The 72,089-nt window shown below is 34.3% G+C and overlaps 2 protein-coding genes and 2 long non-coding RNA genes across 4 annotated transcripts; 1 reads left to right on the top strand and 3 right to left on the bottom strand.

Annotated features, from left to right (window-relative positions):
* Positions 1-27,337: 27,337 nt before the first annotated feature.
* On the top strand, positions 27,338-43,464 carry LOC129895375 (aquaporin NIP2-1-like). Its single transcript, XM_055971084.1, has 5 exons — positions 27,338-27,640; positions 28,385-28,609; positions 39,285-39,482; positions 42,108-42,169; positions 43,017-43,464. The coding sequence occupies exons 1-5, from the start codon at positions 27,500-27,502 to the stop codon at positions 43,276-43,278; spliced, it is 888 nt and encodes a 295-aa protein (XP_055827059.1). The 5' UTR covers positions 27,338-27,499; the 3' UTR covers positions 43,279-43,464.
* LOC129895376 (uncharacterized) lies at positions 39,905-40,621 on the bottom strand. The gene is made up of 2 exons (XM_055971085.1): positions 40,544-40,621; positions 39,905-40,437 (listed from the first exon to the last, which is right to left on the bottom strand). Exons 1-2 carry the CDS (start codon positions 40,602-40,604, stop codon positions 40,055-40,057), a joined length of 444 nt encoding a protein of 147 aa, XP_055827060.1. The 5' UTR covers positions 40,605-40,621; the 3' UTR covers positions 39,905-40,054.
* A 17,755-nt stretch (positions 43,465-61,219) lies between the features above and the next one.
* On the bottom strand, positions 61,220-64,302 carry LOC129895731 (uncharacterized). The gene is made up of 3 exons (XR_008767840.1): positions 63,548-64,302; positions 62,482-62,525; positions 61,220-61,479 (listed from the first exon to the last, which is right to left on the bottom strand). It is a non-coding gene; the product is annotated as an uncharacterized LOC129895731 (long non-coding RNA).
* Positions 64,303-65,922: 1,620 nt separating this feature from the next.
* Positions 65,923-68,576, bottom strand: LOC129895848 (uncharacterized). The gene is made up of 3 exons (XR_008767866.1): positions 68,316-68,576; positions 67,251-67,294; positions 65,923-66,248 (listed from the first exon to the last, which is right to left on the bottom strand). It is a non-coding gene; the product is annotated as an uncharacterized LOC129895848 (long non-coding RNA).
* Positions 68,577-72,089: the final 3,513 nt, after the last annotated feature.

Here is a 72,089-nt window from a genome sequence, read left to right as displayed (position 1 = left end):
AATAAACTACAAACCCTTTTAGTTCTTCTGGGAGAGTCAAAATAGGAGCAGAGGTAAGTCGATCTTTTAAGGTCTAGAAACTTTTCTCACACTCATCTGTCCATATTAATTTAGATTTCTCTTGGGTTAATTTTGTCATAGGAGATGAAATGGAAGAAAAGCCTTTGACGAACCTTCTATAGTACCCAGTTAGACCTAAGAAGCTCCTAATGTCTGAAGGAGATAATGGTCTAGGCCAATTTTTGACTGCCTCTATTTTCTTAGGATCAACCTTGATTCCATCACTGGACACTACGTGACCAAGAAATGTTACCTCCTTTAACCAAAATTCACACTTACTAAATTTTGCAAATAATTGTTTATCCCTCCATGATTGAAGCACAACTCTCAAGTGATTCTTATGTTCTTCCTCACCCCGAGAGTAAATTAAAATATCATCAATGAAGACTACTACAAAGGTATCAAGGTAAGGTTTGAACACCCTATTAATCAAGTCCATAAACACCATCGGTGCATTCGTCAACCCAAAACTCATCACCACAAACTCATAGTGACCATACCTTGTTCGGAAGGCTGTTTTGGGACTGTCACACTCCCTTACCCGTAGTTGGTGATAGTCGGACCGAAGGTCGATCTTGGAGAAGTGACTTGCCCCTTGCAATTGATCAAACAAGTCATCTATTCTAGGGAGTGGGTATTTATTCTTAATGGTCATCTTATTTAATTGTCGGTAGTCTATGCACATTCAAAGTGACCCACCCTTCTTTCTTACAAATAGAATGGGAGCACCCCATGGCGAAATACTTGGTCTTATGAACCCTTCTCCAACAAGTCCTTTAATTGTTCCTTTAACTCTTTCAATTCTGCTGGGGCCATACGGTAAGGAGGAATAGAGATAGGTTGGGTATCGGGGAGGAGATCGATATCAAAATCAACTTCCCTTTCGGGAGGGACACCAGGAAGGTCATCGGGAAAGATATCGGGAAATTCATTAACTATAGGAACTGACTCAAGAGAAGGACTTTTGGAGTTGACATCCCTAACCCTCACAATGTGGTAAATACATCCCTTAGAAATCATTTTGCGAGCCTTAAGATAAGAAATAAACTGACCCTTTACCACCGAATCACGACACTGCCATTCAATAACAGGCTCATTTGGAAACTAGAACTGACTCGACGATTCCTATAATCTATGGAAGCATAAGATGCATGTAACCAATTCATCCCAAGAATGACATCGAAATCTATCATGTCAAGCTAAATGAGATCACAAGAAATAACTTTATGCAAGATAGACACAAGGCAACCCGTATAGACCATTCTAGCAATAACTGACTCACCAACAGGGGTAGACACCAAATAAGGCTCTAATAACATTTCAGGTAAAACATCAAATCTATTAGCAAGGAATGGAGTAACAAAAGATAAATTTGCACCCAGATCTAATAGTGCATACACATCAAAAGAAAAGACATTTAACATACCAGTAATGACATTGGGTGCATCCTCAATCTCTTGTCTCCCATGCAAGGCATAAAAGTGGTTGGTGCGTTGGACACCTCCTTGGACTTGTTGACCATGAGCAATTTGTCCTTGAGTCCTACCACCACCATCTCTATAATCCTTAGCATGGTGGACCAGCTTGCCACACTTAAAGCATGCATTGGAGCCGGCTAAGCATTCCCCTTTGTGAGTCCTTCCACACTTCTTGCAAGCGGGGAAAGTTTGAGTAGCAACATTCTCTTTTGGAATCATTGGTTTACCACTCTTGTACTTGTTGAACTTTATAGAAGGAGTATTGGTGGAACCTTGTCCCATAAATCGTTGCCCACCTTGAGGGTTAAACCCTCCACCATCCATTCTATCCTTTTTGAACCCCCTTGATCTCTCTCTAAACTTCTCTTCTTCGATTTGTTCTGCGTAAGTCATTAATCGAGAGATGTCCATCTCCTTAACCAACATGGCCGTTTTGCACTCCTTGGACACCAAGCTTGAGACACCAGAAATAAACTTGTTCATCCTAGCTCTTGGGTTGGAGACCATGAAGGGAGCATACTTTGACAACTTAGTGAATTTGAGAGCATACTCCCTCACGCTCATACTTTCTTGACGGAGGTTGATGAACTCTTCGATTTTGGCCTCCCTTAGCTCTAATAGGAAGAAGTGGTCTAGGAAGGCACCTTTGAACTCTTCCCATCCTATCGACCCTATTTCTTCATCTCTCTCAACAATCCATTATTCGTACCACACTCGAGCCACACCTTTGAGTTGATAGGACACTAGCTCAGCCTTCTCATTTGGTGGCACACCTATGATAGCCACAATCCGGTACACCTTATTAATGAACTCCATAAGGTCCTCATCTAGTTTAGAACCATCGAACTCGGGCGAATTCATCCTTTGGAAATCCTGAATCCTAGAGGCTGGATTTTGCATTTGGGGAGGTGGAATACCTAGATTCCCTTGGTTGGATATGACTTGAGCTAACAAAGTAATAACACTGCGAAACTCAGCTTGGGTTACGCCATCCTCATGATGTTGGGCATTGGGAACCGGAGGAGTTTGGTCCTCATCGTCAACCCTTGCTCTTCGAGGTGGTCTTCCACGAATTATTATCTAGAGCACACAAAATGGATCATTAGTTAAAGGAAAGCTTAGTATGCTCTAAGGCACGACATGAATTTGAAAGAAGTAAATTTGTTTCCTAAATGCCTTATAGTTTCCTATTCATAATTGTGGTGCGCTTCACAACCATGAACAAGACCCTATTTGACGCGGTATGTTGGACTCCAAGGATCATTCAAAACCTCGGACTCTGATACCAAGTTTGTCATGACCCAAGCCTAGGGCTTAGAGGTGACATGGCGAATGAGGAACCCGAAAGTACCTCAAACAAGCCTCTTAGCATTCTTTTAGCCTTTCATAGGTAATGATGATAAATAGACAAGCGGAAATAATAATAATAAATCTTCAACTTACATATGTCCAACAATACCTCTAACTATTAGGTTTAATGGGGCTAAGACAAGTTCCTAGCTCACCCTCAATCATAATAGAAGAAATGCCATAAAAAATATCTTAACATATCATAAGTTAGAAAGATAAAGGAGTATTGTTCCCGGAACATGGAAACTCACCAAAAGTAGTCTTCAATGGAATATCAACTAGCCACGTGGAGGAGAACGAGGAGGAGCACCGATCCCTACATGGTGATATCATGTAGGTAAAAGAGTATGTGTTAGTACTTTGAATGTACTAAGTATGTAAGGATGAATGAACATTGAGGAAATATTATAACATTTATGTAATATGGAACATAATGTAATACATGCATAATAAATCATATGGATATCCTTTAAAACATTCATTTTTTTGGAAAATAACCATAACTGACATTTAAGACCATGCTTGCTATTATATGGAATCCAACATAACCCCCTACGTTGGCCGAGGAGACTACTTACCAGGTAGAACTCCGTCAACTTCATTTATTTCTTTAACTTTAACTTTAAGGGCTATTTATGGATCCATTAGCCTAAGCCTACAAGGGCTCCTATGTTGGCACATAGTTAATGAGACAAGGGGTTGCTACTAGGATTCCCTTACCGAATCCTACCTCAATGCCTCATTCGGTGCTAAGTCAATCCCATAGAATAGTTTAATACTTCAAAATATTCATAGCATATAACTTGAGAATTCAAACATCATATTCGGTAGAATAGCTCATTAAAACATTTGATAATTCAAATATGCAAGAATTGTCCTTATTGCATAAAGAATCCATGATTCATATCATTTCATCATTCTTTCATTTTATAAGACTCTCTTTTTTATCATAGATATTACTTTCATAAATATTTATTTTGAGTCAAACCTTTCTAGTCAAACTTTATTAAAAACATAGTAAAACTAGGTGGGTTCAAATCACTTCAACTTGCAAATATGTATGTAAATAAATATACATAAATACTTTAAAATCCATTAATTAAAAATCATGCTTTAAACAACCCACCATAAATTTCAAGAACCTTTAAATAGATAAATAAAAGAATTACTTGTAAACCATCAATTCATACATATGAAATCATGTTGCATCAAAATAGAGCAGTAATCATTAGTTTAACCATGATTCATACTATTAAGTAAAATTAAGAATTAACATAAAAAAAATATTACTTGGAATTAAGATATTAAATTGAAAGAGTTTTTGGACTACATGGGTGGAAGAACCCATGGATAAATACGCACATAACTTAGAGTAAAGTTTAAAGAAAATAAACATAATTTATCATATAATCAAAATAATTTAGAATGAGAGTGGAATAAATACTCTCATTGAAACCTTACATACCTGGAGACCGAAGCTTTAGTTGGTACCGAAAGACTTAATGAACACTCTTGAGTCCTAGCTTCTCTCCTTTCCGGAATGTTTTGTGTACTACCCGGAGTATATGAATCACCGGAATAGTATTTCTTCACTACTAAAAACTAAAACTATATTTGAGAATGTGTAAAGAAGTGTATAGAGAGAAGATTTGCTTGAGAAAGCTTGATGAATAAAATGAGGAAATAAGGTGGGTATTTATAGGTGGTAAAGAGGGACCTAATAATAAATAAAATAATTATAAAGAAAAATCTAAAAATTTAGTGGAATATATTGATGTCATGGATGATGTTAAATGGAGGACAATTTATGTCATGAGTGATGTCAAATGTATCTAGATCTTTCTATGGTAGGTGAAATGAATTATCTTTGACAGAATACTCTTTTTTGGGAGTTGCGTTTGAATAAGATAAATTACTTATTAGGATTTGGTGTCTCATAAGAATTGTAGATATGGAAGTCTAGTTTCATATCGTTCATTAATCAACCAATTTGGATAAACCTACAGTGAGATATGAGTTTTCTTCTATAAACACTCATTTCTGTCACAGCATCCTACCTTACAAAAATTAATTTATTTGACCTACTTAACCTCCTAATCTTAAAATATGGTCTTCATAAAAATTGTAGGTAATGATCTTGTGGTTACGCAAAAATTTGAATTACTTAATTTGGATATTCCTATGAAAAGTTATGCTCAAAATACAGAGGTTGTATCATGTTTAGACGAAAATTGAAACATCGTATACAACATTTTTAGGGGATGTTACACCCACAGACTTTGTTGATGACAGCAAGTGGAACGACATAGAAAGCAATGCAGTTGCTGATCTACACTTGACACTAGCTGATCAAGTGTTGTCTAGTGTGGCTGAAAAGCAGACGACGAAGGAAATATGGGATACTCTTACAAGATTGTATGAGGCCAAGTCTTTGCATAATAAATCTTCTTAAAAAGAAGATTGTATACTCTTCGAATGGTAGTGTCTATGTTTGTAACTGAACACATCAATACTTTGAATACTTTGTTTTTGCAACTTACAACAATGGGTTGCAAAATAGAGGGGACTGAATGTGCGGAGCTTCTACTTCAAAGTCTTCCTAACTCATATGATCAACTCATCATCAACCTAACAAACAATACAGACAGTCTAGTTTTTGATGAAATTGCAGCCGCTGTCTTAGAAGAAGAAAATCGGCGCAAAAATAAGAAAGACAGACAAGCAAGTTCGCAGTAAGTTGAAGTTTTGATGAAGTGCTACAACTGTGGCAAGAAAGGGCACTTCAAGAAAGATTGTCAGTTCAAAAAGAAGAGTGAACCCCCTGAGCCATCAAATGCTCAAAGGAATGTTGCATGTACCTCGAATGATGGCAATATTTTATGTAGTGAGGCAATATCAAATAACGAAGGCAGAAAACGTTTCGCTAATGTCTGGATCATGGACACAGAAGCAACATGGCACATGACTTTCCGGAGAGAATGGTTCCATTAATATAATCCTATCTCAAGAGGATTTGTGTTCATTGGAGACGATCATGCTTTGGATGTTATTGGTATTGGGTCTATCAAAATAAAGATGTATGATGGCACGATACGCACCATCCAAAAGGTACGACATGTAAAAGACTTGAGGAAGAATCTATTATCTTTGGGATAATTAGATGATAATGGATGTTCATATAAGACTCATGGAGGAGTCATGAAAATATCCAAAGGAGCGTTTGTAGTGATGAAAGCAGAAAAACTTGTTGCAAATCTATATGTGCTTAAAGGTGAAACATACCAAGAAGGAGAAGCATCAACCGCGTCAGCAAATTCATTTGAAGAATCAATGATGATATAGCATCATAAACTTGGCCATATGTCGGAATGAGGTTTGAAGATTCTTGCTGAGCAAAAGCTTCTTCTAGGGCTCAAAAAGATTTCACTACCCTTTTGTGAGAATTGTATTACCAGTAAGAAAAATAGACTAATTAGCAATTCCTCTTCTAAAAGCAAGGAAATACTAGATCTGGTCCACTCTGATGTCTGGCAAGCACCGGTGGAGTCCCTAGAAGGAGCAAAATATTTTGTGTCATTTATTGACAATTACTCCAGGAGAAGCTGGGTGTATCCAATCAAGAGGAAGATAGATGTTTTTTCAATTTTTAAACAGTTCCAAGCGTGAGTGGAACTTGAATCTGAGAAAAAGATCAAGTGTTTGAGGACAGATAATGGAGAAGAATACACTAGTGATGAATTTGATAACTTCTGTAAATAAGAAGGTATTAAACGGCATTTCACAGTGGCATACACTCCACAACAAAATAGAGTAGCAGAGTGGATGAACACAACCTTGTGGAATGGACAAGAGCTATGTTGGCAACTGAAGGGTTGGAAAACCTTTTTTGGGCAGAAGCAGTCAAAATCGCTTGTTATGTGATCAATCGGTCACCATCAACTGCAATTGATTTGAAAATACCAATGGAGATGTAGAAAGGAAAACCAACTGATTATTCTTGCTTACATATATTCGGAAGTCCTGCTTATGTTATGTACAACACCCAAGAAAAATTGAAGTTGGATCCGAAATCCAGGGAATGCATTTTCTTAGGGTATGCTGATGGAGTCAAGGGGTATCGCTTGTGGGATCCCACAACCCGCAAGGTGGTAATCAGCAGGGATGTTGTATTTGTTGAAAACAAGATACAAGCAAAAGAAGGTAGCACTTCAAAAGAAAAATCAAAGACTACTACAATTGAAGTTGAAGAAATAAAAGAAGTTCTAGTTTCTTCTAAAGCAGCACCAGAGCACGAAGAACAAGAGCAAGCAGAGATCAAAACTCCAGAAGTTTGACGGTCAACTAGGGAGAGAAAAGAACCAGCTTGGCACTCAGATTATTCTATGGAGAGTAATATTACATATTGTTTACTAACAGAAGATGGAGAGCCTTTAACTTTTCACGAGGCTATGAAAGGCCAAAAATCATCTTTGTGGGTGGTAGCAATGTATGAAAAAATTGAAGCTCTTTATAAAAATAAAACATGGGATCTTGTTCAATTACCACAAGGAAGGAAGGCCATTGAAACCAAATGGGTCTACAAGATTAAACGCAATGGCAATGATCAAGTGGAGAAGTATCGTGTAAGATTGGTGGTGAAAGGATTCGCTCAGAAAGAAGGTATAGACTTCAATGAGATATTTTCTTTGGTGGTTCGACTCATAACAATTCGAGTGGTCCTGGCGATGTGTGCTATATTTGACTTGTACTTAGAGCAGTTAGATGTCAAAACTGCATTTCTTCATGGAGAGCTTGAAAAAGAAATTTACATGCTCCAACCAGAAGGTTTTGAAGAACAGGGAAAAGAGAACTTGGTTTGCAGGTTGAACAAATCTCTATATGGTTTCAAACAGGCGCCGAGATGTTGGTATAAGAGATTTGATTCCTTCATTATAAGCCTTGGATACAACAGACATAGTTCAGATCCTTGTGTTTATTATAAGAGATTTGGTGATGATGATTTTGTTATTTTGTTGTTGTATGTTGATGACATGTTGGTAGCAAGCCCCAACAAAGATTGTCTCACAAATTTAAAGGCACAATTGGCTAGGGAGTTTGAAATGAAGGACTTGGGACCAGCAAATAAGATTCTAGGGATGCAAATTCACCGAGACAGAAATAATAGGAAGATTTGGCTTTCTCAAAAGAACTATTTGAAGAAAATCTTAAGACGCTTCAAGATGTAAGATTGTAAGCCAATTTCTACCCCACTTCCTATTAATTTCGAGTTATCCTCAAGTATGAGTCCTAGCAATGAAGCAGAGAGGATGGAGATATCTCGAGTACCATATGCATCAGCAGTGGGAAGTTTAATGTTCGCCATGGTATGTACAATACCTGACATTGCACAAGCAGTGGGAGTGGTTAGTTGATACATAGCTAATCCTGGTAGAGAGCATTGGAATACCGTTAAGAGGATCCTGAGATACATCAAGGGTACCTCAGATGTTGCAATGTGTTATGGAGGATCAGAATTTACTGTTAAAGGTTATGTTAATTCAGATTATGCAGGTGATCTTGATAAAAGCAAGTCCACCACATGTTATGTATTTACTCTTGCTAGAGAAGCTGTAAGCTGCGTTTCAAAACTGTATTCTATCGTGGCAATATCTACGACGGAAGCAGAATATGTAGCAGCTACACAAGCTAGCAAAGAGGCAATATGGATGCAGATGTTATTGGAGGAGCTCAGGAACAAACAAGAGAAGATTGCTCTGTTTTGTGATAGTTAGAGCGGTTTGCATCTTGCAAAGAATCCGGCATTTCATTCAAGGACAAAACACATACAAGTTCAGTATCACTTTGTTTGTGAGAAGGTAGAAGAAGGCAGTGTGGACATTAAGAAAATTCACACGAATGACAACCTAGAAGATATGTTTACAAAGCCGATCAACAGTAATAAGTTCATATGGTGTCGATCTTCTATTGGCCTAGCAGAAACGTAACATTGCAGTAATTGGATAGAAATGATGGTGTGAAGACTTAATTGATTCTCAATTAAAACTTCAAGTGGGAGAATGCTAGAAAATGCTAGAAAGAGCCAACAAAAATGGAAAAAGGAAGAAAAGTCAAAGTTGCCAAAAGCAACTTTTGACAGAAAAATAGTTGGCAACACGTTTTGGCAACTTTTGACAGAAAAAATAGTTGACAACACGTTTACAAAGTGCGTAAAAAAATTTTTACGCGTTTTATTCCTCCTATAAATAGAGGGCCTAATGCCCTCATTTAAATCATTCCAGAAAGAGAGAGTAAGAATACAAAGAGAGTTTATACACCAAGATAAATATTGTAGTCTTGAGTATCCTCTTTAGTAATTGTTCCTTTTACAAGAGAGAAGTGTTAATTGTTGTTTTCTCCTTGTATTTGAGAGCAGTGTACTCCATATTTTAATAGTGAGATCCTTCTATCCTGTGGTTTTTCCCCTCTATCAGTTAGAGGGGTTTTCACGTAAAATTTTCGTGTCCAATTTATTTTCATATTAATTGTCATATCAAATTTTAGTTGTAGTGTTTCCTCTCCAACAATATCTACCAGCTATGAACGGGCTGAAATGAAAAAAGGTAATATCAAAATGTCAAACATAAATCAGACCAAGTATTTGGAATATTACATAGATTAAACAAGTCTTCTATGTGCCAACTAGAGAATTCCGACTTCCATAACATATAATTAGTCGTATCATGATAATTATAGGGCGATGAAGAGTTCTACCTATATTAAGATAGTAGTAGTGGCACCAATATTTGTTAGACTAAACATAGTCAAGGTAGAAGCAAAATTCAACTAGAGTAATTAAGTGGGTGGATAGATGAGGAGTTGACGAGAGAGAGAAATTTCACAAGCATAAATGTAAGAGAAGATCCCAGCAAATTGAAACTGTGCACGTACGACACTTGCATGATCAACGTGCTTTCACATGCCCCACCACCTAAGGTCTTTCATTCTTGTACTATGTCAACACATCAACTTTCTATTAAATGGACATGATTCTTTTGCCAAACATAGGCAGAGTTAGAGTTTTAGGTATGAGCTCTGCAGAATTCGATAGCTTCGACCAAAATTTTATATTTGTTTTAAGAAATTCCTTTCTCGAGGTAAGAATAAAGTTTGTGTATATTCTATTTTCTTTAGACTTTGCTTATGAGATATATTGGTTTTTTGTTGTTGTACAATTAAATCCATTCAATATGCATAAATAATTTATCATGAACGCAATAAGTTATCCTTTTCTAAAATGTAGAAAAAAAAATCAAAAATATTGGTCGACTAATTTGCCACATATGTCAAAGATTTTTCGTCAATATTGCTTAAGACAAACACTAACTAATAAACACAGAAAAAACTTACACTTATGTGAGACCATAACACTAAGGTGGAGTTTGGCCAACAACTCTTTTTTTCCGGAGTTCGAACATTTTTGGCCATAAAATTCCAGAATTCAATTCAAGTTGAATTTTAGAATTTTCAGAAATTTGAAAAATATCAAAGAGTTGTTTTCACTCCATATTACTCACAAAAATTACAAAACAACTCTAACTTTCAAATTTCAATTTTAATTTTTTTTTAAAAAAAAACTACTTTTTTCAATTTTTATATTGAAACATGGTCAAACGAGCAAGAGAGCAGGCAGAGATGCACTACTTAATTGAATTAATGAGCCTACACTGTAACTTACAGAAATTGCACCTCTGACTTACAAAGGGTGTCAGATCATTTAAATATAATAGGCCGTTTTCAAATTTTTGACTTAGAATTAAAAAAGAAAGGAGGTGAATCAGAATAGAAATGACCTTTTTTTTAAATGACAAAGGAAATCCGTATTGAAACTATTTGTGCTGGTGGAAGGTAGCGGGTACCCATTGAAAATAGTTAAGATGCGCATAAGTTGAGCCAAACACCACCGTCATAAAAAATAAAAAAAAAGAGAAGAGTTTGGTCCTATATTAAATAGAATAGCCAGGCATGACATGGGGTTCATCCATTAGACACTTTTAGTTGTTTTATTACACTCTTTTCCTTGTCTTTCATTGCCCAGTGTATGCCATTTTCGTTGATGCAGGGAAGTAAGAGACCATTACTGAAAGTTGGTAGTTTACCAATTGGTTGGATGACATTTTACAATCATACTCATGGTCTGGACAGGACATGGCATCTACTAGGGTTGGGGTATGACTCAGGTGTCACACGAGCACAAATCGAGCAGGCAGCCGTGATTCATTATGATGGAGTTATGAAACCATGGTTAGATATTGGGATCCAAAAGTACAAGTCATATTGGAACAAACATGTTAGCTATGAACATCCATATTTGCAACAAATCAATTTGCATGAGTAATAATTGTTGGTATCCTGTGTTCAAAATATTAGATCAGAAATGTAGAAGTAGAATATTATTCTGAGTCCACAAGCTACTTGTTTCTTAAGGAATTATAACCCCCTCACCGTTGCCAAGGTTTTGAGTTACTTCCTATCAGGATAGAACGAAAAAACGTTTATGTAATAGCAGCAATGCAAATTACAGAACTCCAGCAAACTCAACAAATAGAGCAAATCACACGACACTTATGTTTTATTTGAAAAGAATGCACAAAGAAGAAGAAAAGAATTTCAGATTTTCAATGTATTCAAAACTATAAAATCAAAGGCAAGGTCTTTGAATTTATAGACAATGAAAATATGAGATAGAGAGGTGTCATTCAAAAGGTGCATTTTTTATTCAATCCAAAAGCTGTCTTTTCTCATTTTTCATTTACACCTCAAATACCCAACAGTCCCCCACATGAATGGAGAATGACTAGATGATAAAAATATGCATTAAAACTTATGTGATATGCAAGTAAGGATTAATCGCATTTTCATAAGTAGGTTTCCTTTTGAACTTTTCATAGTGAGCATATGTTGGAATACTCGGTCAATCGGTAGATTTGATATCTTTTAACCGTCGAGCTTTGATGTATACCTAGACAATCATAAGTTACACAATAAATCCTTTAACTATCCTTGGTTCTCATTGTTTGGTTCATTTTAGCCAGAACACCGCTTGGTTTTATAAGTGCATACAGAATTGGTTTTACATAATCCTCCTTGAAGCGGCTTACACTTCACACTTACATAGGTAATTCCTAAACGTGTAATCTTGAAGATACACTATTTGATAATCACATATCAAACTTAGAAACCATTAAAAAGTAGCAACACTTTATCATAGTACTAAACATTGTCTTCATCATGAGAATGAATCAATACTTTATTTAACAATGTTGACTTGTCCTCGGTCATAGTCCCATTCTATTTGATGATTTTTCAACCACCTTTCTAGTTATGCCTTTTATAAGTGGATCCGATACATTATCCTTTGACATTACATAGTCAATTATGATTAGTCAATTATGATAATTCCACTAGGGAGTAATTATCTAACGATATTATGTCTTCGTCGCATATGATGAGACTTTTCATTATACATAACATTCCTAGTCTTTTCTATTGCCGCTTGGCTACTACAATGTATGTATATAGGAGCCAACGACTTAGACTAAAATGAAATGTCTTCTAAAAAAGTTTGAAGTCATTCAACTTTTTCACCGGTCTTGTCTAAAACTATGAACTCAGGCTTTATTGTAGAACGGAGAATACATATTTGTTTGGATGATATCCAAGACTACTCCTCCACCAATCAAAAAAAACATATCCACCTATGGATTTAGTCTTGATAACCTGGTGATCTAATTTGCATCGATATACCTCTCATAATTAAATTTTTTTAAAAAATAGGATATATCGTAGATTGATGACTACACCTAATGTGATGTCATTTTATCAATTCTCGTTAATGATTGACCTTAGTTATGGCCACAACCTTTTAATAATACATCCATATCTCAATCATTCCACTTCTTGAAAGTCTACTTCAAATATCCAACTGATTGCACAATCACTGATGTAACAATTTAAGCTATTGTAGATCTTTATCACTGTCGTCAATTTGTTCTTTGATTTATAGACCCATGACCCTTATTCGTTCTATAAACCTTCTTGTCATTTCAAAGGGTTTTCTTTAGACAAACATATTTTATCAAGACAATTCAATTTTTTTAAGTGACACTTTTTCATAAGAAAATACAATTTTTTGAATATATATATATATATATATATATATATATATATATATATATATATATATATATATATATATATATTTGGTAGTTTCATACTAGTCATATCATATTATATACTAGTAAAAAGAAACTCAACAATCAAAATATACTCGAAAAATTTTCTGGGTCTAACATAATACAAAAATGTAATTCAATTTCATATTTTGTACTTCTACATTTAAATTAGACACTAAGTCTAATTTTATCTTTATCACAAGTAAAGAAACCCCACATTTTAAATATGATCTCAAAAATATTTTTTAAGTATTTGAAAATAATTTTTTCACATATTTGTTTTCTCATGCTTTCAAATGTATATATCAAAATACACATTGGCAGCATAAAGCCTCTTTTGGAGATAATATTCTACAAAACAATTGTAGTGCTTCCATTCCCATTGACAATCTTTATATATTGTCAAAATTTAATTCATAGAGGCATCCATTGCAGGAATAAAATCATTAATTTTATGTCATTAGTATTTTTTTTCCTTCTGTAACAATTAGACAGACAACTTAGTATTTAGAATACTAACAATAAAGATTGCATCTTTGTACAACTTGTTTCTACTTAACAATGAAGTTTTTATATTCTTCAAATCGTCAACTTAATGAATTTTGAATGCTGATGAAGTTTTTATGACTTTAAATCAGTTTCAAATTCATACGGAGTAGAAAATCAAGAGGTTTTAATTTTCAGATATAAAAAATACAACATTGTTTTTAGTGAACGATGACGTTTTTATATTCTTCAAATTGTTTATCCTTAATATTCCTGACGAAGTTTTTATACTCTTCAAGTTGAAATATTCATTCAAACAGAGTGTTTAATAAATTGGTGAAGTTTCTATATTCTTCAAATCAAATGCACAATATAATTTATTTGAGGAAGGTTTTATTCTTCAAACCAAAAAAAAAAAAAAAATCAAAAGATTTTAGTTTTCGAAAACCAGACAAAAGCAAATTTCATTAGGAGTAAAAAAATTATATTTTTTTCCTTATGTTCCACTCTTACAAAATAGTGGAGGAAAAAAAAATTAATTCTGAAAAGTTGTTGTCATTTGACTTATTTAAAGACAACAATTCATAGTCATCAGACTATGTACGGATCTCTTCTTTAAATAAAAAGAGTACATGTTTCCACGGTCAATTTGGTGCCTTCACCATTTCCCTTAATTTGGAGAATTAGTGCACTCTACTCCGTGTCATGATACCATGCATCTTTCCACACAAAAGAAGATTATACCATAGACCGAAATAAGAAAATTTTCATATAACTTTCAGTTGGATAAGACAACAATTCTCTCTGCAATGTTGTCAGGAACAATTAATTGAAGGAACATTTGCCCGTTGCCAAAATGGCAAAGTTTGATCAAAATTCTAATAGAAAGTCATGAATCACTCTGCAATGATGTCAATTCAAGAAATTTCAGTGACCTCATCATTCATTCTCTTAAAGATGCATTTTACTTCTTCATTTCTCTCCGTATCAGATGATTTGTGAATCATTATCTTAGTGTTTCACAAATCATTTCTTACTGATTTGTTATTCGGTGAAGTTTTTACTTCTTCAATCCAAATAATCACAGATTTAATAAAACAATGTAGTCTTTATATCTTCAAATCGAATATTAAATCATAATAGAAAATTCATAGATTTTGATCTCTATCACTGGAGTAAAAAACCACAAAGGGTTTAATCTCCGAAAAAGAAGAGAGATGAACACATGAAATAAAAAATATAATTCCTTAAGATTGTTGGTATCCTGTATTCAAAATATTAGATCGGAAACGTAGAAGAAGTAGAATATTATCCCAAGCCCACAAGTTACTTGTTCCTTAAGGAATTATAACCCCCTTACCGTTGCCAAGGTTTTAGGTTACTTCCTCTCAGGATAGAACGGAAAAACGTTTCTGTAATAGCGACAATGTAAATTATAGAACTCCGACGAACTCAACAAACGGAGCAAATCGCACGACACTTATGTTTTATTTGAAAACAATGCACTAAGAAGAAGAGAAGAATTTTAGATTTTCATTGTATTTAAAACTATAAAATCTGAGGTAAGCCCTTTGAATTTACGGACAATGAAAAGGTGAGATAGAGAGGTCTCATCTAAAAAGGTGCCTTTTTTATTCAATCCAAAAGCTATCTTTTCTCATTTTCCATTTACCCCTCAAATAATCATTTTAGCCCTCCCTTCAGTTGTCCCAAGTCATTTTAGATTGAGTTTGAAATTTGATTTTTAAAAATCTTGTGAATAGTTGAGGTTTTGCTAGAAAAATCAGTTTTAAAGACTTAAGTTGTCAATTTTGAATTTCAGAGTCATTTGGAGTTTCGAGTCTCGAAATAGAATTTCACCGATTTGATCAGTTCCGGAATGTAAAAATTGATCTAGAAGAGTTATCGAAATTAGATTTGGAGCTGAAACCTGAAATTTATGTCCGAAGTTGGAAATTGAGTTAAAATTTGATTCAAGTTTGACTTTGGTCAACATTTGGGGTTCGGGTGCTTGGATTGGATTTCTGATGGTTCCAATGATTTCGGGAGGTGATTTTAATACTAGTAATTGCTTCTTTGCAATTTTTGAAAGTCTCGAGCTCGTTTGGTATTTTGGAGGCCTAAGTTAGTTTAGTTGCGATATTTTGAGTTTCGGGTCAAGGACACCTCGAATTCAAATTATGTCGGTTCCATTAACTCCGAGATATCATTTCCAAGCTAGTAGCATATTTGGTTTGTGTTCAAAAAGTTCTGAATGAGTTTTGGGTGAGGTTTTAAGCTTCTTGGGTGTTTTGGCGCTGTTTCAGTCAATTATAGCAACTAAAAGATTCATTATTTATTTTAAAGACTGAAAAATTATTCTGAAACTTCAAAAATATTGAGCATGAATTATATGACATATCTGCAAAGTTTGATGCATTTTTGATAAGCCGAGATTGGACTTTTATCAAAAAATAAGAAATAATTGTTTACTGAGCAGAAATGATATTTGACTGGGAAAACGAGTTCAAAATTGAGTTTAGATTGAAGGAGAAGGTCCTATCATTATTTAAGATAATTAGGAAAAAGAATCAGGTCACTTCGCTATCGTATGAGGGATTTATGACTCTTTTAGGGAAAATATAAGTTGGAGATTTTCTGGTGCAAATAGAGTTGTATAGGTATTTAAATTTCAAACTATGTTCATATGGTATTTTGAGCATATTGGGAGTTCTAGAGTTCGGAATGGAGTGATTCTTGCGAATTTCTTCTCTATATAATATTGGGGTTAGTATACAATCTTCAATTAGACATTTTCTCATGATTTCTTTATCTAGTTTCTTTCCTTATTCGTAAATTTCTTGGGAAAAATTGAGGTTTTATCGATTTGAACTCCATTTTTGATAATAAAAAAAAGGTGTATTTAGGATCCTTGTGTTATGGGTAACCTGATTTTGGCATAAATTTGTTGATTTATCGATTATTTTCATCATATTAACTGCATGTAATTTGGATTTTCCTAGTAAAGTTAAAATTTGCTAAATTGATGAACTTAAGGTCGATTTTAACTCTATTTTTGATGAAATTTCATAATTGATTTTTTTAAACATGGCTAAGATATTTTTTAAAGATATTTTAGATTTGAATCGGAATTTTGGATTCGAATATTGGAGGTTTTCTCAAGAAAATCGACTTTAGGTAAAATTGGTGTTTGAGGGCTGATTTCAACTTCAACTTCAAATTGGTTCTCAAAAGTAGTTTCTAAATACTTTAAGGATCGTTTTCATGTAAAAAAATAGATTTTTTTTTCATTTTTGATATCGAGTTTTTTGGGTATTTCGGATCAGTTTCGGCTCGGTTTTTAGAAATATTAATTTGGGTATCGTTAAAATCATGTTCTTATTGTGATTGCATATTTGAATCAATTATCTTGATTCAGAGCACCAATGTAAGGTCAAGGCTCAAATTTTGGACTAGTGGGATCGAATTTGAGGCAAGCGAATTTCTAAACCTATTCTAAAGCTTGTAGGATTACATATTCGTGTCTTATGTGTTGATGATTGATAGAAAATGGTGTTAAGAATTATTGATATTCAAATAAACTTGATGATAAAGAGTGGGGTAATAAATGGAAAAATTGAGATGAGATGACATTTGGTGCTCGATGTGATAGAACCTTGGGCTTGTTGTAAATATTTGGATATATTTATATAGTGTTGATATGATATTGATTAATTAGGTGATTAATTGGGTTATGTTGGATTCAATGTAACAGCTCTCATGGTCTTAAATGTCGATTAAGGCCACTTCCTCACAAAATGAATGTTTTAAGGTTTCTTATGATGATGTTTAATGCATGCATTCATTATACACATTGCTTATTCATGTTCCTCTTATGTTTTTCATTTTGTAGCATACTTACATAGTTAGTACATTCAAAGTACTAACGCATACTTTTACCTATATGATATCACCCTGTAGGGACCGACATCTCTCCTCGATCTCCTCCACGCGCCTAGCTCGGGTTAGTTGAAGGTTACTTGTGGTGAGTTCCCATATTCTGGGAATAACCTCCTTTATATTCTAAGCTCATGTTTTGTAAAACATTAAAACTTTTATGAAGACATTTCTTGACACTTATTTTTTAGGATGAGCAAGGGACATGTCTTAGCCCCCGCCAAGTCTATTAGTAGAGGTATGTTGGGACATAAATGGAAAATATTTTGAAGTTGGTAAGGACTATTGTTCCACGATATTTCCTTTAGTCTAGGTTCCCTTTTTATTTATTTAATTTCTGTTTGTTATTGTATGTCATTACCAATGAAATGCTTAATGATTGCTAAGAGCCTTGGGTGAGGCACCTCCGGGTGTCTCATTCGCCGTGTCACATCTAGGCCTTAGGCTCAGATCGTGATATATTTCTTATTATCTCTTAAACTCATAGAGCAGCCATAAAATACCATTAGGATTCCTGTATATTCTTCTCTTTTCAAGCTAATGTGGAAGGGGAGTTCAAGATCTTGAAGGGTATAAGTTTAAGAGGATAAAACTCTCCACCAAATAAGACAAGTTGGAGAGGAAAACTTTTACCTTAAGTGCATATTTAAATGTATGCTACTACTGATCAATATTTCAAAAACTCAAAAATGATCCTAACCATCAAAGTAACAATCTCAAAGATTAAAGAAATTACATGAAGCAAATTGTGTATAAGGGTGGAAGCCAGGGGAAAAAGCTTAGCATGGGTCAATTCCAATTTGTGTATAAGGGTGGAAGCTTAGGGACGAAATCCTAGCATGGGTCGATACCAATTTATATATTTGAGGACAACATCCCAGGGGTTAAAGTGACAAGCATGGGTCATCCTCTTATACCACTGATTAGTTGGTCATTTGTATCATATGTCTTACAAAGATTATGAAGCACATGAGAGTAAAGAAAAGAATGTAACATATATAATCCCACAAGAGTAAACAAAGGTGGTCTTTTATTCTGATCTATGCATTGAGATATTTGATACTTGATTTAATTAGAGTTCTTGTATTACATGTGCTACTGTCTTATATATTCAATACATTCTTTTGTACTGACAGCCAAGTCTTGTATATAGTTCAGTTGCATCTTGTCTTTTAACAATTGTGGCCTCAACAACCAAGTCTTGTATATAAGTTTTGGGCCTACCTATGTTGGTCTCTTGTCACTACAGCGTATATGAACTAATCACAACTTTATAATTTTCATGCTTATATGCATGGTAAGCGTATGTTATAGGTTGGTTTCCTCAAGCCTTTAAGGCATCGGGTGCCTTTCCGTCTTAATGGGATTGGAGGCGTGACATCGTAGGTGGCCATTAGTGGATCCCTCCTACACTAAGCTAAATTTTAGATTCAAAGGTCATTTCTATGAGCGCGAGTTACTACCTGTAGGAATAGTTACAAATCGTAGGTGAGGCTCTTAGGTGGAGTTCAGAATCTTAGAATTTATTGTATGTAGAACAATCCCTCTCATTAATGTTTTGAAGGGTCTACAGAACTTAGGAAAGTATTGTAGACCCCACCTTCAAAGAAACCCCTCCCCCCCAATACCTTTCTTAAGATTTAGCAGGATGGCCCAACTCGGAGTCTATGACCCATAGAAGTTGATCATAGACCCATTTGTTCAATTCTAGTAGGGTCCAAAATTAGACCCCCAAATTTTATGAGAAGGACCCTCCGGTCCGTAGGAAGGGATCGTAGCTGCCCAAACCCAATTTAGTGAGGGGTATTCCAATCTTTTTTCTATTTTTTCCAAACTTAACTCAATCCATTTTGGGACTAAAATTAGTCCCTTATCAGTACCCAATGGGGTTTTCCTCTCATTAACACTTAGAAACTTTTGAGATCAAGAATTGGAGAGAAGGAGAAAAGCTAGGGTTCAAGGATTTCAAGCGAGCTCTTCGAATTTCTACTAGATAATCGTCATTCCAAGTTTATAAGGCTATTCTAATATTGAACTAAGTTTGTCCTCATGCCTACACCTATATAAAGTCAACTTAAGCTTTGAGTTTGAGATTCAATTCCGATAAAGTTAATTCTTGAGTGTCTATTCAATTCCTTATCGAATTCTAGTATGTATATTTTATTATACTTGATGAGTTGAGTTTTTGAGATTATAGATTCATTATTGCATTCACATGAACCCTATTTGTATTTTGAATTAAATACTTTATGCATTTTGGAGTTAAAAGAATGATGATTTTCAATATTAAATTAATCAGTTGAGCACGAGTTGAGTTTGAAGAAGTCTCTTGATGTCAATTTTCAAGCATGAGTATTAATACATTCTAAAATACTATTGTTGTGATTGAGTTTAAAAGTTAGTGTATGCTTTTTAAATGCATTATTGAGATGAGATGTTACCTATCTTAAAGAGAAGAGATGAGTAAATTGATGTGAAAGTCCAATGAGACTAGATGAGATGTATTTTGAGTATTTCACTCACTTGATGTATATGAGCATGATAAGTATTTTTGGGAGTAGTATTGATTATTGATTGAGTTAAAAAGTTAGTGTATGCTTTTTAAATGCATTATTGAGATGAGATGTTACCTATCTTTAAGAGAAGAAATGAGTAAATTGATGTGAAAGTCCAATGAGACTAGATGAGATGTATTTTGAGTATTTCACTCACTTGATGTATATGAGCATGATAAGTATGTTTGGGAGTAGTATTGATTATTGACTTGGGCAAGAGTGCAGACAACTTAATCCCCATAAACTACGTAGCCAATGTAGGATAGGATTGTACCGTTGATTCAGGCAACTCCTCATTTTATCGCAAAAGAGGAGTTTTTATATGGATCCAGTGATGTGGAATCCCTTACCCTGGCAATGTATTGGACGGTTGTGGCAAAGATAACTCTTCGTTAAATCATCACTAGCTCATAAATGATAGTTGTTGGTAAGAGAAACTACCCAAGAAGTAGTAAAGTATTATATTTTTATATACTGAGTTACATCTAGTATTTCATATTTTTTAAAATATTATTTTATTATATTGCATGCTTATTTGAGTTGAGATATTTTCATATTTGAGTTCCTTGAGTTGAGTGTCTTGAGTAAGTGTCCTTTTAGCTATTTTATATACCGTATATTTTATGTACTGACGTCATTCGACTTACATCTTTTTATAATGCAGATATAAGTATTGGATATCATCAACAGGTGCATCGTTGAGGATCTATCTTCTCTAACTTTTGGTGAGACCTCTTGACATTCATAAAAGATCTTTGTTTATTAGTTTTCTTTTATTATAATATTCTTGTGAGGTATTCGTAGGCTTCTCTCAACACTTTTATAGTATATATTAGAGGCTTCGAAGACTGAGTGGAGTGGAGTCATTATTAGTCTTTTAAAATCTGTTTTAAACTACGACTTTCATTATTGAGTTATGACGTTGAGTTATATTTTAATATGAATACTTTAAATTATTATTTAAAGATTGATGAGAATGTTTTATAAATGCCCACTTGACTTACTATTTTCATGAGTTGAGTCTTCCACTGAGTGAGTCAGTCAGGCCAAAAGTTCGATTGGGACTTACAATGATTTCCAAGTGCCAGCCACGAAAAGGGTGTTGACTCAGAGCGTGACACTTTTCTCCTTATTAACACTTTGTAGATTTAAAGCAAAGATTGGAGAGGAGAAAAGGCTAGCGTTCAAGCGTAATAATTGTGTTCTTTGATTTTTGCTTAGATCATCATTCTTCTAGGTGTGAAAGGATAATCATAGTGTTGGATTGAGTTATTCCTCACACCCTGTCAATTTGAGTTCAAATTTGAGTTTTAATTCTGAGGAGGACATAGAAACCTGGTAACATAGCTCTATCGCACGATCTAGAGTACAAAGAAGATCATATTTCCTAAATGCCTCGCAGCCCCCTATTTATAAGTGTGGTGCGCTTCACACTCATAAACAGGACTCTACTGGATATGGCTCGTAGATAACCCCTAGGACCGCCTGCTCTGATATCACTTTGTCACAACCCAATTAGGGCCGCAACGGGTACCCAAAAGTGTTATTTCGAACACCTACTATAACGTATCCTATTCTTACTACTGAGTGGGCCGAATGAGTGATACCATATTAAAAACATAATTATAATCATGTGTCACAGACTTTGCTAACATATTACACAGCGACGAACTAAGTTGCAAAACATCTAGCTGTACATATCTGTCTACGAGCCTCTAAACGAGATACATATAACCACAAGGAGGGCTGATTTCTACCGTGCCTAAATATATACACAAAAGTAGTACCGATAAAATGAAGCTTCGAAACAACTGGAGCGCTCTCAGTGTACTGCTGGTGGAGCTCCTAAAGACCAAACTCGTCTTCCTGCTTACCTGCATGGCATGAAACGCAGCGTCCACAAGAAGGAATGTCAGTACGAGTAATGTACCGAGTATGTAAGGCATAAAAATCAGCATAATAAAGAACATAAGGTATGAACAACCATATCATAGAATCGTAGAACATATAGTGAGATAAGAGAGTAACTTGTACATATGAGTGCCTTTTAGTCCGGATGCCATGCATGCTTGTCTCTTCTTTAAAAACATTTCTTTTTCATATACATAGAAAATAGAACATGTCATATCGCCCACATATGTCCCGCGTTCGGGATGAAAATTACGCCAACTGACCAGGTGGCAATGCGTCTATAGCGCAACATATGAACCTTCCGCATATCCCCTATATACAAATATATATATATATATATACATATATACAGCATGCAGGAGAGCTCAACGAAAGTCATGTATCTATTAGAGTGACAGAAGGTCGGTAACCTCCGATTGTATTATAGACTAACCATGGTCTCTTTGTCTCAACTTGAAGGAATAATTATTATAAGATGAGACTATCAACGAAGGATAATATTAAGAGAACGTAGAATAAGGTCACAATCTCGTAAGGCACTAAATCGTATACATATGCACATATGATCAATTTTCACGACTCGTAGAATAATTGGAATGAGCTATGATTCAAAAAGATCAAGACAAGAGTCATGTCAAGTACCTTTCGAAAATTACCATGGATTATATCAAATAAAACTTTTGGAATACACGTATCTAAGCATGAGAAAATATCCTTTGGAAACTTAAGAAAATTGACCATCCTAGTGGCTCTACGAATAGGACTTCCTTGAAATTGTATAAAATGTCATATACTTATTTCATAAAACCCATGCCAAAAGAAAGAGTATCTCTATATACTTATGTCAAAACATGCCAAGAGAAAGAAGAGTAAACCTTACATACCTTGTCCGCTTCCTTAGTCAATTCCACTTAAGTCTTGGCCTTCCCAAAATCTCTAACAAGGTTAACGAATGCAAACATTAGCTATAGATATCCAAGAACCTCATTCTAAACTAACATTTTGTCTACCAAAATTTCGACAACACTTCCCCTGTAAATACACCATCCCCAAGAATCTAACTCAGCCAATTTTATCAACAACAATCCGAGAATTCAACTAAGTCAAATTACCAACAACAGTACCAAATTAATATACTACTTCCTTCGAGACCTTCCAACTCCCATAAGAACAATAACAATCTAATCCCTTCTTTCAAATTCAATTACGACAACCCAGTAATTTACATACTAACCACATCATACTAACAACATTAGCTTCCATATATGCAAGAACATCATATTAACTTTACAAACTTCTAAAACAAGTCTCCAACTACTACAACTTTATAAGGATCCTTAAGCTTTTATTAGCAACATAGAGTCAATTCATCATAACTTGTCAAACCACCCCCATATTTGGCCACACAACTACATGCATATTTTAATGAATTTTTCATCCATTTCTATACCTTACAACAACAACCACATACTACATAAAATTAATACATTCTCTCTACACAACATCACACATAAAAGGCCAACACCAACACACTTATTTTCATATACTTCATCCATTTCTTCACTCTACAACACATACCAACCATCCATAACATATAAAGAAGATTGAAACCTTACTTTTTTCACTTACTTCTTCAACTTGGCTAGAATTGTGCCTTGCAAGAATGAATAGTCTTCTTGTTCCAACAATCACTCTATGTTTATTAGGGCCTTCAACTTGTTTGGAATACTAGAAGAAATAATTTTTTGGAATAATATTTCAAGGGATAAAATCCCTAGCTATGCTGATTTTCCTCTCTTACTTTTTTTTCCTTCTTTCTTTCTCCAACTTTCTTGAAAGTTCTAGGAATTGAAACAAGATGACTACTAAGTCATCTTTTGACTTCTCTACTTCTTTTTATCTTTTTTTCCTTGAAGTTTCTAGTGGTTGATGATATATATAGATGATGGGCCTCCTTACTTAATTGCTACATAAGATTAGTTTTTCCATGGACTTGGGTCACTACTTGTTTTGGGCCTCAACTTCTCTTATCATTATTATTTTTTTGCCCAAACTTATGAATCTTACTTATGTAATTTCCAAAACTAATTTTCAAAATTTCCACATAAATGTTTTCCTCGGCCTTCCTCCATATTTCCACCTCAATTTTTTTCCTTGATCATTACACCGATATTAAATAAAATAAATCATAACCTCTTTCCTTGCAAGTCAAATTTTTTTCTTTCCGAATGCGCAAAACTGTGAGATGTAACATTTACATACCGTGCATTTCATGTACTAACGTCTTTTGATGCAGCGATGCATATTCAAGTGTTAGAGATCCTCAATAGGCACATCTTTGAAGATTACATCCATCCAGCTTATTAGTGAGACCTCCTTACTTTCAGAGGAGCTCATTTAGTTTCTTTATTTCATTATCATTAGTTTCTTGAGGTATTCGTAAGCCTGTCCCGGTACCTATCTAGAGTCATTAGAGGCTTCACAGAGTAGAGGTTTATCTTCAGTTTTTAGAGATTATGTTTTTAAACATTTATTATTTATGTTCAGATTATTCCCAAACATATTGTGAGATTTCTTTTATGTATTTAAGTTGCTCAATGCTTTGAAGCTATATTTATCAAGTTAAAGTCTCCAGCTTAGTAGTCAGCCAGGTCAAGAATTTGTTTGAGAACCAGAAATGGTTTTCGAGTGCCATCCATACATATGGTATAGACTCGGGGTGTGACATCAGACCTAGAACCGCAGCTAAAACACTTTGAAGAACTCTATGATCACCCGTTCAATATCAAGTGGGTTAAATACCTTGGAACGAAACCACCTTCCGAGTCACAAGGGACTTACTTCAGCTCAAAGACTATGCCCCAATCCAACATAACCAAAAAAGCCTGAAATCATAACAAAAACACGTCGGGGGCGCAATATAAGGAAATTATGGATGATTGTCTAATAAGACCAGAGTTGTAATCAAGTTAAGGCTTTACACTATTAGACTCAAGTCAGCTAAATCAGTTTACATGGAGCTAGCAGAAGGATTCCAAAGACATAATGGCTCCAAACAACAATTTCTAAGGTAATCACTAGGTTGCGCTTAGATAAGGCCAAGAATAAATCACAATTGATAGGCATGAAGCTCAACAACGAATCAAAGCATCACAAGTTAATGATAAAAACATATTCATTTTTTCCAAAATACCCAAAAATGTAAACTAAGGCATGAATTCCATCAACTATCAGGAACTATGTTAAAACCCTCCCAAAACTAGAGAAACATCATGTAAATTCTAACACAAGCACAGTCTAAAAATGGTAAGTTGTAGCCTACCTCAAAGTCGATGATGCACGATTCAAAGTCTACAAATCTGGAGCTTTCCCTTTCGAGTTTCCTTTGATCGCTGCCATGCTAGTAAATTAATGATCACAACGTCAATATAAATATTTTGGCACACAATTTGCAATAATTGAAGACGGGTCTAAAAATGAGCCAAAACAGCATTATGGGACTCGTGTGAGTTTCAAAAATAGACTCCATCAATAGATCCCAAATATCTCAAGGAACTTATGATCTATAACGGGCACAATTTGAGCTTCAGTTTGACCAAAACAGACAATTCAATCAAATATTCAAGAAACACCGTTAAAGGGTTAAATGAAGGTTTTGAACAAGAATTACAGTAAAAATGAGACAACAACGCTCCCCCAATGACCATCACTCAAAGCTACAACAATTCCCAATAATTAGCACCAAAATTGAGCTCAAATGGAGCTCAATAGCTAAAGAAATCAATTTTAGAAATGAGTATTATGAGCTGAAAAACAGGAATGATCATAATTATATGCTAGTTAAATGACTTCCGCAAATGCGAGCCCCAAGATTGTGTATGTAGTAGGCAACTGGGTCGGGTCAACGTGGACCCTTCTCCATAAATCCAGGACCCTGTTTGTTATCGTGTGGATCGGGGTCCCATTACTCCATGAACATAGGGCCAAGCCCACGAACGCAAAGCACAAGAGCATGATGCTTCAGCAAAGGCTGCACCAGTTCAAGTTGGAATTAGCAAAATTCCTCGATAAGGGGCTTGAGATTCGCTTGGAACCCCATGCATACAAACGAACAATACTAGCACACCAAATTTGATATTAGATCTCAACGGAGATGTCAAAACTTCCAATGGAGGTCGTCTCAATGAAAAGTTGATCCCACACCCAAATTAAAGCTCCACTTTAGCCATAAGCCATAGAGTTGCTCGATATGAGTCTAAAAGCCTCGGGACCCAAATCAAAGGTCCAACTCAATGAAACCCGATGTTCCGGAGCATATGAACCATCAGAATTCTATTCTAAAGTCTTTTACATTTAATTTTTATCGAAGTCAACCATTCAAACTTCAAAAAACTCTAAAACACAAAACTTGCATAAAAAGCAAACGAACGATCAGAAACCGAACTATCAGTCCCACCAAGTCATAAATAACTTAGGATCGCTATAGAAAAACTTTAAACATTAAAAATACACAAATATGAAGAAAATAGCCTAGTGGGTAATTACACTTAGTCCCTCAGCTCCCGTGACACCCATCCCCACTAGTCCTAAAACACTTATTAAACCTACGGAAAGTGTCGATTCAGGAAAAATGGTTGTAATACTTAATACAACCAGACAGATTGTTATATTGGTAATATTTTCACCGTAGAATTTTTAGTCGGAAATTCCTTACGACGAGCCAAATTCCGAGGGAATATCCATCGAAAATTATCATTTTTTGATAGTTCCCCTGCATTCTGATTTCAACACTAGAAACAGTTGGACGTAAATTTAATCATAAGTTATACGATGTTATTACGAAGAATAGAAATGTACTAACCAAACACTAAGCACCAGTAATTGTTACAGCTATGTGACATAGGTATTAACAGGGAGGTGCCAGCCTTAAAGTTACAGGTTCGGCATTGCTCAGCTTTGGCTCACAAATCCTATACTTATATTTGAAAAATTATTTAATATATATAAATAATTTATGCAGAACTTAAGCTTGATTATAATTGAGAATCCATAAAAATGATGGCACCACCTCTAGGTATAGAGATAAGATTACCAATGATTGGCCTTTTTTTTATTACTATATATCATAGTATGCTCCTTTGGGTACAGGGAGAAAGTATATGTATACCTACAATTAAATATGAATTTTTTTGTTTTAAAAAAAATAGACACGCACATGGTTGAGTAACGTGTCTGGGTCCGAATTGAGGATAGACACTTTAAGTTCCACTGAAAAGCATTAAGGTGCATATTTTTTTGTATATACAAGTGTGTGGGAATAAAGAAATTTCTTAGAGCTAAAGTTGAAAGCACAAATTAATTGCCGTAAAACCTCTTTTTTAATTCACATATTCAGTCTCCTTTCCAACTAAAAGCATTTTATAAAGAGGAGTAAGAAACTAATTGGTCTGTTATCTCCCTCTAATAAAGCACCATTTATTAACCATACTTTATTTTTTTCTCAAGTTCATCAATGGAGAGTGAACGAGGGAACTCAAGCAAACGCATAGAACAAAATGAAGTGTTGTTCGATGAAGATCCGAAATCCGACTTGTCCTTCCACTACCTATTGATATTTTTCCAAAAGTATTACCCTTCCGGTTTTCTGAAAAAGGTATTCGATTTGTATATGTCCATTAATCTACAAGCCTGCATGTGAATTTGTTTCTCTTTTTGTATTTAGATTCAAATTGTACTTCTTTTTTCTGGCTGAGAGTACGAGTTATTTATCTTTTTATATGATTTTAACCAATTCTTATCTCATGAACTACTTTTCAAAACAAATTCAGGCCCAAGGTCCAACAATATGTCCATGTTTGTGTGCAGATGGTGTTAGAGTCCTCAATTGATTGAGTATATGAGTTATTATTAGACTGGGTTGAAGTTTCATATTGATTGAGGAATTAGTTGATGATCTACTTATGTGGATTTGAATAATTATCTTTTTATGAGCTAACTTTTGGGGTTGAATTAAATACAAGTATCAAATCTTTGCATGATATGAAAGTCAGGTTTATCCCATTTGGACTCTCGATCCACGCTCCAGTTGGATTTGGAAGTGAAGATGGTGTTAGAGTGGATTAAAGTCTCACATTGATGAAAAAATGAATTGATGGTCTACTTATATGAACTTGAACGATCCTCTTCTCAAGATTTGACTTAGAGGTTGAATTAAGTGCAAGTGTCATATCTCTATGATTATTTGTATGTATATGATATTGGGGAAAACGTCAACATGAGGAGAAAAAAAAAAAGCAAACATCTTTTCTTTTGTTGTGTTAATACAATCCCTCACAGAAGAAGAAAAATTCGATTATTTATGTATTGATGATGAGAAGAATCATGAATAATTTTGCAGGTGATAGCAGAGATAATTGCGAGGTACCTATTAGTGTTTGTGACATGTGGTGCAGCAGCTCTTAGTGTGAGCGATGAACACAAAGTGTCGAGGCTTGGAGCGTCCGTAGCTGGTGGACTCATTGTCACTGTCATGATATATGCTGTTGGACATATATCTGGTGCCCATATGAACCCTGCTGTTACCTTTGCTTTTGCCGCCATTAGACATTTCCCCTGGAGACAGGTCCGCTTCTTTATTCCTTCTAGCTAATTATTGCTTTTTTGAGTAACTTCCAAAATCTTATTAGTTTAGAAGTTAATTAATTACATATATGCTAATTTTTAATATTATGAATCTTATCTGATTTTGAACTTCAAAATTTATATAGCTGACGCATCAAGATATATGTATCTCAAAAACATGAGATCAAATTATGTGTAATTTGTTCCAAACATACTGTATTTAAGTTGATTCACATGTATCTGAAATACATAGACAAATCTCGCTTGCCTCCCCCCTATCTTGTTCGGCTCTCTCCTATCTCGCAGATACTGGATATTTCAGATATATATATATAGTGTCATTCACATGTATCTGTGATACATAGACAAATCTCACTCACCTTCCCCCTGTTTTCGCTCGCTTTTCTCCCTCTTTCAGCGTATCTAGTAGCAAAAAATATGTATCTACGTGTATCTAACTTAAAAGCTGATATGAAATTATAAATTAATAATATAATATGTCGTTCATTCAAACTATAGGGAAAGTTAGTATATATAATAAAAATGTGTTATGTAATTAGGTTGTTTTTCCTTATCTTTTTTAACGGCATGATACCCTCTAAAATTGACCTGTTTTATTCAAATTTCCTTAAATTATCAATTATTTTAATTATTCCCTCAACTATGAAATTTAATAGTCTTTACCCCTCGAGTACCATCTTAACATAAGAAATACACTCATTGCCACCTATATTTTTTTTAGCTTTTAAAATTCATTAATTCTCTAGATTTTTTTTTTGGGGGGGGGGGGGGCAAATTAGTTATAATTTTTTTTGACAAAAATCAAACTTTTTAGGCAAAAATTTTGATAAAACTCAATGACAATGCATCAAATTAGAGCTTTGGGGAAAGCAAATAATATATATTAGATAATTTTGAGAAATGTATGCACAAAATACCTAATTTTGCGATCCAGATCACATTTATTCACGTGCATCATAATTTGGACATAAATTCAACCTGCATGGCACACTTTATTTTTTCTGAAAAATATAGTACATATAGTACATTTTTATATTCGAAAATAATTTCACTTTCAACTTTCTTTTCATAGTTTTATAACCACAAACATCATGACATTAATATTGTTTAAAACTATAGACTGAAATGTTTTCAATTTTATGTTAAAAATAAACGACCAATCAAATACTATCACAGAAGATGAAAAGGCACAATAGAAATTTAAACAAACAATAATACAGAAAAGAGTACCGGAGGAAAGGAAAAAACTAAATTAAAGGGAAATAAATCATTAGTCCAAAGTGGCTTGTTGAATTCATGAGTCTTTTTTCTCACTTCTCTTAGCTTAGTATCCAAAATCAAGATTAAATTTAATAAATTTTATACAAAATTAATTATGTCCTCGAAAATAAGGTACAAATTCAGAAGTATTTATGTACGATCTCTAAAAATAATAGGGAAAAAAAGTAGATATGATTAATATGCGCTCCATGGAATTAGATCCATTGCAGAGACACACATTTGGGAGAAGCAACACTGGGCTATAGTTTGTCCAGCAGCTGACCTGATACACATGCACCTGGTGATTTAGATAGGCACATGACAATTATGAAAGTCACAATTCTTTCTATGTGGAGGACCCCAATTCCTTGATCCTTCTCATCCGTTCCGTTAAGGCTTTAGAGAAAAAGTGTTAATTTCGTCTCAATTTATTTGATATAATTTAATTTTGACAAGAGATTTTAACAAAAAAAAATTAAAATTTGTAATCTTAAATAACTCATAGATGTTTGTGTGACTTAAACTCGTTTCTTTAAGGTTAAAATGATCATTTTAAAGTTAAACTGTTACTAAATATAGAAATGCATCATTATTTTTTAAACTGACTAAAAAGAAAATATTAATCACATAAATTAAGATAGAAGGAGTAAAAACAAGTATGCTCTATAATTTCTCAGTCGATAATTATATCACCCATAATGTCATAAATTCATTCAATTGCTGGTTGTTCGATCCGTCATATTCAGTGTATATATATTGATGGTAAAAAAAGATTGTACTCAATTGGTGTAGTTTAATTATTACAGCAAACTAGTTAAGAATATACTCCATTTGATTCAAATAATGTGGCTTGATTCAGAGTATGAAAATCAAATCAGTTAATGTTTAATTTTAGGTTTAATAAGACAGAATTTTTAAGAAGAAAAAAATGTTTTTTTTTACCTATTTAAAAATAAATAAAAAATATTATAAGTCACAACAATTAAAAATTTAAAATATTTATAAAATATTCAAAAAACAAATCGTGATCGAAGAAAATATGTGTTTACCCCCCAAAAATGAGTACAATTAAATTTATACCCGAGCTTTAAAAGATAAAAAAATAATTCATTCAGATAAACAATCTAGCAATTGAAATATAAGTTAAATAATGAATCAAATACAATAAATGTGGGCTTTTTTCTTTTCCCCGTCACATCCAAAATTCGAATTTCTCTTTCGTTGCATTTTGAAACCAACCAAACATAATTTCTCATGAAAAGTATATTCTCCTTAAGGTGTAAAATGGACGGTTTTGGTTGAAATTTGGAATATGAAAATGGGTTAATATAAAAATAAAATTGAGTTGCCACCCGTCCAAATTTACTTTGGGTTCAAATGGATTGAAATTTAGATGGGATCTTGACCCGCCCAATTTTATCTGCTTAATCTTATTTTTAACATATTATTATTTACTTTTTATAACCACAATTTGAATTTCAACTCAAAAAAATAAAAATAAAAAGTTACAAATTGATAGATAAATCGCAGAAGATATAAAATAGATAGTAATTCATACATTTACTATGAGAATATACATTACATCAATGCAAATAAAGAGCCTTAAAGCGTGTTGAAATTGGAGATTAAATTAGACTCAATTGAAGATTCTTTTAAAGTGGGTTAAGACTTAAATGAGTTGAGATTAAACCCAATTCAAATTATCTTAATTCCAATCCATAAAAGTTTGGACGTGTTAACTATATTTGGACTCATTTTGAGACTCCTAATTCTCCTTGCTCTAATTCATCTAACACAATGAAAATTTTGAAATTTAAATTTTTTTAAATTTTGGTTATGAATTTGGACATTGAATCTTTAATTAAGTATTTTGAAATGAAATTTATAAATTTGAAAAATACGTAAAAAGTTAATTATAAGTGACAATAATTAATAATTTGAAATATCTAAAAAAATATATTAAAAAGTTGTAATTTTTTTTTGGATTGACTATCAATTTTTTAACTGTAAGATATAAATTAAAACGGAGGAAGTGCTACGACTTAATAATTGATAGAGATATCTATCACGTCATTTGGCCAACCATAAATAATATATTATCTACCTCCATAGGGGTCGTATTCACAAGTCACAATACCTGTGGTTTAGAGCTCCAAGGCTAATATTGGATGAAGAAAGGACGTACCCATGAACTGATTTCATTTGCTTCTTTCATCTAACTTCTAACAAACTCGAAAGCTAAGAAAACAAAAAATAGTATAATGCTATGGAAGGCCAAGAATACAAACAACATATAGTAGAATGCATCCATAGCATTAATGTAATGTCAAATTTGCGTTTCAATTCTCTTTGTACTGTGCGTTCTAGAATTACAACCCAAAGAAAAGAGGCATTAAGATCTTGTAATCTACTGGCTAGTCTAGGGTACCAGGAGCCTCTCCCATGGACCTCATGGATAACTTGTCAAACAATACTGGCCGATGATCTCTATTTTTTCTTTAAAAAAAAATATTCTGTTGTTCTTCTCTATCCATATCCAGTATAGTGCTCCAGCAAGAATCATTATGTACACTTGAGTGTTGCTGCTGTTTCCTTTCAAGTGCCTCAATGCCCATCTAACTTCCACATCCCAATTCATACTCTGTCTCTGTATTCTTTCCATATCAATAGCTTTATTCATAAACTAGCAGCATAACAGCATTGGAAGAACAAATGATCTATATCGTCTTCATCTATCAGCTGGGATAATGGATATGCAACTTCTTCTGTTATGCCCCATTGTGTTACTCAGTCATTGGTTATTAGCCTAGGTTAAAGGGTGGTTACATGAATAACCTTCGTCATAAATTTTTTGCGAGTGTTATATGTTAAATATTGATATCATCGGATATATACTAATTGTTGAACACCTTCGACATAGTAAAAAAAGATAGTCCAGTGGTTAAGGGTCTATAAATTTGCCTTGAAGGCTTAGGTTCAAGTCTTGATAGGGGTCCTTTATTTAAATTTGAGAAAAAGGTCAAAAATGCTCTTAAACTATTTTTAATAAATAAAAATATCATCCGTTTATAGTTTAGTCCAAAAATGTCTTTACCGTCAATATTTTGGTCTTGAAGTGCCTATATTATTATTTAATGGGTCAAAAATGCCCCTATTATTATAAAATGGGTCAAAATATCCTTTTCCGAATAGATATATTTTTACAAATCTTGTTCAGTATAAAAATATTACTTTTAATTAACGCTATTCTTATTTTCTTTCTTTTTAAACCACTTTAAATAATAAAAAGGCAAGAAATTATTATATTTTTTGTAATCTCATTTTATCAGTTAAAAAAGAATAATTTCATGTACTTTAAATTTTAACGAATAATATATGTCATATATATAAGATTATAATAAATTCATCATTAATTTTTATTCAAATAACGATAAAAAATAATTATAATAAAATAATTTTTTAAATTTTTTAAATTTTTTTCTAATTGAAGTAGTATAAACATTTGCTAATAAAAGAAATATTATTAGGAAAAAAATGTGTTCAAAAAGAAAATAAATAATATATTTATTTGAAAAGAGACATTTTTGACCCATTAAATAACAATAAGGGCATTTCTGGACCAAAGTATTGACGATAAGGGAATTTTTGGACCAAACTATAAACGTATTATATTTTTGTTTATTTCAAATAGTTTAAAGACATTTTTGACCCTTTTCCCTTTAAATTTTTTAGTTTCGTTTTGTTCTAAAGTATGAACACCCTTTAAACCATAAGATTAAAAGATATTTTGGTACATTTGTCATATTATTATTTTTCTTTTTCGTCCTAAAGTATGAATATCTTTAATAAAAATTCTGGCTCCGCCACTGCATTAGCTACTATTCAAAGCAATGTATAGTATAAAGTATCATTTAGGTGCTTCATTGTTCGTCCACACAAACTTTCTCCGTTCCTCTTGAGTCATCTATCCCCTCATCTTCTTATACATATCCTTGATAGGGTACTTAACCATATTCAATACAGAATTCGGCTTCTTGGATTTATTAGGGCCTTTGGGATCTTCTGAACCAGCCAGGATGCTTGTTTGCCCTGCACACCTCACACTTAACCCTGCTCTCCATAGTAGCCATGTCACCCACAGTTTATCCTTTTGTTTTTGCATAAGTTCCATAGTAATTTTTCATGAGCAACTTTGTTCCAAGTTTAAACATCTAGGAAGTTCAGCCCTCCATTGAATTTGAGGCAGCATAATTTCTCCCCCAAAAAATACTGCTTTCTTAGAGGCATCAACATTCAAAAACCTCTTGCATATAAATTCTATAGCTTGTATTATCTTCTTGGGCAATGCAAATACTTGGGACTACAATATTTGTATATCAAAGAGGATAGCTTTGACTAGTTGAGTTTTGTAAGCATATGATAGAAATCTAGTAGTCCAGCTTGTAATTCTGATCCCAAATATCTTCTCAATGAGTGATTTACATTGCACTAGGGACATTCTTTTAGTACTTAGAAGTACTCCAAGATACCTGAAAGGGAGTTTCCCCTTAGAAAATTTCAGCTCATGTATTATGTGATCTTGGACATTTATCTTTACCCCTTCAAAGTATATGCTACTTTTATCAGCATTTGCCAACAGACCTAAAGCTTCAGAGAACATCTGAAAGAAATCATAAAAACATTTAGAACTCGTTTGGATTGGTTTGTAAGTTACTTATAAGTTGTTTTCAGTTTTTTTGAGTGTTTGACTGGTCAATTTAAAGCTATTTTGTACTTCAAATAAGCCTAAAAAAATAACTAAGTCTTTTTGACTTAACTTATCTAAAGCAGTTTGTAAGCTGAAAATAGCTTATAAATTTCTTAAAATAAGTTAAGCTAAACAGACACTTAACTGACTTAATACGCCCCTCAGCAAAATAGTAGTAAATCATCAGCAAAGCTCAGTTGTATTAATTTTTTCTTTCATTTGGGATAGTAGTGAATTATGGATTGGTATGGTATGTAAGGTTTTCAGGATTCTAGTGAGGTATTTTATGGCCAGAACAAATAGAAATGGGGTTAAGGGCTCCCCTGCCTAACCCCTTTTTTGCCTGGAAAGGAGCAGAGGCTTTTCCGTTGATTATGATTGAATAAGTGTCAGTGATAGCACACTGCATTATCCATTTGACAATCACTGATGGAAATTTAAGTTCATACAAGATATTCTCTAAATAACTTTATTGTATGGAATCATACGCTTTCTTTATGTCCGCCTTCACAATACACCTTGTTGAGATGTTCTTTCTGTTGGGTAACAAACACATCCCACATCGGATGAAGAAGAAGAAATGTATCAATATATAAGTGCTTACCCAACTCCATTAGTATAATGCCTTTTGGGAAGTGCCCAAAAACAACTTAGTGAGGGTTTGGTCCAAAGCCGACAATATCATACTAATGTGAAGGTGGGTAGCGGTATTCGCAGTCCCAACATGTGGTATCAGAGTCTATGTTCGGGTGTGTCGGAGTAGTGGATTGCGGTTTGTGAGAAATTCTCGGTGTGACAACAGGACCAGAGATCTGCAGGGGTGCCTTGTGTCAAAAATCTTCTTGTCAAGTGGTGGTCCAGGTGGTGTATTCCATTGGTGATAACGGCGGTGCAAGATCAAATGTATTATCGCTGTGCATTAATGTGGAGGTTGGGTGGCGGTACGCACCGTCCCAACACTTTCTTCTATATCCTAATTTAACCAATTCATGACTCAAAATGTTCAGTGATAGCTCTTTCTGGAACAAAAGCCGACTAATTAGTTGACATTTTTATATGATTTATGCAATCTTTTAGTGATCATTTTTATATGATTTATACACTGTTGTGGAAGAAGCTAGAGGGTATCTCGCTCTCTTTAATACTTGAAGCAACTCCGAATTAGTTGAAAAGTTTAAAACTCCATAAAAAGTACACATTTCTTCAACATATAGATACCCTATTTTATATAGTGAATATAGTTGAAGAGTTAAAAATATTTTCTTGTCTCAACTCTCTCTTTCACTAATTCACACTACAATAATTTTTTACACTTAAACTTATTTCATCTCATCTTTTTGTCATATATTTCACAAAGGAAGAAACACGACTTTTTATAGGTGAAGAAGTCTTCCATGTAATCAATGGGTAGAATGAGAGATAGTAATGTGGGTAGATGAATGTGATAGATGTTACATAAATTACAAGAAATTTATGGTCATATGAGTTACACGAAACTAATGACCATTAGAGTTACAAGAACTAATGGTCATATAAGTTACAAAAGCCAATAGTTATCTTCTTTCACAATTTATACCCACTAACATATGCACATAGTATTTTATTTTAATAATAAAATACATATACACCAATATTTTTCCACTCATTTTAATATTAAAATAAGAGAGTTCACAAATTTAGTTGAAAGGAGACTATTATGCATAATGAAGGTATGCTATGCATTGAATCTTCACTTAGTAAAACAGTAACCTTTACTCCAGAGATACATGATAATCAAGGAGTTGACATAAGCTTCCATAGCCAGCACATTACGGTCTTGTGCTATCCCGATTTCATGAATGTTTTTGAGAACAAGCCCCATTCTCATAGAAAGCGGCCTACTTTCACACCCACATAGTTGAAATCTATCAAGAGTGCCCCTGTAATTCGACACCCCACTCATACGAGATACAGACTTTCATTAAGAGTTGTTAAACTCAACCTCCACACATTACAGGATAAATGCACTCACATCATAGGGATTGAATAAAATTATAATAGTGCATTTCACAAAAAGTCATCATATGATTCATTTTTCCCATTGAACTTGGTTATAGGATATCTAGTCCCTAGGTTGGGTTTCCTCATATATGACTTAGAATTTTATGAGCTTCAATTTCATCCCCCTCGGTGTGCTTCAAACCCTTTATCTTGCTAAGACCTTAGTTTATGAATATGCAAGATTATCATAAGTTTTAACACAATTAAATTGATGGTATACCGGTGATAAATATAAAGGGCAACCCGGTGCACTAAGGTTCCCGCTATGCATAGGGTCCGGGGATAAATATGATCTCACAATATTGTATTTTCTTCCATGAGTCTGAATTTATCGTTACAATAACGATTTTGTACTCTATCAATAATATTGGCGCCATCACAATTAATCAAAATTAGAAAAATTATTTTTTCTCAAAATAAAGTGATTGATATAAATAAATCTCTAAATCAATTCACTTTTTCACTAGTTGAAGCTTAATTGTTTTTACTTCTACCTTCACCACAGATTTAATAAATAATAATTTACTTTTCTTATTTCCATCAAATAGCACCAAGTTTTTCTCATCTACAACAACAAAACTTCTAAGTATAGCATAATATTTTTTCATATTTCTTACCAAGTAAATATACCTATAATTTGCTTGTACATGCCATATTATATGCACAATATCATATCAAGTGTAATTAGTCACATCTAATAATTTTATTAGTCTAGCAAACTTCTTTTTTTCTTTATCACAATATTTTCACCCAGTCGAATTAAAAAGAGTTGCAAGACTCATACAATCAATAAAATTATATTTCATAATTTTTTAATATAATGTCACTTGTCAAAAAAAAAATCGATCACATGTTTTTATCATTTTTTCATTCCATGAATAAAATTTATCCCACCCAAATATTTAATGTCAAAAGGGCTACTCAACATTTTTTTATCACTTCTTTGATAACATGTTAGAGCCAAAAATCACCAAATCATATCCAACAATAACAAGTGATTTTTTCAAGACTAATAAAGACACTTGTAATACTCTTTTTAGAGCAATTCTCAAATATGCAAAAATCACAATTTCACAATGATTTTTTCCTCATTTCATGAGCCCCCACTATTTTAGGAATTTTAAATATCACTTTGTTCATGAAAAGAAGTATCACTTTATTCATAAAAAATATTAGGTAAATATTTTTTCTTCTTTACCTCTTCTCCGCTTGAATTGAGTAAGTAAAAATATACTTTACCCCGTACATCTCTTCTCTTCCATCTCTTGAAGAGAAAGACGTTGAAGCGGAATGTTATTGAGATCTTCAGTCTCCTATCTTGATATCCGCACTTTTTGAAACTGTAACAAAAACTTGAATCTCCTTAAAATTATTGGTATAATATACCACAAATACAATAAATTACAGTTGAAAATAAAATGACAAAAATGAATAAAAAATTCATTCAGGCTGAGGCGCGGATATCTCGCTCTCTTTAAGGAGATTCAAGCGCACTGCGGCATAATCTACACCGATAACAGCCCAACAAAGTTGTACAACTCAAGCAACTCCGAATTAGTTGAAGAGTTTAAAACTCCACAAAAAGAACACATTTCCTTCAACATATAGATACTCTCTTTTGTATGGTGAATATAGTTGAACACTTAGAATGTTTTCTTGTCTCAACTCTCTCTTTCACTAATTCACACTACAATATTTTTCCACACTTAAACTTATTTCATCTCATCTTTTTTGTCATATATTTCCCAAAGGAAGAAACACGACTATTTATAGGTGAAGAAGTCTTCAATGTAATCAATGGGTAGAATGAGGGGTAGTAATGTGGGTAGATGAATGTGATAGATGTTACATAAGTTACAAGAAACTTATGGTCATATGAGTTGTTAATGACCATAAAAGTTGCAAGAACTAATGATCATGTAAGTCAAAAATCAATAGTTATCTTCTACCACAATTTATACCCACTAACATATGCATTTAATATTTTATTTTAATAATAAAATGCACGTACACCAACAGTGTATACTCTCCAATTCTAGTGGGATGATTAATTTGAAATTACAGTAACAGATGTGCAATTGATACGAGTGTACATTTTCCCTGTATCAAAAAATTTCAGCATTGCATTAGTGATCTCTTCTCTCGCTGTTGTCCAAGCCTTTTTGAAAAAGTGGGCATTTCCAGGAGCCTTCATATCATTGATGTCCTTTAGGGCTAGTTAATTTCCTTTATAGTTACTTTTTTTGCTAATTGTATCTGTTGTTCTCTATTTAAATTCTATCCATTCTTCATTATTCTTGCATTAACACTTGGCAAGTAGGAGAAATAATTACGTATGATGTTATATCAAAACAAACAATTTCACAAGAGAACTGAATTTATAGTCCACTTATAAATTTTATAAAAAAAGCCATTTTCTTTCATTTATTTTGTAAGTGTGCAAAACATCTTATTAATTCCTACAATTTCACCTAAGGAATGCACGAATTTCTAATCTGTAAAAATTCATATGCATATGCACATGTAATATGTTTATTGATTTGATGAAAACATGGTAAATATTTTCTCATTACAAAAGGCTGAAAGATGTATTTGGTTGTTTGTAAAGGTACCAGTGTATGCAGCAGCACAACTTACAGGAGCAATATCTGCTGCATTTACGCTGCGTGTATTACTTCATCCAATAATTAAACATGTGGGAACTACAACTCCCTCAGGCTCAGATGTTCAAGCTTTAATCATGGAAATTGTGGTCACCTTCTCTATGATGTTCATCACCTCTGCAGTTGCCACAGATACTAAAGCTGTAAGTATTTTGTGTTTGTTAAAACTAATTAAGTTATTTTCCTACAAAATATTTTTTTTTAGACCCTACACGAGGCTCCCACCTTCTCGTGCACAGTCAGGGGTTGAGCAGCACCCCCAAGCCTTAACATAAATAAAAATAATAAAAATATACGGAGGGGGACATAAACCTTACCTCCGAACTTAAGATGGTTCATAAGTCAGCCGACCTACTAAGATCGGCCAGCTCATCCCCATTGGTAGATGGAAAGAGATAAACCTATGAGAGGACTCCTCTCGATACAATAAAACTAAGAAAAACGTAAATGAGGGAGAGTACTCTCCCCTTCCATGTCAATACAAGAAGAAAACCTACGCTAGTCCTATTCAACTAAGCTACATTAAAACATAGCTAAATCGAAGAACAAGTATATGAAACTTCCAATTTCCATGGATCGAGATCGTTCATTTCATCTTCGCCTTCTTAATCTTTTTCATACCGAGCTTGTCCATGAGATGCGAGTGCTTCATGCAATGTCAGTGCATGGTGCTGCAGATTTGGTGACATATGGATGTATTCCATTTGATGAGTCTTCAGTCGGCTAACTTTTTCAAGGTCGCTCGACTAACGTCTCCAGTTATCCGTTTGGGTTGTGACTTCTTGAGGTCTGTAGTTGCTACATATGCTATCATACTGTAACATGTGGGATCAGTTTGATGTTGCATGATGCATATTGTTGAGATTTTGCTGACTGTTGTTGAATTGTGTGTTGCTTTTGGCTTATGTTGTTGCTGGTGCTGTTGAATGGTTGATGTTGTTGATGCATATTGAGCTTCTGTGTGACCTGCAGAATCAGTTGGACCACAAACAAGTACTGTTGTTGTTGCTCTGGTATCTGCAAGGGATTTAGGGTTGTTGTTGTTGTGTGCTGGAAATGGTTGAAGATCTTCCAGGTCAGCTGCTGCTGCTATAGTACCTGCTAGACACAAGGCACAATGCTGTTGTAGCTTTGCATCTTGCATGGCAGCTGCATATGTATACATGCACAAATTGAACAACAAGCAGATATGCAGGAGGGGGACATGGCTTGTGCAACTGCAGCTTGTTAGAGTTTGCAGCTTCTGATGCTCCAGCAACCTGCATAAACAAACAAGCAAACACAAAGGGGGAGGGGGTCCAAGAGTAGTGAGCTCTTGTTGGTTCCAACAGTTGCTCCAGCAGGGGTTGTTTGGTTTCCTCATCTGCTTTATTTGCATTGTTGAGAAACAGCCATAGTGAGTGCTGACTGTTGGAAGTTGATGGATTTGTTACACCTGCACAAAAACAATCAAACAAGAAACAAACAACAAAACAAACAGTAGGCTTGCACTCCATTGGTTGATGGTGTTTTGCAGATTCCTGTTGGTTGTTGTTGTTGTTGTGTGATTCATCAAGGTGTTGTAGGGTGTTGGTTGTTGGTGATCTTGTTGTGGGATGCTGCATGTGTGTTGCAACCATGAATGGGCCTCCAATTGCTGGATGGTCTATTGTATGTCTGCAACTACCTGTACATCCAAGAATGAGAAGAAAGGAGAAGACCTCTACTCTATTCTTTACCTCTAGTGGTATGTTGATTATTCTATGAAAGCAATAAACTAGGGAGACTCCCCCTTTATAATATTACAAAATATTTTTTTATTTTCAATTATTTGGTTTACAAAATTTTTTATTTTTATTTTTATGGTTATGAGCCCGTTTGGATTGGCTTTAAGTTGGTCAAAACCAACTTAAAGCTTCTTTTTAGCTTTTGGACGTGTTTGTCTAATGCTGACTTTAAGCCATAAAGTTCTTAAAGTCAGTAAAAAATGAAAAGTTAGGATTCCTAACTTTTTTTTCCAAAGTGCTTAAAGTCATTTTTTTTGACCATGAAAATTATTTTTATATCCCTTATATTTTAACTAAATTCTCAAACTACCTTTTTTATTCTTTTAATTCTAAAATTCACATCATAAGCACTTTTATCCAAACACTCAACTGCTTATTTATAAAAATAATTTTCAACACTTCAAAGTTCTAAAAGCACTTCATACATAAAAGTTACTTTTTTAAGCCCATCCAAACGGGCTCTATATTACTTTTCACTCTATCCATTTCAATTTATCTAACATCTTTAAATTTCGATAGTTAAATGAGTTTTTATTTGGCCTGTATTTTTTGTATACCTTTTGAATATTTTAAATTATTAAATATTGTGATTTATAATAATATAAATTTAAAGATTTTATGAATGAATTTATGATTAAAATTAAGAAATTTGAGTTTGAAAATTAGTATTCTGCCACATTAATCGAGACAAGAAATAACTTCTTTGACACTATTTGTAGCTTATAGTATCCAATTCTTTTATGAAAATAGTTTTTAATTTATTAATCTTTTTATGAATCTTTAAAATATCAAAAAGAGGTTAAAAATATTCTTGAACTATATAAAATTAAACAAATATGCATTTGGTTAATAATTTAATCTAAAAATACTTTTATCCTTAATAATTTAATCCAAAAATCTCGCTCATCAAAAACATCTCTTTTTCATATGAATATGTATTATTTTATTTATATTTTTACCTAATAAAGTTAATTTTTTTTTTGTTGAACCTGCATTTAATAGATCGGTGAGCTGGAAGGCATAGCAGTTGGTTCGGCCGTATGCATTACTTCTATCTTGGCGGGGTAAGTGGGTATATATATTCTGGTCTCAAGTCCTGGATATAAAAATACGGGCACCAAATAAATAAATACAATAATTTGATAAAAGTAAATATATATCCTTTATAATTAAAAAAAGAAGAAGTTATATGTATAAGCTCACAATCAAATTTTATTTTAATATATTTATTACTATAATTTTAGTAATAAGAGGTTATCAAACATTTTAGCAAAAATTAGCAATTAATATTTACTCTGAAGTTGTAATTACTTTATAATTTAACATGATAGTGCAAGATCGAAGCGTAGAACTTAACCTTTTACTATATACTTTTGTCGATTAATCAATAGCCTCATGGAAATGTAGATAAGAACTTTAAATATTATTTTCATTGACTCAATTTATTTACTATACTCTTTTTTTTTTATTTTTAAATTTTGTCTATTTAAGAAAGAATGAAACCTTTATATTTGGAATCTATGACCACACTCCCTATGTCCAATCAATGTGACACAGTTGGGATTTTTAATATTCAAACTTCTAATTTTAGATTGAAAATTCGGACATAGAAATTTTAACTTTCTTAAAATACAATTTATATATTTGAAAACTATATAAAATTATTATAAATCACTATATTTATCAACTTAAAACATTTAATAAATCTACGAAGAAATTCCTTAAAAATAAAAAGAGACTTCATTGACTTTGGAATTTCAACTCTGCCACGTAAATTGGGAAGGAAGGAGTACATAATACATGGGGTGTGAATAGATTATTTTTTCTGGTGTCATCCGGCAACATCCTAGTGTCAAACCATGAATTTGATTAATTGGGTGAGGTACAATGTTATAATTTAATTTGTTGTAGGCCAGTATCAGGAGAATCAATGAACCCTGCTAGAACCATTGGACCAGCAATGGCTAGCAATGATTACAAAGCAATATGGGTGTATATCATTGGACCAGTTTGTGGAACATTACTTGGGGCATGGTCCTATAATTTCATCAAGGACACTGATAAACCAGTACAAGCAATAGCACCAGGACAGTCCTTCTCGTTTAAACTTACAAGAATGAAGAGTAACCACGATGAAGAACAATGTGTAAACAAAGAACCTCTAAAAGATTGAAGTTCTTGTAATCCAATTTCACCTTCTTCTTTTATCCTCCTTTTTTATGTTGTAATTTCTATTCTAGTACATGTATCATAATTTATTTCTAATTTTTCCTGCTCCCTAGTTCATGAATGAAACAATGCATGTATCTAAGACAATACATTAACCTTCCTAATTCGTGAACTAAGATAGTCCATGTTTATCACCCAAAAAAATAAGAATTTTTTCTTCTTCCATTACAAGGTTCCCATTTCAACACTCTCCCTTGAACCTTGTGGTTGGTGTTGGAATTTTGTTTAAATTAAATTATTAATATACCTTTTCTTAAATAAAAGAGTGTATCCTTTCTCTCTTTAGTTGATGTCTTTTAAATGAAAGAGTAAATCTTTTTCATTCTTTAGTTGATGTCTTTTAAATGAAAGAGTGTGTATTTTCATTATTTAGTTGGTGTCTTATAAATGAAAGGTTGTATCTTTTCATTCTTTGGTTACCATCAATTCTATTTAAATCTAACTACTGCAGATTTACAAACAATTTTTTACAGAAAATATTTTCTTTACAACATTTTCCGAAGAAATATTTTCTTTACAATATTTTTCGAAGAAATACTTTCTTCTCCAAAAGATCAAGTCTTCAAGTTCTTGCTTTCTAATAGGATTTCTTCACTATTTGCTTAATGCAGAAATTCATAGATTTGTCATATGTATTGATGCCATTTGACATTACATCATTTTATGATGTAGATATAGGTGATAGAGATCATCAACAGGCACATCGTTAAAGATCAAATTTCCTTCCAGCTTTGGTGAGACCTTTTTGCATTCGTAGACACTCTTTTAGTTTCATTCGATATTTATTTAGTAGTTCTTTTGAGGTAGTCGTGAGCCTGTCTCTATACCCATTCAGATTCAAATTTAGAGGCTTCTTAGACGCATACAGTGTTTAGAGTTCTTTTCAGTTTTTATTTCAGAGTTCATGTTTTAAATATCCTGCTATCTATATATTTGAGTATTGAGACTTATTTTAAGAAGTTGCACTTATGTTCTTGTATATGCATATCTGAGTTAGCTTTTATTATTAGTTTAGTATTCTGTTGAGAAGTTAGCCAGGACAAGGATCCACTTTGAAAATCAATAGTGATTTTTTGAGTGCCGGCCACGCCTAGGGTGTAGACTCGGAGCATGACAAACGTGGTATCAAAGAACAGAGTTCAAGAGTACTAGAATGTCTTTGAAGCCGAGTCCAGTAGAGTTCTTCTTTTCAGTGTGAAGTGCGCCACATCTATAATGGGGAGGCTACAGGACTTTAGGAAATTCTCTCACTTCTTTCATGTTCCAGTTCATGCGATAAAGTTTAAGTCTATAAAATCTAGTTTTGACTCATGCGTTCACATGTTTTCAGATCATACATTAAAAACATACATCAGTTAAAGAAACGTCATCAACAACGAAATTCCACCAACTACTATGCCTCAATCATCTAGAATGCAGACAAAAAATCAAGCTCGAGCATGAGAATGAGAGTAGGACTCAAGAGGTCCCACAGAAACCTATTGCTTAGGCTACCATGACTTCTGAGGCAGTGTCTATAAAATCTATGACTATGCTCACCCAGTTAATGACTGCACAGTCAGGACGTCAAAGCACTCCATTCCCTAGCTCTAGTTCTCAAGAGTTATCTACTGCTACAAGGATTAGGGACTTTCTGAGGATTAACCTTCTAGTCTTCACAAGATCAACTCCCTTAATCTAGGTCGCATGAATAACATTAAGGAGTTCATGAATTTAAGGAAAGAGGCATTGAATGTGAAAAAGTACAACCTTAAGTTTATCTAGTTAACCAGGTATGCCCATAGATGATTCATGATGTGAGAGCAAAGATGAGAAAGTTTGTCTCTTGCCTAGGAAAATATGTGAATAAGGAGTGTCAGGCTACATTATTGATTTCAGATATGTATACCTCGAGAATCATGGTGTATGGAGAACAAGTTGAGGAAAATAAGAGGAAGGATAGAGAGGAACACCAACATAAGAAAGCGAGGCCTGCAGATAATGAGACTATACCACTCGAAGGGTGATAATGGTAACTTGTCTTTCTTTCAGGGGAGGTCTACTGGTAATGTACCATCATCATCTAGTGCACCATTATCAAATAAAAGGAACGACCCAAGATCCTAGAGTAACCAAAACTTCAAAGCTCAAGTCTCTCAGACTTAAGGTAGTGCGGATCAAGGTTCTTCAAGCAACCCACATTATGGTAAGTGTGGTAGATTGCATTTGGGAGAGTGTCATAATGTCACTAGATGTTCTTCCCGAAACTTAGCCTATTTATATTCCGCCATATAGAATGGCTCCAGCCGAGTTAAAAGAATTGTTGAAAGAATTTTTAGATAAGGGACCAAGTGTCTCATCTTAGGGCACTCATGTACTATTTCTGTGAAAGAAAGATGGTTCCCTCAGAATGTGCATTGACTATTGTCAGTTGAACGAAGTTATCATAAAGAATAAGTACCCTTTTTCAAGAATTGATAACCTATTCGACCACCTTCAAGGTGCCACTTGTTTTTCTGAGATAGAACTCAGATCAAGCTGTCATCAGTTAAAAGTGAGAGAAAGCGATATTCCATAGACAACCTTCAAAATTGATATGGTTATTATGAATTCCTTTCTATGTCCTTGGTTTTACTAACACTCCTGTAACATTCATGTACCTCATGAATAGGGTGTCAAACAGTATCTGGATATGGTTTTTATTATGTTTATCAATGAAATTCTTATCTATTCTATAAACGAGGAGGAGTATGCCAACCATTTCAGAATTTGTCTCCAAACTATCATTGATAGAGAGTTGTATGCTAATTTATCTAATTGTGAGTTCTGACTTGCATCTGTGCCATTTCTAGGCCATATTTTTCTAGTGAAGATATCTGAGTTGATTCAAAAAAATTGAGGCAGTAAAGAATTGGTCCAGACCCATATCGCTAACAGACATAAGAAATTTCTTGAGTTTGGTTGGTTACTACAGAAGATTTATTATCATCCATATCATCTGCGTTAATTAAGTTGACTCAAAAGAAGACTAAGTTCCAATGGTCCAATGCTTGTGAGAAAATTTTTCAAGAGAAGAAAACTAAGCTGACTACTACTTTGGTGTTGTCCCTACCCTAGGGAACAAATGGGTTTTTGATTTATTTTTATGCATCCAGAGTTGGATTGGGTTGTGTGTTGATTCAAAAAGGAAAAATCATAGCTTATGATTTCAAGCAATTTAAATACACGCGATGAATTATCCAACTCATGATCTCGAGTTTATAGTGGTAGTATTTGCATTCATGATATGGCGTCACTATATCTATGGCGTGCATGTAGATGTGTTCACCTATCAAAAGATCCTACAATATGTTTTTAATTAGAAAGAGATGAACCTAAAGCAAAGGAGATGGCTTGAGTTGTTCAAGGACTATGATATGAACATTCTCTACCACTTAGTTAAAGCTAATGTTGTTGTTAATTCTCTTAGTAGGTTATCCATGGCATGTACTGCTCATGTTGAGGAGGAAAAAAAGGAATTGGCTAAGAAAGTCCATAGACTTTCATGTTTGGGAGTTTGCCTTGTGGACTCATATAAGGATGGTATCATAGTTCAGAATAGGGCTGAGTCTTCCCTCGTCGTGGAAATGAAGGAAAAAAAAGACCAAGACCCTATTCTACTTCAATTAAAGGAAGATGTTTACAATCAGAAAGTGATGGCTTTTGCCAAAAGGGATATGGTGTGTTGAGGTACCAAAATAGATTATATATTCCAAACGTTGATGGTCTTCGAGATAGAATTATGACAGAGGCTCATAGCTCCAGATATTCAATTCATCTAGCCTCTTCCAAAATGTACCATGAATTGAGAGAAGTCTATTGAAGGAATGGTATGAAAAGAGATATTGTAGACTTTATTTCTAAGTGCCCTAATTGCCAACAAGTCAAAGTTAGGCATCAAAGGTCTTATAAAGTGGTGCGGAATATAGAGCTTCCACAATAAAAATGAGAGATGGTCAATATGGACTTCATTACAGATTTACTACGATCTCGCAGAAAACATGGTTTGATTTGGTTGATTGTATACAGGGTGAATAAATTAGCCTACTTATTGCCGGTTAATTCTACATATTCAACTGAGGACTATGCCAGATTGTACATTTCTGAGATAGTTAGACTTCATAGAGTTCTCTTATCTATTATCTCAGATAGAGGTAATCAATTCACTGCTCAATTTTGAAAGTAATTACAGAAAGTTTTGGGTTCAAAGGTAAATAATTGCACCACTTTCCATCCTCAGACCGATGATCAAGTAAAGTGTACAATTCATACTCTTAAGGACATATTGAGAGCTTTTGTTATTGATTTCAAAGGTAATTGGTATGATCACTTCCCTCTTATTGAGTCAGATAGCTCATTATGATGATATTTATATGAGGAGATGTTAATCGCCGATTGGTTGGTTTGAAGTTGGTGAAACTGAATTGATACGGCCAGATTTGGTTCATCAAGCTATGAAGGGGGTGAATATCATTCAAGAGAGGTTGAAAACCGCAATAAATTCATCAAAAATCTCATGCTGATGTTAGTAGAAGATACTTAGAGCTTGAGGTGAATGATTGGATATATTTGAAAGTTTTACCCATGAAGGGTGTTATGATATTTAGGAAGAAAGAGAAGCTTAGTCCGCGTTACATTGTTCCTTACCAGATTATTAAGAGAGTTGGTAGTGTAGCTTATGAATTACAGCTACCATTAGAGTTAGCAGTCGTTCATCCAGTGTTCCACATTTCGATGCTTAAGAAGTGTATAAGAGATCCTTCACTCATTGTATCTACAAAAAACATTGGTGTGAAAGATAGCTTCTCTTATATGGAAATTCCTGTTCAAATTCTTAATCATCAAGTTTGCAAATTGAGGATCAAAAAGGTTTCTTCAGTCAAAGTTGTGTGGAGAAATCAATTTGTTGAGGATGCTACATGGGAAGACGAGGAGGATATGAAAGCCAAGTATCCACATCTATTCATTACTCGTAGTGTTGATGATGAATGTAATATTCTTTTACCTATCTCAAATTCAGCACCCTCTTGAGTATTTGAGTTGTTATTCAGAGTTTGAGTCTTTGAGTTCCTGCATTCTATTCGTTCCACGAGTAAATTCTTAGGTTGGTCACCATTCGAGGACGAATGATTCAAAGGGGGAGATATTGTAACACCCTGTACTATTCTATCTTTTTTCAATCCCGATAAGACTTGAGAAAGTAAGGAACATAACCTGCCTAGTGAACCATAAGTAAATTTTATAAACCATAGTGTCTTCTATAAGTCATAGGTGGGGCTCGTGGAAGCTCCCTACATTTAGTGAAAATGTTAGCTTCTGAAAGTCATTCTATGAGTGGCTTTTGCAGTCCGTAGAAGATTCTACGGACAATAGGAAGGACTTGTAGAAGGAACCCTGAGCCAACTTTCAGATCCAAATTTTACGAACTCATCATATGATCCGTCAATAGGTCTATGACCCATAAAAGGGATTCATAAACCCAAGCATGCAATTTCAGTAGCTACTGAAATTTGTACAAAATCTTACAACTAGGGTCTACGACCCATAATACGTTCTATGATCCATAAAGGGGTCCATAGATGCCAAACTCAATTTCCTTAGTGATATTCTTATGGAGAACTTCCACTGTTCATCATAGGATCTATGACCCGTTAAAAGGGTTCTAGACCCAATGCACCAACAATTAGTGAATTCTAGCTTTGGACCCCATCTTCTACGAAGGGTCTTCTATGGCAGTGGTGCGGTGTCATTTTTGATAAGGGGTATAATCATCTTTTACCACCTTTTCCAAACCAAAAAATCTATTTTTTTTGGGACTAGTTTAGGTCCCTTATCAGTACCCAACTATGCTTTTCTCTCATTAACACTTAGAATATTTTGAGAGCAAGGATTGTAGAGTAGAAAAAACTAGGGTTCAAGCATTTCAACCAAGTTCTTCGAGTTTAACTTATATCATCGATCTTCTAGGTATGTAAGGCTAATCACAAAGTTGGACTAAGTTTGTCCTCGTGCCTTACATCTTTGTTCAGTCAGTATAAGTTTGAATTTGAGAATTAGTCCGGTTATATTGAATTTTTGAGTTAAGTATGTTATCTCTCATTGAGTCTCCCGTATATTAATTCCTATTATGATTTATCTCCACAATTTGAATTCTTGAGTTTATTGTTCATGCTTACATTCCCATGAACCCTAATTTAGAAATTGTAATTGCTTCTTATCATGCATTATTTTGAGTTGAGTATATATATTTTCAATTATTGATTAATAAAAGAGTTTGAGTTCATTATTTTACACGAGTTTATGAAGTTATTTATTATTCATCTTATACATATTTTACTGAGTCTAAATGAGTACGATAATGGAGCATAAATAGTATTTTGAGAAAGAGTTTGATGAGATATTAGTAGTCTTAAAAACATTTTGTTAAAAGAGTAAGCATAAAGAGTTAAGAAGAGTTTGAGTGTGTCAGAGTAAAGTCTGATGAGACTAAATAAGTTAAATTATGAGTATAAGCATAATAATATATTTTTGAGTAGTATTGAGCATCGATTTGGGTAAGAGTCTAGATAACTCAATCCTCATAAACTATATAGCAAGCGTAGGATAATATCATACCATTGATTTATGCGTCTTCTCACTTCAGTATTTGATACGGACTTTTATTAAATCCATGAGATGAGTTTGCGTCCCCTACCCTAGCAAGGTATTGTATGTTTGTGGCAATGAAAATACTTTGTTGTATCATCACAATGTTCATAGTGATGTTCTCAGTTAAAGAAACTCCCCAACGAGTAAAATTATTTTCATAATGAGTTGCATTCAGATATTTATGATTTATAAAGCATTGATTTATTTCATATCTACATGTATTATTTTGAGTTGAGATATTTCAGTACATATTCCTTTGAGTATTCTTGAGTATGTCTCTTTTCAGCCTTCTTATCATACATTTCATGTACTGACGCATTTCGGTGATGCATCATTTTATGATGCAGATACAAATGGTAAAGATACTCAATAGGCACATCATTAAAGATCAGTTTCCTTCTAGCTTTGGTGAGACCTCCTTGCATTCGGAGGCACTCTTTTAATTTCATTTAGTATGTATTTAGTAGTTCTTTTGTGATAGCCGTGGGCTTGTCCCGATACCCATACAAAGTCAGTTTTAAAGGCTTCATAGATGTAGACATAGTTTAGAGTTTTTCAATTTTACTTTCAAAGTTCATGTTTTAAACATCCTGCTATCTATATATTTGAGTATTGAGACTTATTTTGAGAAGTTGAGCTTATATTCTTTTGTATGCCCATATGATTTAGATTTTATTGTGAGTTAAATCTTCCGCTGAGTAGTTAGTCAGGCCAAGGGTTTGCTTGGGAACCAATAATGATTTCTAAGTGCAAACCATGCCTAGTGTGTAGACTCGGGGTGTGATAAAATCTCATAGAGAAATAGATAATTCCCTGACAGATGTAAGAAATGTGTTTGTTTTGGGACACCAAGCTTCACAAAATGCTTGTAAGATATCAGAATTACCGTCATAAGTTAAAAGCGATGCATAAATGACATCATAAATTTGTGTCACGCCCAAGACTTCTTGGCTCCTACCAAGTATATCTTTATTCCACTCCTAGTACCCTAAAATATGACAATACTCTCCCTCAACTATCAATGTCTCTCCCCAGCACATCTCACCTTGGATTATGCAATGACTTAAGCTTGGATAGGAAGTTGCAATATTAACATAGTGATGATCTAATTCTTTAAGAGACCACAACCTGAGTATCTTATTAGAACTATATGGGATTGCAAAGAACTCCAATTCGTCATACAAAATTGGTTTTTCAAAGAAATCCACAGACTCGCATCTCGATCAGCTAATGGAGTGTGAATCAAGAACATAGTTTGCTCCACTTATTCTTCAGTTTCAACTACAAAATGCCTAAGTTTTAGTGGAGGGAGAGACATATTGTCTGAAAATCGCTATCTATGAAAAATGCAAGGAATAAAAAAAGTCATTAGTGACAAGACATGGCATACAACGAAAAAAAAAAAAATCTTGTCAAGTGAGCTCTTTTTCATTCTTAAGGTGGGGATACAGATCAATTCCGTTGCGGCTTCAGAATACCATAAAATTATATTTTTTAGGGAGGGTGTGTGTATCCATCCCTTTTACGCCATAAGATTATCTTTAAATTACCTTTGTTAGAGCGGGATCCGTATCCATTCGTTTTGCACTATAAGATTATCTTTAAATTACTTTTTTTTAGGCGGGGTGAGTATCCATCCCTTTTACGCCTTCAAAATACCATAAAACTATCTTTCTTAGTGCGGAGATGCGTATCCATCCCTCTTACACCATAAGATTTCCTTAAAAATACCTTTCTTAGGGAAGAGATGCCTATCCATCTCTTTACGCCGTAAGATTACCTCTAAATTTCCTTCGTTAAGGTGGGGACTTGTATCCATCCTTTCACACCCCAAGGCCAAATTCTTGTGTTACATTTTATAGTCTCCACAAAATAAAAATATAACTTTTTATTGGTCTAAAGAAAATAATAATAAATATACCTTGCAGGTTCAAAGTTGCTGTTGGAGATGTTGGAATTTGTGTCACAAAGTTGACAAAGCGTAAGGGTATTTTTAGACTTAAAATCCTTGAAAAATTTGGAAAGTGCCCTCGATGGAACTTACTAAAAACATGAGGTGGTGGTCACTTCAAATTAAACAAGGAAAGGTTTAAGGCACAGGAGTAATTTTTTGACATTAGATACTTTGGATAGAATAAGAAAAATGTTAAGGTGGAAGGATTTTGATTGAATTTGACATTAATTTCTAGTGAAGAAAAAGAAGTGGATTTGGCCAATTATTGCTAGTGGAAAAAGTCAACTGTTCTATTTCTTTTCTCAACAAATGTCACGTATAGCAAACAAAAAATAAGTATATATATATCCACAATTTGTCCTTGTCTTCTCATTCTGGTCTTCTCATGCTTCCTTTTTGACATTGTTGCAATTAAGATAACAAGTTAATACTTCAAGCCTAGTCTTCAAAAAATAAAACATCTCGATAACACTTAAAGTAGGAGGCATTTGTAATTATTTAAAATTTATTAAAATCAAAATTTATAAAATGATTCGGATATATTAAATTCAAGAATATACTTGTTCAAATAAATATGGATTAATAATGGAAAAAATACAATTCCACATCAAATAAATATGGATTCATAATGGAAAAAATACAATTCCACATAAATTATGAATTACAATTACAGTTTAATGAAATTTGCTATTATATAAATCCAAGGACTCATATATAAATCTGAAAGTAAAATTAGGAGCCCATATACAAATCTCTAAAAAAATTGTATCTTGTTTTGTATTTGTATATTTTGGGGCTCATATACAAATTGTGGGGGCTTATATACAAATCTCGAAAAGTTTGTATTTGTATACAAAGCGAATTTAATGGCTCATTTACAAATTTCTAAAGAAAATTTGTATTTGTATATACAATCTCTTTGAAAGACCAATTTGTATAATACAACAAGATATACAAAAGAGAAAGCCCAATTTATATAATGCAATGAGATATATAAACAGAAATTTGCATAACAACTGAAACTATAGTTATGGCACGTAATTAGACAAACTGTAGCTAAGGAGCCTAATTCTGTTTCAAGTCTTTGATATTTTTGAAATTTTCTCTAATATAATTGGGTTAATATTTGAAGTCCAATAAATATAAATTTAATTAAAGTCTAAGTTAATTGATTTGGGCTACAAAGATGAGCCTAGTTTGCTAATCCCAATGTCACCTCATCCTAGAGACCCAGTTTGGTGCCATGTACCAAGTGGCGTGTCATACCAAGTCAAACAAATAAACCAATAGGATCATGCCACATATCAAAGTCACATGTTATGTCAAGTCAAGCATACAACTATTTTTGCTTCATCTTAGTCCAAATTTCTTTGCTTTGCATTCCAATCCAACATGTGGGTCTTTTCTTATTATTTTTTTCCTATAATCATCCTAATCATTTTCATTAGCTCACCACAACATATAATCAATATAAATAGATATTCACATGATTATACTTGAAACTCAACTAAAATATGGTGTTTTAACATATAAATACACTCTAAATTAGTCATTCAATGCATTATTTGATAATAGGCTATATGAAGGTTATGACATACCTAATCATCTAGTTTATATAGATAAAACTATCATTTTGCATAAGTAGACAAAATATCCTTAGAGATGACTATAAAAGTCTCTATGGCCATGAGGGGATTTTAGAAAAATGAGTCAACAAAGAAAAGCTCTATTTACAAGTTTAATAAAAAAACAGCAACACTAGTACATGAGTGTAGCATATTGTAGGTTTTGAAAAAGGAAGTTATTCTTATAAATACCTGGGGTATCATATACTTCATTTTAAGTTCCCCTAACTTTTGAAGTATGCTCCGACAATGATAGCCGACTTTAGGGACTGCATGAGTCAATTTGTCTATGGTGTTTTAGAGACTGTGGTGAAATAGTGTAGGACCGCAATGTTTATTAGAGAGATGGACATCTCACATTTGATGACTCATTCTCAAATGATTGAGGAAGAGAAATTTAAAGAGAGTGCTAGAGACAACTAGAGGGATCAAATAGATAGTGTGGACTACTCTCATCAAAAGTTAAGAGGTAGTAGTCATTCTTAGTTTTGACAGAAGTATTCAAGCCAAACCCCATCTTCTACTAGTGATCCATTTCCTAAGTTCAACAAGGATAGAGAAACAACCTCTAAGTCTCATAGTAGTGTTTCTAGTGGTCGCACTTTCCTCACTTGCCAGAAGTACGGTAAGAACTACCTGGGAGATTACGACCAATACTGGTGGGTGTTTTGGATGTGGTAAGATAGGTCACATATTAAGAGATTGGTTATTTCCCCTAGGTAAGGGAAGGGATGTTCGCCAACAGACTCAACCTAGTGCTTCATCAGGTCGCCAAACTCAACAGGGTACCTCATCTAGTATTGGTGATGAATAACGCTAAGGAAGGGTTTATACTCTTTAGACTCGACAAGATTAAGAGGATTCCCTTGATGTGGTTATTGGTATGCTATGAGTCTTTCAGTTTGATGTTTATGCTTTATTAGATTTAGAAGAAAATAGTTCCTTCGTGACTCCTTATGTTACTATGAATTTTGATTTTAGTCCTAAAATCATGCTAGAACAGTTTCCAATCTCTAATCCTATTGGTGAATCAGCCTTAGCGAAATGGGTACACAGAAATTGGCAAGTTTCTATCTTTCAGGAAATCACCTCAATTGTTCTAGTAGAGCTAGACATGCTTGATTTTGCTATTAGTCTTGATATGGATTGGTTGTACTCCTTTTATGCCTCAATCGACTATGGAACCAAAGTCGTTAAATTTTACTTTCCTAAAAAGTCAGTCATTGAATGAAAGGGTAGTACTTAAGTACTTATAGGTCGGTTTGTTTCTTACCTTAAGGCTAGAGAAATGATTTCATTACATCTATAATATAATTTTAGTTAAGGATAAACATTTCAAAATCCAACCAATTAGTCAGTTCCAATTGTAAATGAATTTTCAAAAGTGTTTTCCGAAGATCTTTTCAGAGTCCCTCCAGAAAGAGAGATGGACTTTGGAATAGAACTTCTTCTAGATAGCCAGTCTATCTCCATTGCTCCTAACAAAATGGATTCATCTTAGCTTAAGGAACTGAAGGAACTTTTAGATAGAGGTTTCATCAGGTCCAACATCTCTCTATGGGGTGCTCTAGTTCTCTTCATGCATAAGAAAGATGGTTCTCTCAGAATGTTCATCAATTATCACAGTTGAACATGGTCGTAATCAAGAATAAGTATCACATCCCTAGTATTTATGACTTGTTTGATCAACTTTAGGGTGATAGTTTCTTTTCTAAGAGCCCATTTGGATTGGCTTTAAGTTGGTTTTGACCAACTTAAAGCCCCTTTTCAACTTTTGGAGGTGTTTCCCTAATGCTAACTTTAAGCCAGAAAGTTCTTAAAGTCAGTCAAAAATGAAAAGTTAGAATTCCTAACTTTTTTTTCTAAGTGCTTAAAGTCATTTTCTTTGACCATGGAAATTATTTTTATATCCATTATATTTTAATTAAATCCCCAAATTACCCTTTTTATTCTTTTAACCCTAAAATTCACATAATTTTCCTCATTTAAGCACTTTTATCCAAACACTCAATTGCTTATTTATAAAAATAACTTTCAGCACTTTAAAGTTCTAAAAGCACTTCATATATAGAAGTTACTTTTTTAAGCCCATCCAAACGGTCTCTAAGATAGACCTTAGATTAGCTATCATTAGCTCATAATAAGAAAATATGACATTTCGAAGAAAGCCTTCAGGACTCAATATGTTCACTATGAATTTTTTGTTATGTCTTTTAGACTAATGAATGCTCTTGTAGCTTTTATGAATTTTGATGAATAGGGTGTTCAAAAAGTATTTGGATATGTTCATTTCTTCATTGATGACGTTTTATCTATCCTCTAAGTGAGGATGAGCATGCAGGTCATTTGATGATTGTCTTGCAAATTCTTAAGGACCATAAATTATTTTCACAACCCAAACTAGGCCCTCGATGTGACATAGTAATTAGAATCCTAAAGGACCATAACCAAGCCTCTTAGAATATCATTTATGAGCATACATAAGGTGAATAAAGCAATAGGACTTAAATATGAAAGCGAAAATAAAGTCTCAATAAGAATAGCCTCAATATAAGAGAATGAGTCTCAAATTTGTAATGGAAAGATAACATAGACTCCATGACATCCAACATGCCTCTACTAATCTAGATGGGGGTATAAGACAAGATCCTAGCTCAACTAATATAACAGATGAAAATTCACAAGAACATGAGGAAAAGTAAATTGTCACATCCTCGAAACTTGAGGACTTACCACTAATGAGAATAGTAATAAGCTCTAGCCATGAATGGGAGGATGAGCGTGATAGTCGGATCTTGCATAATGATACAATGTAGACAAAAGTATATATTAGTACATGGAATACACTAAGTATATGAGAAGTATGCATGAACAATGAATGTAGGACATAATCAATATGAACAAGGGATGCATGACCAATATCTTTACAAGATGAGTAAACCTTGAAAATATTTAAACATCATAATCATGTAGTCAATGCATCAAAACATTATCATAAGGACCTTATACCTTATTCAAATACCTTGTGTGGGATAGTAACTTTAATCGACATATAAGACCATACGAGCTATAATATAGAATCTGATGTAACTTCCACATCAAGAAGGGAGAGGCTACTTTGCCAAGGTAGAATTTGTGAGAACATAATAACATCATGAGTTATATGTGGATCCACTAGGTAGGCCATATTGACATCATTAACCTATGCGGGCAATGTAGTTAGGGACTAAAGGCTGATACTAGGATTCCCTTGGGTAGAACCTTTGGCTATCGGACTGAACCCCACTTTAAAGTCATCTCATTTCTTAGTCATTATCCCAATGTAATGTCATTAATTATAGTCATTAACATAATTAGGAAAGAAAATAATAGATATCGATCCTCATCATAAAATAATCACAAGAATGGCTCATTAATATGATTGATTCATAAGAATCCATGAGTTAGTGAGAATGTCCTTTCACCTCTTTAACATGACTGTGTGAGAATTATCTTTCACACTATAAATACTTGCTTGAAATATCATTGAAAAATCATTCATAATCTTTCATGAGTTATTTATAAGACTTGATAATCATTCATAAAATATTCATTGAAAATGAGGACTTAGAAGAAATATTTATGAAAGAGGACCTTTAAGACCTAGACTTTAGAAGGCATAATTTTCTCTTGATTTGGAGACTTGACTTTATTTCCCTTTGAACTTTCTCTAAGAAGAAGAAGACCTTTAAGAGAGAGCTTTGGAGAGAAGATTTTGGGATTTGGGTGTTAGGGTGATAATGAGAGAGTTAGAAGGATTTAGGGTGGTTAATAGTATATAGTAAACCCCTAAAAACTATCCACATTCATTGATAAGTCTATAGGAAAAAGACCAAAACACCCCTAACTTAACTGAATCGGGCACCTGCACGAAAGGGCCACCATGGCCCGTGAAGCTTACCATGGGTCGTTGTGCTGGTTATGGTGAAGAGGGATTTGATAGGGTTTGAAGGGTGGCTTCTATGGAGGCCACCATACCTCGTGGTTCCCACCACGGGTTGTGGTCCCCATCATGGTCTTAACTCAACTCAAAGTCTAGGGGGTCAAGTTCACAAACGACTTCATAGTTTGTGATACACACCATGAGTTATAGATCCCTCTATAGATCCTTCCCCCATAAATCCCCTATTTCATGACACTTCCAGGACCCTTTCCATGAGCCATGAAACTGAATACGGCTTGTGAAATCTCTCTTGGTCACCATCTAGTGCAAATCTTCTATGATTTCCATCTAGTACTCCATTTTCTAAATTTCTAACTTTTGGGGTCTTATAATATCTCCCCCTTGAGAACATTCATTATCGAAGGAGACTCAAACTAGCATGAGTGTCTTCAGAAAGAGACATATCATCCCAACGTGAATGCAAAGCATAATGAAAATGCAAAAAATATGGAGTATTCAATCCCTAGCTAAAACATGACTTTAAAACTCACTTCATGAACATGAATGCATATTAAAATATGAGAATGACTGTAACACATGAATTGAATGGATGATAACGCTCAATTATACCTATCAAAGTGATATAGATGATCATTAGAAGTATATTTTACCAAGGAAAGAGTCGGGGTTGAACCCACAGGGAATAGGTTGAAACAAGTTCTATGAGCTATCACGATTCAGTTGTAGTTACTACTTCCCAAAAATAAACTTGCATAAAGTAAAAGTGGAGGTTTTGGTTTTAATTTAGAACAAGTAAAAATGCAAAGACAAGTAAATAAGATTAAAGTTGTAAAATTATAAAGACTAGACTAGGATTGTGTTCCCCATGACTTGTAAGTTAATAGGCTAATTAAATTCATGGTATCATTCAATGTATTGCATCCAAAATATAGTGAGTTAGGTAACATCTAATTCACCTCCCCGTCCTTCTTAGATGTATCTCATTCATCTCCTCCCGGATTCAGAATGTATATTATACTAACCCTCGCCCTGGATCTCAGAGTACTATCTTCTCCTAGTCTTAAGTAACGTAGATAGAGTTTATCCCTTCTTCCGAAGCCAGACTCACCGAATTTCTGTTATGAAGTATTTTCCTTATCACTACCTCCCTCCCAGGAAATCAATGAATACAGACAAGTTATTAATGTGTGGACTCACTAAGAAAGACTTTTTAAAGAAGAAATTACAATACATGCAAAAACAAATCACGAATATCAATCCTACTTTTGGCTATTGTAGTTAAGTCGTCATGGTTCCCACAACCCTAGTTGTGGGTTTAAAATTTCATAATTTTGATGGATAAGTCAATAAAAAATGAATTAAACATGTATTATAAGTCTTATAAATAAAAATGAATCAAACTCACAATTGTATAAGAAGATTTAGATTCAAATCACAAAACTAGAACTCATAGAATTCGAGTTGTCTGTTCTTTTTCCCAAACCTGTCCAATTTCGTGTGGTGGATGAAAAATCCTTAAAAAATGGATTTTAGGTAATGTAATGTATCCTATTAACAGTAGGAAAAATGTGTAAACAACATAGAAAAAGTTTCCCTAAAAATATTACACAAGAAGGTATTTATAGAAACCTAAAACTAATCCTAAACGAACTAGGAAACCAACTTGGTTTTGGATTTGGATTGCTCTGGACGGGAGCCACCATGGCCAGTGGTGGGAACCATGGCTCGTGGTGGCATTCCTTGGTGATTTCCTTGGCATTTTATGGCTGTACATCCCACCATGGAACCCACCACGGCCAGTGGTGAGGACCATGGCTCGTGGTGAGGCCCTTGGTGGTTGCCTTGGCCATATTGGTCCTTGCTTTGGATCTTGGTGATTGACTTGTACTATCCACTTCTTGCATTTGAATTTTTATGGCTAGAAACACCACCAAGGTGACCACCCTGGCTAGTGGTGAGGACCACAGCTCGTGGTGAGACTTCCTTGGTGTGAGCCTTAGCCAATTTCTTGGCAGCTTACTAGAGAGCCTTCTTCACGGATTAGAGGTGCTTTTCATGGCCAGTACTTCCTACCACGGCCCTTGGTGTCTGTATTGGTGGGAATACTTTGTATAAAATGTTGATTTAATCTCCCAACACCCATTCCAAGGTCTTTCAAGTCCCTGTGAAGTTTGTTCTTTGAATTCTCCTTTCAAGTTGTACAAAACCTTGCCAAATTCAAGTGTTTTAACACCTCTTGTGAAATTTTGTTTTCCTTTTGACATCACCACAACAACAAGCTACCAACATCCTTCAAGATCAATCAAAGTTTCACCTGAACCATGCCAAATACCATCAACCCAAGTGTGCTTCTATTCTTTTGAAAACTATCTAAAAACACATATCAAACTAACAAAATGTGCTCAAGAACTTACAATAATCCTCGTTTTGAGCTTCATAAATGTCATATTTTGGCGACACATAAATGGAGTGGATCATGAAGGAACTTAACACCTAAACTAGGAACGGAAGCAAAGAGATGAGGATATCGTGACATCATATCAACTTTGGCTTCCCATGTAGCACCCTCAACCTCTTGGTTCCTCTATAACACCTTAACTAAAGCTCTTTCCTTATTTCTCAACTTTCTAACTTGTCGGTATAGGATCTCAACCAAAACCTCCTCATATGATAAATTCTCATTCATACCAATTCTATCCAAAGGCACAATAGAGCTAAGATCACCAACAAACTTCCTAAAAAAGGACACACGGAACATCGGATGCACCGATGCCAACTCAGAAGGCAAATCCAACTCATATGCTACCTTGCCAATCCACCTCAAAATCTGATATGGGCCTACATAGAGGGGACTATGCTTCCTTTTATTACAAAAATACATTACACTTTTTATGGGTGAAATTTTTTAGTACACCTATTCATCAACCTCAAGTTAAAGATCTCTTCTCCTCACATTGGAATAGGATTTGTATCGCCTCTAGGCAGTGTTTAATCTTTCTCAAGTCAATCTAACTTTCTCCATAGCCTCATGCACCAAATCGGGTCCTATATAGGAAACTTCACCAATTTCAAACCAATCGATAGGAGATCTACACCTCCTACCAAATAAGGCCTCAAAAAGAGCCATCTGAATGTTGGAATGGTAACTATTATTATAAAAAAAACTCTATCAATGGAAAGCGATCATCTCAATTACCTTTAAAATCTATGACATAGGTTCTGAACACGTTCTCTAAGGTTTGAATGGTACGGTTGGCTTAACCATCCATTTGAGAGTGAAAAGTTGTATTAAGCTTAACTTGAGTACCAAGACCCTTTTGGAAAGATCTCCAAAACTGAGGTGTAAACTAGGTACCTCGATCGGAAATAATAGACAATAGAACACCATGAATCTTAACCAACTCTAAGATATACAATATATCATATTCCTCAGTTGAATAATAAGTCTTAACGAGAAGAAAATGAGTTGACTTAGCCATTTGATCAATAGCCACCCAAATCGAATCATGTTGCCTATGGATGGATACAAGGCAAACGTGTACATAAATTATCTGTCACGACCCAACCCCGTAGGCCGCGACTGGTGCCCGAGTTGGGCACCCAAACATACCCTAATCCCAAATTAGCCTTTTTTAATCGAATAAACATATGTAGTGATTAGAAGAAATTATTAAATATATCATAAAAGTAGATATAGGCACGAGGGTTGATAGACCGTCACAAAATACACAAAACCCAAACCATATATACAAAACCCACAACATAACTCTGTCTACAGACCTCTACAGATGATAGCATAGTCATATGACAGGACAGGGCCCCGTCGTACCCCTGACCAACATATTCAAATATACAGAGATAAAGTCAGTACCAAAATACAAGCTCCGAACAAGGGAGCACTATCAATAACACACCAGATGTCCTAAACCAGCGGATCAGCAAATCAAACTTTGGTACCTGCGGGCATGTAACGCAGCCCCCGAAGAAAGGGGGTCAGTACGAAAAATGTACCGAATATGTAAAACATGAACTGTAATAAGTAAAACCATAATCTGAATAGTAGGTGCAGAAAACGAAATAAATGTTCAAAATTTCAAAATGCTTATCATAATCACAAATTATATATGCAAAGACATATGCCATATCCGGCCCCATGTCATGGGACTCGGTGAACAAAACGTGGTCGCCCTCCTGTCATTGGCGCCACAGCACATCATAACACCAGAGTAGGGAATATCTCTGTAACAGATCATATCATATCAGATGGCCATATCAAATCATATCAAATCATATCAAATCATATGTGTACATGGCACAACATAACTCCGTGGCATAACATACACCACAACCCATGTACATGTCATACCTGCCCCCTCACGTCGGGGCACGGCGAAAAATGCAGAGAAGTACGCTTGATAACATATCCTGGCCCAGGCTCAGTGAAGGAATGGTTACAGTATGCACGAGTAGAGTAGTGAGAAACTAAATGCAATTTAAAATATAAAAACATTTATAGAGACTCAATAGCGTAATCCTGATGACAAGTCATATAAAAGAAACTGAGCTATAATCATAGTGTACTTCTTTCCTATGTCACGATGGTCTATGTCAAAACAGTCTTTCAGAAATCATTTTCCATATTTCGAAACATAATATGGGGATCAATTGAATAATTGAAATAACTATCATTTAAAAATCCAGATAATAGTTATTTCAAGTAACCTTCGATTGTCATTATGAATTATACTAAAGCATGAATTATATCAAAAGATGAATTATACCAAAATAGGATGGTTGGAATCAAACTCATGTATCAAAATATAAAGATATAATTTTTAGGAATTTACGAACATTAGCCATCCTAGTGTCTCTAAGAATAGGAGTTTCTTTGGAATTTATACCTTCGTCCGTTTGTTTCATATAAATCATGCCAAAAGAAAGAAGGTTAGCTTTACATACCTTTAGTGTTTATCCACACACAACATGTATATGCTGCCTCATACCTATATTAATAGGTTAAGCGTTATGGTTAATATATGGAAAGGCATAAAACGTTTTTATCGTTAGTAGATTATTTCAAACAAAAACAAAAAAAACTGGACAGCACCTTCCCTTAACTTCATCACCCTTTTTCGAGTATATAAAAGTAAAACTGGGTTTTAGAGTCTAAATGAAAGTTTTATCTCTATCAAATAGCTTTCCAAAACATCTTTAATCAACCAAAACGGAGCTTTACACAAGGAGTTATGCTAAATTTACTAACAGCAGTCCCATCCAAAAACGGGTTTGCAAAACACAAAATTCTGGGAAGCAACTCCCTTATATTGCTCACTTTTTTTTCCACTTTCAAATTAGTCATAAAATCCCCAAGCAACATCAATAATCACACCTTCAAATTTCATGTCAAGACAAGCCAAGACGATATTCAAAAATACTCCAAATCTGTCCATTTTAATACCAACACTAATCATGGGATTTTCTTGCTTCCAAGTCCATTTAATACAAGTTAATATCTTTATTATAACCTTAATTATCATTAATATTCCAATCTCAAGAAGAACAATAACAACCTATCAAAATAGCCCTTAACTAACAACATAAAGATGTTCAAAAACCTCATGAACACCTACCACAAGCCAAGCAAAACACCTATAATTTTTACACCTTATTTCATACTATTTTTCAACAATTTTCGTGACCTATTGCAGCAGCCCCTCAACATAAACATCACTCATTTAAATTCAAGAAAGCCATGTTAATATCACCACAAGTCCTACCATAGCCCACAAATGAATTTCAACCTCAACTTTAACCATTTAATCCCTTCATTCTCATCCCAAAATCCATAACAATAACAATCAAATACTAAGCAAAATTAATTCATTATTTTCCACACCAAAACATCCCCAAACATCTCCTACCATGCCTCAACATCAACACCTATAATTTCATACATTCATCAACTCACACAAGCTTCAATTACCTTCAAGATGAGGGAAGAACGAAAAAAGAGACGAAATCTTACCTTAGGCTTTTATGAAACAATTTGCTTGAAAATTTGAGGGCTTGGTCAAAAATGTTTTTTTTTGCTTCTCTAATGGATCCATCCTTGCTTCCATAACCTTGAATAATCACCACACTTAATCCCTCAATTTCTCCCTCACTCTCAAGCTTGTCCGCCTCTCTATCTCGTTACTTCTCTCTATTCTTTCTTTCTCAAAAGTTTAGGAAATTTGGAGAAGATGAGGAATTCTCTCTCTTTCTTGAACATTCTGGAGTTGGGACACGTTTTTGGCTGCTATTTTGGTCAAAATGAAGACCATGTGTGCTGCCCAAGGTGACTAGATGTCCCCTACTAAAGCATGGGCCAATTAGAATTGGCCATGTGGCAGTGGGGATCACTTTTCATCCCACTATTTAATTTAATTCATCTCAATTAATCTCAAATTTCCACTTAATAATTCAACCATGGTTAATTAATCCCTAATCTCAATTAATATTTCTATATCAGTAGAAATTTGAAAACCGGTCGAGCCATTTTTAAAATTCGGAATTAAAATTCGCAGCCAGCACCTTTGTTCAGTAAAACTGTCATATCTCTTGATACCGATATCGAATAAATTACCACAACCTATGGTTGGAAAGATAATCCAATTATCTACAACTTTTATTTTATAAGGTTTCCCAAATTCCTGAGCCATGATGGCGTTATGGTCTCCCCAAGTCAGATTGCCCAAAAACATAACTTAAAAACATCTTTTTGGAGGGCTCACACTTGGATTTGGCTCAAGATTCCTCCTCGAGTTGTGTTTAACTTCACATACATTATCCATATAAATTATCATATGTCCTTTTTATAAAAATCTATTAAGTGGGCTCCACCTCAGCTCACGGTTAAGCCATCTATAGCCATAGTAAAACAATATTTTTTTCGGGGTGTAACATACTTCCCCCCTTTGGAACATTCGTCCTCGAATGTTAAATTGATTTTGAGTTCCAAATATTTTTCTCAAGTGTTCTTATAGTTAATTATGCCCTTCACATACCTCCTCCATTTGTCTATTCGCTTTAGTTCATTATAACGTATTCCAAGTTCTACGAGTAAAAATGAAATTTCACAGGGTGTAACATTTTTGTACTCCAATATACTTGCTTTATTCTGCTGTGACAGTCCGTATTCTGAAGTCATCCGCATCATGTGTCACTTTCTGACTTTCTCTTGAAGGTCTTTGACTATCATTTGCTTTTACTTCTTGATCTCGATCTTTGGGTTGGCTATCAATTGGCGCTAGGATTTCCTCATATTATGACCTTACCGTCATCCAGTAACCAGTAAACCACTTGTTCTGATTGTCTTGGGTAAATCATTTCATAATTTTCTTTACCTTAATTTGCAATACTTTAGGCATATTATCTTGATTCGTTTCTCTATTTGTGACTCAAACTTTTCCATTGCCCCTTTACTCAAATTTGCTCTTAGCTCTCTTGCCACGCATCCTATTGCAATCTTCACACGAATATGTGTAGGTGCGTAAATCAGCCCACAATTATCTTAACGTTGCCATACTAGTCTGTATGCAGACCTTATATTTTCTCTTACCTCTTTCAGTTGATATCAGGGCTCAACTATGGCTTTTGCCCTCAATACTAATTATATCTCTTTAGTTGTGCCTCAAACCATCTTATACTTTTCTTTGATGTATCTAAAATATTGCAATCACATTATTGCTACTGAATTCTTATTCTTTTTATTTCTGGAAAAAAAATTGGGCAGAGTTTCCTCTGTATTTCATACTATCCCAAAATCTACACGCATAAAATACCAACAATGCCTCACAGGGCCAACATATATATATTCATATCATATCATATCTCAGCCACACAGGGCGCCCAATATCAACAACAGTATGAAAATGATGGACTTACCTCGTATGTCCAACTCGAACTGCATCCGTTACACTTTCCTATCTACTTTTCCTATCAACTTTTAACTTTACATATCAATCATGTTACAATATTCTTACCTTATCCAGCATGCCTCCTTCGCACCATTACTTACCTGTATACTGTGTAGCTTCCAATATCATCAGTCACTTTCTTTTATCGATGCCATTTTTCAACTGATATTAAAGGTTAGAAAAAGAATTGCATGCCCTATTGTTGGGCTCTATCGCACGATCTTAGATATGAAAGAAATGAAACATCCTAAATGTCCTGTAGCCTCCTGTTTATAGATGTGGTGCACAACACACCGATAAACAAAACTCTACTAGACACGGTCTATAGACATTCCGAGGACCAAACCGCTCTGATACCACTTTTGTCACGACCCAACCCCGTAGGCCGCGACTGGTGCCCGAGTTGGGCACCCAAACATACCCTAATCCCAAATTAGCCTTTTTTAATCGAATAAACATATGTAGTGATTAGAAGAAATTATTAAATATATCATAAAAGTAGATATAGGCACGAGGGTTGATAGACCGTCACAAAATACACAAAACCCAAACCATATATACAAAACCCACAACATAACTCTGTCTACAGACCTCTACAGATGATAGCATAGTCATATGACAGGACAGGGCCTCGTCGTACCCCTGACCAACATATTCAAATATACAGAGATAAAGTCAGTACCAAAATACAAGCTCCGAACAAGGGAGCACTATCAATAACACAGCAGATGTCCTAAACCAGCGGATCAGCAAATCAAACTTTGGTACCTGCGGGCATGTAACGCAGCCCCCGAAGAAAGGGGGTCAGTACGAAAAATGTACCGAATATGTAAAACATGAACTGTAATAAGTAAAACCATAATCTGAATAGTAGGTGCAGAAAATGAAATAAATGTTCAAAATTTCAAAATGCTTATCATAATCACAAATCATATATGCAAAGACATATGCCATATCCGGCCCCATGTCATGGGACTCGGTGAACAAAACGTGGTCGCCCTCCTGTCATTGGCGCCACAGCACATCATAACACCAGAGTAGGGAATATCTCCGTAACAGATCATATCATATCAGATGGCCATATCAAATCATATCAAATCATATCAAATCATATGTGTACATGGCACAGCATAACTCCGTGGCATAACATACACCACAACCCATGTACATGTCATACCTGCCCCCTCACGTCGGGGCACAGCGAAAAATGCAGAGAAGTACGCTTGATAACATATCCTGGCCCAGGCTCAGTGAAGGAATGGTTACAGTATGCACGAGTAGAGTAGTGAGAAACTAAATGCAATTTAAAATATAAAAACATTTATAGAGACTCAATAGCGTAATCCTGATGACAAGTCATATAAAAGAAACTGAGCTATAATCATAGTGTACTTCTTTCCTATGTCACGATGGTCTATGTCAAAACAGTCTTTCAGAAATCATTTTCCATATTTCAAAACATAATATGGGGATCAATTGAATAATTGAAATAACTATCATTTAAAAATCCAGATAATAGTTATTTCAAGTAACCTTCGATTGTCATTATGAATTATACTAAAGCATGAATTATATCAAAAGATGAATTATACCAAAATAGGATGGTTGGAATCAAACTCATGTATCAAAATATAAAGATATAATTTTTAGGAATTTACGAACATTAGCCATCCTAGTGTCTCTAAGAATAGGAGTTTCTTTGGAATTTATACCTTCGTCCGTTTGTTTCATATAAATCATGCCAAAAGAAAGAAGGTTAGCTTTACATACCTTTAGTGTTTATCCACACACAACATGTATATGCTGCCTCATACCTATATTAATAGGTTAAGCGTTATGGTTAATATATGGAAAGGCATAAAACGTTTTTATCGTTAGTAGATTATTTCAAACAAAAACAAAAAAAACTGGACAGCACCTTCCCTTAACTTCATCACCCTTTTTCGAGTATATAAAAGTAAAACTGGGTTTTAGAGTCTAAATAAAAGTTTTATCTCTATCAAATAGCTTTTCAAAACATCTTTAATCAACCAAAACGGAGCTTTACACAAGGAGTTATGCTAAATTTACTAACAGCAGTCCCATCCAAAAACGGGTTTGCAAAACACAAAATTCTGGGCAGCAACTCCCTTATATTGCTCACTTTTTTTCCACTTTCAAATTAGTCATAAAATCCCCAAGCAACATCAATAATCACACCTTCAAATTTCATGTCAAGACAAGCCAAGACGATATTCAAAAATACTCCAAATCTGTCCATTTTAATACCAACACTAATCATGGGATTTTCTTGCTTCCAAGTCCATTTAATACAAGTTAATATCTTCATTATAACCTTAATTATCATTAATATTCCAATCTCAACAAGAAAAATAACAACCTATCAAAATAGCCCTTAACTAACAACATAAAGATGTTCAAAAACCTCATGAACACCTACCACAAGCCAAGCAAAACACCTATAATTTTTACACCTTATTTCATACTATTTTTCAACAATTTTCGTGACCTATTGCAGCAGCCCCTCAACATAAACATCACTCATTTAAATTCAAGAAAGCCATGTTAATATCACCACAAGTCCTACCATAGCCCACAAATGAATTTCAACCTCAACTTTAACCATTTAATCCCTTCATTCTCATCCCAAAATCCATAACAATAACAATCAAATACTAAGCAAAATTAATTCATTATTTTCCACACCAAAACATCCCCAAACGTCTCCTACCATGCCTCAACATCAACACCCATAATTTCATACATTCATCAACTCACACAAGCTTCAATTACCTTCAAGATGAGGGAAGAACGAAAAAAGAGACGAAATCTTACCTTAGGCTTTTATGAAACAATTTGCTTGAAAATTTGAGGGCTTGGTCAAAAATGTTTTTTTTGCTTCTCTAATGGATCCATCCTTGCTTCCATAACCTTGAATAATCACCACACTTAATCCCTCAATTTCTCCCTCACTCTCAAGCTTGTCCGCCTCTCTATCTCGTTACTTCTCTCTATTCTTTCTTTCTCAAAAGTTTAGGAAATTTGGAGAAGATGAGGAATTCTCTCTCTTTCTTGAACATTCTGGAGTTGGGACACGTTTTTGGCTGCTATTTTGGTCAAAATAAAGACCATGTGTGCTGCCCAAGGTGACTAGATGTCCCCTACTAAAGCATGGGCCAATTAGAATTGGCCATGTGGCAGTGGGGATCACTTTTCATCCCACTATTTAATTTAATTCATCTCAATTAATCTCAAATTTCCACTTAATAATTCAACCATGGTTAATTAATCCCTAATCTCAATTAATATTTCTATATCAGTAGAAATTTGAAAACCGGTCGAGCCATTTTTAAAATTCGGAATTAAAATTCGCAGCCAGCACCTTTGTTCAGTAAAACTGTCATATCTCTTGATACCGATATCGAATAAATTACCACAACCTATGGTTGGAAAGATAATCCAATTATCTACAACTTTTATTTTATAAGGTTTCCCAAATTTCTGAGCCATAATGGCGTTATGGTCTCCCCAAGTCAGATTGCCCAAAAACATAACTTAAAAACATCTTTTTGGAGGGCTCACACTTGGATTTGGCTCAAGATTCCTCCTTGAGTTGTGTTTAACTTCACATACATTATCCATATAAATTATCATATGTCCTTTTTATAAAAATCTATTAAGTGGGCTCCATCTCAGCTCACGGTTAAGCCATCTATAGCCATAGTAAAACAATATTTTTTTCGGGGTGTAACATTATCACTTATTAGTGTGAGAAACATATTTTTCTCTTTTATAAAAGAAATTTAAAAAAATAAAAAGAGTTGGGGAGTGTCGGGGTGGGGGTGGGCGGATGGGTAAAGTTGGGTGAGAAAAATATTTTTAAATTTTTATTTTTTAAAAATAATTAGTTTTATAAAATAATTTCTTTTTTTTATAATAATACTTTGATCTTTATTTTTTAACTAATATTAAAAGTTTATCTTATTTTGTTAAGGTGAAATATTTTATTCATATGCAATATCGTGTGACAAAGTTTTTTCAAATAAAAGAGGGAGTGTATTACACACCACTGTAATGTTTTACAAATTAATAAGTGATAGTTTAAATATGAAACTCACACCTTCAATAGTTTAGATATGAAACTCAAAAAAAAATATTAGATATATTTTCAACACTTATTTCTTATATTTTTTGTTGACGGTTGGAATGTACTTTAAAAGAAGTAAATTGTTTTTTCAATGGGATATTACTAAAGAATTAGCATGCTTAATCCAAAGCTTTCTCGTACAAATCGACTCAAATGTTAATTTATATTCTACTTTATAAAAATATATATTATAATATACTAATAAAATAATGTATGACAACACTATCAAAAGTGTTCAAGTTGGAATGAGTACAAGATTAGAGTTGTAAAGATTTAATTTATTCTATTTTCGTTTATATTTAATTTGAAATGAAGAAAAAATGTGTAACTTTTTATTAATCAAAAGTGCTTCTTTTAAAAATATTTTTTTTACTTCAAAACTCTGTAATATAATTTAAAGGTTTTGAATTTGAATTATGAGAATAAAATTATTTTTAATATAAAGTATTTTATTCTTAAGGCAAAATTCTTGACACGAATTTAAATTAGTCAACATTTCTTTCTTCACATTTTATTTTGGCATTTACAATATGAATTTTTCATAGGGTCTATAGGCTGATTTAAGTTTTTCATCAGAAGAATTAGCAGTGCAACTCACTGTTTAGAAGTTTTCTAAAACAGATAAAGAAACCTTTTGATTTTATGAAGATCACAATTCATAAATTAGCTAAATGTACTTATATCAAGCAAGTGGACAGATGTGTTATCTGTTGCTTTTAATGTAGGTAACAAAATGGCTAATTATTGAGATTAAATCTACTACCAAGGCCAGCTAGGACTAGAGGCCAACCCCGTGGCAGAAGAAGGGGAGCAGCACCAACTCGTGATCCAGTTATAGCTCCTTAGAGTGTGTAGAAGTACCAGGACACCCCTATTCCTCATCAGCCGGAGGGGCCACTGCCACTACCAGCAGTTGAGCCTCCAGCCGCACCTGCTATGACCCTGGCATTACAGGTAATCATTGCTCAGCTCCTAACAACTATTGGGGTTATATCATAGGCCCCAGCTCCCGCGGCGGACATGCAAGAACCACGGGATCCGCCGCCCTGCCAACACCTGAGGTTTAGCCACCTCCACCAGCTGTTGTACCTCCGTCCGCAGTTTCGGAGGGTGTGATGTCATTAAAGGAGTAGAAGATGTTGGGTTTTTTTTAAAGACCGTTACCCCCAACATTTTCTGGAGCCATTGGTGAGGATATCATGGAGTTTCTGACTACATTCTAGGAGCAGCTCCACTGATTGGGTCTCCTAGAGTCTAGGGGCACCGACTTCACCTCTCACTAGTTCCGTGGGCCAGCCAGACAGTAGTGGTGTTCTTACTTCTAGACCAGGCCAGCTGAGTCACAAATATTAACATTGTCTTAGTTCTCAGAGGCTTTCTTGGCTAGGTAAATCCCAGGAATGGTAGGGATCGACTTCAGAATTAGTTTACTCGGTTAGAGAAGGGTCAGATGACTGTTGTCGAGTACGATGACAGATTCCACCAGCTATTCCGGCATGATACTATGATTCTACCCACTGAGGAGGAGTACGTATGATGTTTTATGCGGGATACTCTTTTTTGGATGTGGTGGATCATGCCCGCACCATAGATATGTTTTATCGCCAGGCTCAATGGGGCAGCGATATGAGACCCGGGCATCAGGTTAGCTACAATAGATCCCATTCTAGGGGCCATGATAGTTATAATAGGCTAGCGGTTCTAGCATGATATGTACCAGTAAGGTCAATCCAGCCCGTTGGTTCAGGCCACCCTGCCAACAATTGAGGATAGTCAGTCGTATTCGAGGGGTTCGAGTCTGCTTCCTTCTTATCACAGACAAGTTATCACAGGCCACTTAGCTTTAAGTTGTTTTGATTGTGGCTCACTGGAGCACTGGTCTAGAGAGTGCCCCAGTCGGGCTAAACCATTAGCAGCAGTACCACTTCGTGGTATTGCATGTACAAACCATCCCTGCGAAAGAGTGTAGCAAATGAGATTGTAGAAAACCAATAAGATACAAAACTGCACGAAATGATATAACATAAAGAGCATTCCTAATGACATTTTGTAGCCTCCCGAAGATAAGTTACGGGCGTTTCCGCATCCGTCTGCAGGACTCTACTAGACATTAGCTTTGTACAAGTGAGATCAACGAACCTGAGGCTCTGATACCAATGTGGCACGACCTGATTTCTCAAGTCATGATGACACCTACTATAACCCGCTAGTAGGTAAGTCAACCCGTAAATCCAGAATGACAAGTATTGGGTTTGAGGGCAGAAACTAACCATGATTGGAAAATTTTAACCAACACAGAATAAAAAAGTGGAAGCAAAACCAAAACATGATATATACAACTAAAAATCTCTCTCAGAACTTGGAAATCACAAGTACAGAGCTACTCTAAAATAAAAGATGAGTACAAATCCCAAAGTGGACCAAAAATATATACAACACCTGGCTAGTCTCAAAAAGGTAAA

The sequence above is a fragment of the Solanum dulcamara genome, chromosome 7, assembly GCF_947179165.1.
Source record: "Solanum dulcamara chromosome 7, daSolDulc1.2, whole genome shotgun sequence".
Taxonomy (NCBI): Eukaryota; Viridiplantae; Streptophyta; class Magnoliopsida; order Solanales; family Solanaceae; genus Solanum; species Solanum dulcamara.
The sequence above is the reverse complement of the archived record's forward strand: the minus strand, read 5'-3'. Positions and strand labels throughout refer to the sequence as shown.

Bases quoted from the DNA above. Each gene is read 5' to 3' on its own strand.
- LOC129895376 (XM_055971085.1), bottom strand. From the start codon at position 40,604: ATGCAGGTTGCTGGAGCATCAGAAGCTGCAAACTCTAACAAGCTGCAG. The intron at 40,438-40,543 runs GTCCCCCTCCTG...TGTGTCTAGCAG, and splicing joins GCTGCAGTTGCACAAGCCAT to GTACTATAGCAGCAGCAGCT.
- LOC129895375 (XM_055971084.1), top strand. From the start codon at position 27,500: ATGGAGAGTGAACGAGGGAACTCAAGCAAACGCATAGAACAAAATGAA. The intron at 27,641-28,384 runs GTATTCGATTTG...ATAATTTTGCAG, and splicing joins CTTCCGGTTTTCTGAAAAAG to GTGATAGCAGAGATAATTGC. The intron at 28,610-39,284 runs GTCCGCTTCTTT...TTGTTTGTAAAG, and splicing joins GACATTTCCCCTGGAGACAG to GTACCAGTGTATGCAGCAGC.